Source organism: Sitophilus oryzae, unplaced genomic scaffold (assembly GCF_002938485.1).
Source record: "Sitophilus oryzae breed Bouriz unplaced genomic scaffold, Soryzae_2.0 scaffold_1512_pilon_pilon, whole genome shotgun sequence".
Lineage (NCBI taxonomy): Eukaryota > Metazoa > Arthropoda > Insecta > Coleoptera > Curculionidae > Sitophilus > Sitophilus oryzae.
The window spans coordinates 1,458,866-1,519,813 of record NW_022146184.1 but is presented as its reverse complement, the minus strand read 5'-3'; the positions used below and the strand labels follow the sequence as shown (position 1 = coordinate 1,519,813).

The 60,948-nt window shown below is 33.5% G+C and overlaps 2 protein-coding genes across 2 annotated transcripts in view; both read right to left on the bottom strand.

The window, feature by feature from the left end:
• Positions 1–504: 504 nt before the first annotated feature.
• LOC115878460 (venom protease-like) lies at positions 505–33,617 on the bottom strand. The gene is made up of 7 exons (XM_030894977.1): positions 33,319–33,617; positions 23,126–23,231; positions 19,388–19,550; positions 14,280–14,485; positions 11,530–11,735; positions 5,131–5,188; positions 505–820 (listed from the first exon to the last, which is right to left on the bottom strand). Exons 1-7 carry the CDS (start codon positions 33,385–33,387, stop codon positions 699–701), a joined length of 930 nt encoding a protein of 309 aa, XP_030750837.1. The 5' UTR covers positions 33,388–33,617; the 3' UTR covers positions 505–698.
• Positions 33,618–40,962: 7,345 nt separating this feature from the next.
• The window catches only part of LOC115878459 (inverted formin-2), a 153,970-nt gene continuing 133,984 nt past the window's right edge, over positions 40,963–60,948 (bottom strand). Inside the window, exons 21-25 of the mRNA XM_030894976.1 lie at positions 59,415–59,693; positions 54,253–54,502; positions 44,380–44,565; positions 44,178–44,316; positions 40,963–41,846 (exon numbers count right to left, since the gene is read on the bottom strand). Coding sequence (XP_030750836.1) covers positions 41,115–41,846; positions 44,178–44,316; positions 44,380–44,565; positions 54,253–54,502; positions 59,415–59,693 — 1,586 coding nt within the window. The 3' untranslated portion in view covers positions 40,963–41,114. The remainder of the gene's footprint in view (positions 41,847–44,177; positions 44,317–44,379; positions 44,566–54,252; positions 54,503–59,414; positions 59,694–60,948) is intronic.

Sequence of the window (60,948 nt, the reverse complement as noted above, 5' to 3'; positions counted from 1 at the left end):
CAATGGTTCGTACACGTAAAACGCATGAAAGAAAACAGGCTACCACACATAGCTCTTGTAGGGAAGTCCGGGGTAAGAGACAGCCAGGAAGACCTCTAAAAAGATGAAAAGACAGTTGGCAGTCCATCTCCCAAGAACTCCTACCGACGCAATCTTAAAATTTCAAATAAGTAGTAAAAGAAGAAGACATATTTATCATAAACTTTTAAATTTCACGATTTTAATTGCAATAATTAGGAATCATTTTGATTTAATACAGTTTTTAACACATTTAATACATTTATTTTACACCTACGACTGTGTTTCCTTCTGAATCTGGCCTGGCACCCAGTACTTGTAATTTTAGTATAATTTAGTTTCCTCTAGTGAAATACGATCGAACTTACGAGTACAACCCAGCTCTCCAATACAAGCTGCCGTATGCAGGGGTTTTTGTATAATAGCTTTTTAGAAAAACTGTTTATAACCAAAAAACGGTACGTTGCTCGAAATACGAATAATAGTAGCTGTTACAACAACTATAGATGAATAAATAAACAAAAAGAAAACAATTCCCTAACAAATATTAAGACTAATTTTATTGTTAGATTGCACTAATTTAAATACTATATTTAAATAAATTTGTTAGTTCGTAAGGCTGAAATTTAAATAGATTATTAATGTATGTTCATATTTATCACAACCATGTTGAGTATCAATCAGTCTTGGCAGAAGCAACCGTCCTTCGCATGGTCCAAGATCCAGTCGAGGTACCTCGTCACTCTGGTATATACACCTGGGTAGCCAGGTCTCGCACAGCCGTTACCCCATGACACCACACCTAAATAATAAAAATAAATATTACAATTCGAAATTGTAGTTTTTTTAACACATTCATTTTAGTAAAAGACTAGATTTTTGAATGGTAAATATAAACTCACCGGCACGAAATTCCGCCACCCTAAAATTTTCACCAAGTTTGATGTTTCATAACTTTTGAACTTGTAATGCGATTTTTATGATTATGATATTAGTTATATGGTATTAATCAGCCTGTGGAGAAAACGGGATGGGCATTTTGGATAAAAAACACTTTTCTGTAATCTTAGATATATTCCTGACATTTCTGTTTTTGAATTTTCATTTGCTTTGGAGATAAAAAATTAAATGCAAAAGGTCAGAAAATCCAATGTTATTAAAATGGAAAAAGTATCATGATTCCGGCACGGTTTAAATTAAAAATTAAGAGCTTGTTTACGTTGGATAATTTTTTTAGAACAACAAACTAAAAGAAAATCAAACTAAACTAAAATTTCAGAGGGCGGCAGCAAAAATAAAAGCAACTTGGGAAATAACGGACACCATACTACACATGTTTAAATAAAGTACTGATATTTCTACAATCTTGAATTTGTTGAAAATGGAGCGATCCTTCCGCATATTCTCCCGTGATCGGTTAGTGAGGCCAACATTCGATCGGCGGTCATACTTTGGTGACAAGATTTCGAGGTGACGCCGAGAGAATTTTTATGTTTATTGTGACAACTGTTTTGTTTTAAATTTATAAACTGTATTGTTTAGTATGGTGAGATGTTCTGCGTATGGCTGCAAAGGCCGCAGCGAGAATAAAGTGGCTGGAATTATATTTCACAGGTAAAAATCGATACACAACTTTTGTTATGTGGTCATAAAATGTACATTTTTTCATTATAGCAGTAAAAATATGTAAAATGCTTTTAATATGTTTTGTACCACATCCAAACCAAACTATTTTTAATAATTCCAAGTAGTATTTTCAATATCCTTTATAATAATTAATATTTGAAACTATAAATAATGCTACTCAGCATGGATTTCTCCAGTGGCGTAGGGAATTATAATCAGAGAAATACAATTTCTGCAATAAACTTTTTTTTATATATTTTACATGTAAAAAAATGTATAAAGTATTGTTATCAAATATGTAAAATAATTGTAAACTATAAAAAAAAATAAAAATTCTAGTGATAAGAAATCTATATGTATAGTTGTTATATAAAACTTAAATTTACCTGCCAAGATTTGCTGGGGGTGGACAAACTTGTGGTGGGCTACTTGTTACTACATATATTTTTTTAAATATTCTTTCAAAATATTTGCTAATTTAGGTGTATAATAATAGTCTCATTAATAAAAATTTAAAAATAAATAAAATAACACAAAGCTTCTAGAATTGTTTATTATTTTGTGGAAAATTAGGATATTCTTATGATTGAAGGTAACAAATATTAAAAATTACATTATTCATTGAATCCGTGCGCAAGTGTGAAGAGGAATGGCTAGGTTCATTGTTATACCGTGTGATCGAAAAAAAACGACGTCCAGTTGGCTTGTAAATGACGATCGACGACATTCCCCATATAATTTTACATATAAAATGAGAGTGATCTTCATTTCAGACGCCGTCTTTTTTCGATGTCGTTTTGTATAGTTTTATGTCATTTTATATGTAGAATTATATGGGGAATATCATCGATCGTAAATTTACTAGCCAACTGGACGTCGTTTTTTTTCGATTATACGGTATAATAATGAATCTAGTCAATTCCCTTCACACTTGATTACGGATTCAATGAATAATATAATTTTTAATATTCATTTGTGAAATTGTCATTTCCAAACTAACAAGACGCTGTTTTTTTCGATCATACAGTATATATGTATATACACGTTTAAAACATATGTTATTACATTATTTTTTATTTAATTATACATTATACACACGTTAATAAATAAATAATTGTCTTGATAATCAGTCCACTGTGACTGTTAAATAAATTTTGCATTATCGACTTAGATATTCTAATATTATAAAGGTGAGACTATAAAATACAAAATTGTATATGCATTAATCGAAAATGAACGATATACTAGTTTACGTTTTAATAAATATTTTGTACCGTTTAGGTACAAACTCATTTCTGATGCTACGCCATTGGAGAATTTCGCGTGGTGACAACTTGCGTCACTTTCAGCTGCCGTGTTACCTATCCCCTCTCTTTCCTTGTCTAAGGAGCTATCAATGTCGACCGTTATATTTCCGTTCCATTTGATCTTTGCATTGGAAATCAGTTTTAACTGATGCATAACATGTTGTGCGGGGTAGCGAGTTAAGGTGCGTATTCATTATCCGCACGAACGAACGAACGAACGAACGAATGTTCGCTAGTGGTATGGACGGGGACCGCACGATAGGACCGCACGAGAAGACCGGAGGCATATGTTGGCGAACGCTTTGATGTACCGACTCGAAACGGATGGTCGAGCGAACGAACGAACGAACGGCCGCATGCGTTCAGTCCCCGTCTAAATATACCGCACTTTCATTCGTTCGTTCGTTCGTTCGTTCGGATAATGAATACGCACCTTTAGGAGTACGGGTATTTAACGAGTACTTGGATGAGTTTGGACTAAGGTTTGGACTACGAAGATTGGAATGGCCTCCTTGTAGTCCCGACCTCAATCCAATCGAACATTTGTGCGATGAACTTAAAAGAGCTGTTCGTCGTCGTATTACTCCACCATAAACCTTACAAGAGCTATAGCTAGCACAGAATATACAGGGCGTTCCTTAACGACATGCTAATATTTAAGGGGGCGGTCCTTGGACCTATTCTTAGAGAGAAACTTCATATGCATGTACGTCCTAAACATCTTAATTTCTGAAATACAGGGTGGTATAGTGTAAAAAAATATAGTTTTGATTTCAGGGCATTTCTTGTATTTTTATTAATTTTTTGAAAAAAGGCTGAAAAAATATATTTTTACTTATTTATTAATCTCTTTGAAACTATCAAAACATATTGAATAATACCTTAGGATTATGTAAAGTGATAAAAAGGAAGCGTAAAATGCAATAACATATAGGGTGTTCCATTTTAAAAGAATCATCCATATCCACTCACTTTTTTAAGCCACCCTGTAGAGGTTAAAATATTTTCCTCAAATACATCTTAATATATATTTTAGGTATGCACTTAAACAGAATTCCTAAATTTTTTATTATAGGAGCTACAGATACCTGATAGACCGAGAGCTGGCTACATAAAAAACCTTATCATCGTTACATGGCTAATTTTTTGTGTAAAGTATCCTTTTGTGTAGCCATTGTGAAATAGTCATGTCTGCCAGCGCGATCCCGCGGCTTAAAGCGAGGGCGGCCAATCGAAAGGGTGAAATTTTGACACTAAAAATATTATAAGGTACACGAGTTATAATTGCCAAATGGTTTTTATTTATTATTAGGAAACGTGTAAAATTGTTGACAGACATTTTCCTCGTGGCTGAAATGCCGACAGACAACGCGAAAGAGGCATAGAATTTTGACAAAAGAAAATCATCGCATACATGCATGTCGGTTGGTGGAATGTCATCTTTATTGTTAATTAATTTAAAAAGCCGTATGCTGCAAAAGGGCAGACAAAAATCGTTATTGAAATAATAAAAAAATATATTTATAATATAATCGTATATTATATGATTTATCTATACTTAAATGGATGAGGCGGCAAGCGTTCCCTGAAAGCGCTAGAGTAATATCGCGCTTTTGATAACTGTCTGCAGCTGATTGAGCCACGATCTTTTTGTCTGCCCTTTTGCATACGGCTTTTAAAATAAATATATATGACATTTCACCAATCGGCATGCAAATATGTCATAATTTTTTTCATTCTTCAAATTTAATTTGTAATAATTTTTAAAATTTCATGCCTCTTTCGTGTTGTCTGTCGGCATTTTAGCGATTGGAAAAATGTCTGCCAACAATTTTCCACGTTTCTGAATAATAAATAAAAGCTATTTTCGCAATTATAACTCATGTATCTTATAATATTTTTAGTGTTAAAATTTCACCCTTTCGATTGGCCGCCCCCGCTTTAAGCCCCGGGATCGCGCTGGCAGACATGACTATTTCATAATGGCTACACAAAAGGACACTTCACACAAAAAATTAGCCATGTAACGATGATAAGGTTTTTTATGTAGCCAGTTCTTAGACTATGACGCGCTATTACCGGACCTGTATGTAATTTATTCAATAAATGTATAAAAAATATTTTCTGTGTGACTTTTCGTAAAAGTAAAATTGTTATAGTTAATGTATTTCCTTCTTACCAATTAATTCATATCTTTTATCCTTCCTTTCAACTATAAGAGGTCCACCACTGTCGCCCTAAAAATAAAATAAAATTATAAACATTCATTTTCTGCATATACAACCTAATTAAAGAATACTTTATTTTCCACGCTAAAAATTTCAGTCTTCTTTGGAAGATTTTTTTCGACAATTTTTTTTTGGTCCGATTGCACCGTATCTATACTAATATATAAAACCCTTAAGTGACTGACATACTTATTAATAACGATCCTGATCAAACCACTCAACGTAAGAAGCTCAAATTTGGCATACAGGTTGATTCTAGGGTGTAGAGGTTCGATAAGAAGGTATTTTTCGAAATTCCAGTTCCAAGAGGGTGAAACCACCCCTCAAATATTACAATATTTTTTATTTAGAAAACGGTCAAGTTTCCGAAAAAACGCTTAAACACGTATATTTTATTTTGTTTTTTACATATTTTAAGATTTTTTTAAAAATGTATACAGGGTTTTTCGAAAAATCTGGTCATTGATTAATCACGATCCTGCTTAAAGCGCTTGATGTAAAAAGTTGATTTTTGGAAAACAGATTGACTTTAGGGTGTAGAGGTTCGATAAGAAGGGATTTTTCGAAACTCGAATTCTAATGGGGTGAACTATCCCTCAAATATTAAAATATTTTTTATTTAAAAACCGGTGAGTTTTTCGGAAAAGCTCTTATACACTTCTATTTCATTTTGTTGTTTTACATATTTTAAGATTTTTAATAAATTTATACAGGGTGTTTCATAAAATATGACCATTGAGTAATCACGATTCTGCTTAAACTGCTTGACGTATAAAGGTGATTTTTGGCAAACGGATTGACTGTGGGGTGTAGAGGTTCGACAAGGAGGGGTTTCTCGAATCTCAAATTCCAAGAGGGTGAATACGCCCCTCAAATATTACAATATTTGTTATTTAAAAAACGGTTACACTTTCGGGAAAACGCTAGGACAAGTATAATTTATTTGGTTTTTTTACATATTTTGAAATTTTTTAAAAAATCATACAGGGTGTTCCAAAAAGTTGGGTAATTTCTTAACCACGATTCTGCTTAAACTGCTTGACGTAAAAAGCTTATTTTTGGCAAACGGATTTTTCAATTCCAACGAGATGGAACTACTCAAATTATATAATACCAAGAATTTTGGTTTTTCGGGTTATTAGGCCGTCGTCGGTTAGAATTGCTTCCTAACGTTTCGCTAGCACGAGTGGCTAGCATCTTCAGAGGTGTGTTTGCTCCGATTGCTCACACTAGACTGATGCCTCCGCGTCGGCGTAGCGCGTATTTATGCGTCGGCGGAGGGGGCGTGGCTTGTTCGGGTGGTAGTTCTTCCGAACTGGTCTACTTCTCTGTGCTGCTACTTTGGTCCTAGATATAGCTGGATGCCAAATTCTGTTAAGGTAGAACGTTTCTTCCTTCCTGTTGAAATTATTTGGATGTTTGTGAATTTCAACAGCTTCTCTGACCAGACGAGGATGATATCCAGATGTTGTGGCAATGACTTTGGGTGTCTTTGAATTGGATTTTGTGGTCACCATCTCTTAGAGCATGTTCTGCTACGGCTGACTTCTCTGTTTACCCTAATCTGCAGTTTCTCTTGTGTTCCGTAAGTCTCGTTTCTACTGAGCGTTTGGTAATTCCAATATATACGCTACCGCAGGAACAAGGTATACGGTAGATCCCCTGCAGAGGATAATGGTTCTCTTTTTGTCTTTTGCTGGTCTTAAGCAGTCCCTTATTTTTCGGGTAGGTTTGTATATGGTTTTGATGTTATGCTTCTTGAGAACTTTACCAATCCTATCGGTGACCTGGGAAACATATGGAAGGAAGGCCTTATTAATGATGTTTTCCTGTTCATTGGCGTCAGGTCTCCTCTGCCTAGGTGCCAGCGCCGCCTTTATTTCTCTGTCATTATAGCCATTGGCAATAAAGGCTTTATTTAAATGACTTAGTTCCTCTTGGATGTGTTCATTAGCACAGATACGTCTTGCCCTATTTGCTAATGTTCCGATAATCCCCTGTTTTTGGCTTGGACGCTACGCCGACGCGGAGGCATCAGTCTAGTGTGAGCAATCGGAGCAAACACACCTCTGAAGATGCTAGCCACTCGTGCTAGCGAAACGTTAGGAAGCAATTCTAACCGACGACGGCCTAATAACCCGAAAAACCAAAATTCTTCAAACGATGGCCGCGAAAGCCTAAACTACTACATATATAATACCAAGTTATATAATAATATCGCCATATTGTTTTTTCTCATGCTGACATAAATGTGAGAAAATTTTATCCAGTTTGTGTGTTAATGGAAATTCTTGCTTTGCTTTATCATCACCATTACAAATGATTAATTCGACGCGAACGAAGTCGCTGGTACACACTAGTAGAGTTATATTATATTTCTGTTACTCGATCTAGTAGATAGTTTTCCAAATATATTAAGGTTTGAATATTTAAAAGCAGATCCAGAATTCATCTTCTAAAGAAAAGAGAACTAAACTCACCAGAGTAAAGGGGAAGATGTGAGATTTAAAATGACCTTCCTGAAAACTTGAAAGTTTATCAAAAAAAGTCAAAATACTGATGAAAGGAAAATAGGTACTACGTATCTACACTCTACCATCGGCACGAAAAACGGACACCTTAAAATTTTGATGTATTTTAAAGTTGAATATATTTTATTCTAACGCCCATTTTCATGATTTTTTAAGCAATTTGTAGCAAATTATTTTACTTTTTACTGTCTTTCTCTAAATTAAAAATGAAAGTTTTCATTTGTCAATTATACGAGGGAAAATAAAATGTGGATATTTTGGTGAAAGTTTGAAACACCCTGTGGAATATGTTAAAAAAGAAAGCAATTCAAAAATAATTTTGTCATTTAGATACGTCTTTTCTGGATAGTTTTATTCATCTCAATAGCTTTATTTTTCTTGGAGATATTCTCTTTTGAATAAGCCAGTAACAATTTTAATGCAATTTTAGCACTGATTTTCGGTCCTCATCAACACACTTATAAAATAGTGTTTATTGTTTTTGTAATGTTACTGTGGTTGAAATATTATATTATTATAATTATTGATTATTGACGTGTACTCATGTAGAGATGATTATAAGTTCTCGGCTATTGTTGCTTTAATTGATCATGGTAGAGACCAACATTTGAAGTTAAAACCATATCTGCTAGCGTAACTGCCCAACAGACAATAATAATATGATTTTTCAAAGACAGTGACCTTATATAAATCATAACCACTATTTTATACGTCTGTTGACTAGGACCTAAAGCAAAGGCATGGTTATAATGTAAAAAACGAAAAAATGTTAGTGTCTTTTTCAAAAGCGAATTAGTTCAGTCATTGGGGATTTTTGCTTGGAAAAAAGTCCTGAAGTTTTGCAACTTTGCAGGTTTATAGGTTTTGGGGTCCCTAACTAAAATCCATAAAATGCACATTTCCAGACTTGCCCCCGCCGCCGCCATCTTGCCAAGATGGCGGATATCTCGAAAACTGCATTTTTCGCGAAAATTTGAGGAGAGCAAAATTAAAGAAAGAGAATAAAATTGGCTATAAAAAAGGTTTTATGAAAATTTTCGCTAAAGTCAACCGTTTAGGCACAAAATCCCTGGAAATTTTACAATTTTGCGTAAAATATGATATATTATGTATAGATTTTCCGAAATCAAATGTCGATTAGAGTTCACTAAAACTAGTTTTAGTTTAGTTTCTTCAATTTTGTCATAAAACAGTGGCTTATCATTAATTCGCTCATTAATTTATAAATAATTAATTTTAGTTATTGAAAATGTGTACTTGTTTCCATATCACCCAAGAGGAAAAGTATATGGCGCGTTTATTTTAACGTTGTCTCCCCGGAGGCCTACTCCACTAGATAAATTAAAAACTTTAACTTATCTGCACAAGCCCGACGGATCTGGCTCATTGATGTCAAAGTCGATCGTGTCTGCTGTGCTGGGCTCATCAGGGTGGTCTCTCAATACGCCCAACTCTTCATCTTCAGCCGCCAGAGGGATATATACAGGCAAGTCCAACTCCTCTTCATCGAATTCGTCGAGTGACACTTCAGTGACGTTGTCACAGGATTTCCCATTGCAGCATGCACAAATCATTAAACATTTTAATCCTGCTTTTCTGCATCCACAGGCTTTACCATAGTTGTTGGTTTTGCATTTACAGGATAAAAATGCCAATAGGGATTTTGGAGCTGGCTCTTTCAACGTTGTGACTGGAGTAATGCCTGTGTTTGTTTTCTTCCAACCCCATTCTTCGGCATCTTTGGTACAACCAGACCAATGCTGAACCTAATGGTAAGTTCGCAATGAATGCTGTCCAGCATGACAATTAATTATTCATAAATTAATGAGCGAATTAATGATCCGCCACTCTTTCATGACAAAATTGAAGAAACTAAACTAAAACTAGTTTTAGTGAACCCTAATCGACGTTTGATTTCGGAAAATCGACTATACATAATATATCATATTTTAGGCAAAATTTCCAGGGATTTTGTGCCTAAACGGTTGACTTTAGCCAAAATTTTTATAAAACCTTTTTTATAGAAAATTCTCTTTAATTTTGCTCTCGTCAAATTTTCGCGAAAAACGCATAGTTTTCGAGATATTCACAAAATACCAATTTTGGGCGCCATCTTGGCAAGATGGCGGCGCCAGCGGCAAGTCTGGAAATGTGCATTTTTTGGATTTTAGTTAGGGACCCCAAAACCTATAAACCTGCAAAGTTTCAAAACTTCCGGACTTTTTTCCAAGCAGGCCCCTTTTTTGATCCCCAATGACTGAACTAAATATCTTAAAAAAAGCTAATAAGATGAATAAAAAAATGAATAAAGAAAACAAACTATCGAGAAAAGATACGCTTAGATGATAAAATAATTTTTAAATTCCTTGCTTTGTTAACGTACCCCCACAGGGTGTTTTAAACTTTCATCAAAATATCAATATTTTGTTTTCCCTCGTATAATTGGCTGATGGTAACTTTAATTTTTAATTTAGCAAGAAACACTGGAAAGTCAAATAATTTAGCTTCAAATTGCATAAAAAATTATCAAAATCGGTTCTTTAGAATACAATATATTTTTATTAAGGTGCCCGTTTTTCGTGACGTTTAGTTTGGTTAGGTATATCTAATATTAATGAAACATTGATATTTAGAATGAACAGCATATCTTTCAATGTAGTGTGGAGTTGAAGAATTTGCTATATATACCCGCCGGATAAAAGGCAGGGGAAAAATGCGATAAAATAAAAATAGGTAGATATGTGATAAGAATGTTTCATAATTTTTATTTATTCGTGTTTTATCGATCCCCACCCTAGAGTGCTTTTTCCGCCCACCATGCATGAATACATGGATAGCATTATACTCCTTCCATAGGCAGAACCAGACGAATTAGCGTATACCCGTCCGCCAGAAAATTCAAATTGTAAAATAGTATTTCCAAAATAGGTCTCATCGGGATATACAAACAATTTTTCCACAAACTTTTTGTAAACAGGGCAATTCTATCTTTACCTACTATATCAAGATTTATTAATAATTTTGAAACACATGGGTGCGTGTCCCCACATAAACACAAGAAGCCTGATGTGTTGATTAATGAAGAACAAGAGTTAAAGCAAGTGTTTAACCGTTTAATTAGTGGACATGGAACTATTTTGTGGCCAGCTAGATCACCAGATCTTTCTCCCAATGATTTCTTTTTGTGGGGTTATGTAAAACTCAAAGTGTATGGTCATAATAGGGCTAATAATCTGGATGAGCTTCAAGTAAAAATATGAGAGGCTTTCCAAACTATTCGCCCTAATATGTTAGCCAATGTCAGACGGGGATTTTACCACCGCCTAGGCTTCTGTCTAGCACAAGAAGGTGGTCTTTTTCAACACTTGTTATAACTTTTTTTTTATTTAGAGTAATATTTTAGTTTTTTTTTGGGTTTAGAGAATTTATTTATTTTTAGTTTTGGCTTGTAAACACACTCAAATAATAAAGATTTAAGTATTTTTATTTTAAATGTTACCTTAAGTGAAAGTAAACACTTAAAATGAAAATAATAAATACTCGGCACTCCTCGCGTCGTATTCCTAGTCTGTCACGACCGACCCGTCCAAGCACAACTGCAACTGCGTACTGCCTGACTAGCCGACTAGCCGGCAGTGACTCTCGACTACGAACGCAAATTGGGTAAACGTAAATTCGTCCGGCAACTTGCTATGTTACTAGTAGCCTAGTCTTCTCTGTATAATAATTTTACAGTATTTAACTTTGGATAATCTTTTCTAATACTTTTTTTTATATATTGATTTTTTTACACACCACTGCTGTTTTATCTGTACTAACCTGACACGAATCCTTTTGTCCTGTTTTAGGATATCCCGCGCACATCATATTATCAGAAATCATTTTCGACGAATAATTCGTGTTTCTACATTCTTCGTTACTTATCACTGGAACATTAACTTCCTGTAATATGCAGGAAGGTTTTCCATCTTCTTTTAACGTACCCCAACCGGCAGCTGTAGCTACTTGACCAACGTAATCATGATCTACAAAAATTTACTGCCATTTATATAAAATTATCATCAAATCTTAAGAATAGCTTTAAAATTATAATGCTAAAACATACGTATTCATTCTTAAGCCTGGTAATTAAATTTTTTAATATAAGCGACAGCGGTTTTGGTATTGGTTTTTTTTGTGCAAACGCCAAAACTAGCGTTTGATCTCCTTGAAAGTCAAGACCGTCTAGTGCAAGACTTTTTCAGAATCAAGACCAAGGCCAAACATGCAAGATTCCTGTAGTCTTGCACTTTATTTTCATATTTATAATATGATAAGAACAGAGTGATAAAAACACCACCTATATATATATATAGATAAAATGGACTATATATATATATATATATATATATATATATATATATATATATATATATATATATATATATATATATATATATATATATATATATATATATATATATATATATATATATATATATATATATATATATATATATATATATATATATATATATATATATATATATATATATATATATATATATATATATATATATATATATATATATATATATATATATATATATATATATATATATATGCTTACTAAACATTATTTTGAAGAAAAGATAAGGATTCGCATCCCGACAAGAGAATGGTAAAGCAACATAGTAATGAATACTGAAGAGATAGCAGTCTAAACAGATGCTTTCGTGACTTTAGTAGGTACAGGTACAGGCATCTTCTTAGAGGGACTAACCATCCGACGTTCCTTAAGAATGTAATGTTCTACATGGTGTAATGTTCTACAAGCAGAGCAAGTTGTATACGAGGGAAAATCGCTGAAAAACCAATAGGTAATATCGCGATAGACTCTGACCATTTGGTCTCTTTAAAAAGCATCCCAAGCAGCATTTGGACGTCGGGACAACGTTGTATCACGCGACCAAACGTCGGGGCGCAACGTCGGCACAACCTCGTGCCAACCCTAGTCTGCACTAGTTTGGAGAATAATTTTTGGGTCGAAACGACGTTGGATACCGACGTTGGCTAGAAGCCTAATTTAGTACAAACTGCAACGTTGTTTAAAATCCTAATTCACAGAAATACAAAACTAATATGGCGTCTAAGTCGCGTTTTATCCTAAATTGGGATAATTATAGTAAAAATATTATTTTTATGATTTAGTTAGAGACATATGTCAGATGGCAGTGAAGGAAAACAAAACAAAAAGTATTTAAGTGTGGAGGATGTTTGAAGATCAGAATTATTGATATACTTTAACCGACTCTGTAACTCGTTACCCAAGGCAAAAAAAAAGTTAAACGCAAACAACTTTATTGATAAATGTATTGTTTCTACTTTGAAAAATACTAATGGGCCTTAAAATTAAAGAAGTTTTAAAAATTTTCTTGAATTTCTTTTTTTTTTTTTTTTAGTAAAATGAGAATAATTTATTCGCAGTCGAAAAAATTGTTTCCGCGTGTTTTTTAGGATCAAATATTTCAAGTTAATGTATTCAAAAAGCAGGAATTGCTATTTTAGGAACGAAACATTTTCTTATTTAACAACATGGCGGCTTTCACTTTGTTGTTTTAGAGATTAAGATGGAGTAGTTCGAGTAGTCGCATACTGGACTAATAAAGTCGCAGTTCGGCCTTAACAGGTAGTATACTCGTCGCAAGATTGCCTAATTTAGTAATCCTAGAGTCTAGCTTGTGCCGCACTCTATAATCTAAATAAAAGAGGGAGCGGATAAATTATCGGTAATATATGTCGATGTATATTTAAATTTAGTTTTATATGTACCTTTATTATGTCCCATTTTAATTAAGTTTTTTTTATAAAAACAAAAACAGCACTGAACTGTCTGACTGAACAGAACAATGAAGTGAAAATTTAAGATTTAAGGTTATGGTTCAATACAGTTGCAAAAAGGTAGTGACTCGACGTCCTACCAACGTAAGAATAAGGAAATCTAAACAACGTTGGAATTAGTAAAACAGACGACGTTTGCATAACGTTGGAATAGGTCCTGAAACTGACGTCGGAAAACTATATATTGTCCAACGTTGTAACTACGTTGTCCGAATCACCTAAAGATGACTTAAGCAAAAAAGGTTAGAAGACAACGTTTATTCGACGTCGCAGAAGCTTCTACTTTGCTGTAGTACTAGTCCAACGTCGGCACAACGTTATAAAAACGTTTAAATTTATTTTAATACCGAAGGTAGGAAGCTAACTATTTTTTGTAACTAATCCAACGTTGTGTTTAGTAAACATGTGGTCGCAAGTCGTGAAAATGCTACTTGGGATCACTATGTACCCAATGAGATCGAAAACTGTAAAGAACTGTCTAGAAGCACTGTCCTAGTTACGTCAAGGCAGGCCCACTCTGTGCTGGGTGCCAGGTCACAACAATGTGGTGTGACAAAACTTTAGTAATAATAGAAAAGTAAATTATATATTTTTTTTATTTTTACCATTCTAATTCAATTGTTAATAAAAAAATAAATTGTAATTATTATTATTATAATATTATAATATTTTATAGACTCGTAACATACCTTTAACTTTAGGCAAACATATTGGCCTAATATGCTGAGTAATTGGCACCCGGTCACTAAGTCTCAGTAACGCTATATCATTGTCAAAGTTCAGAAAGCTGAAAGCACCAACTTCAGCTCTCAGAACGAATCTGGATTCCGGTCGCTTGGTGTCATTGCATCTGTCGTGCTCGCCGAATGTCACTTTGATCATAAACCACATGAACCTAGAAAAATATACTAATGAAAAGTAAAGTAAGGTTAAAGAAAAAAGTTTAAAAGTAGTAAAATGTTTAGTAAAATTAAAACATTTTTATTTTAAATCGAATTTGATTGCGTTAATTGTCTTGATTTTAAAATTGAATGTCTTGTGTCAAATTGTCAATCATCTTCTACACGGGCGTCTAGTAGAAGATAGTCAGAAAGCAAACCAAATTCGAATAAGAGCATTCATTAGTAAGAGTTTGTTCCAAAATTAGTAGTTGAACTTCGGTGAATGTGAGATTTAACTAGTAATTGGTGATAATTTCTGGCTTTTACTGTAATATACACCTACATACTAGAGATGGTATTGTATTCCAGCCTAGACTAAATAATTTGATTGTAATATTAATTTTAGGAATGTTTTAACTGTATTAAGTTATGTCACTGTATAAAATTTCGTACTGCATCTAAAGATCATCTCTAATTTTGGTGGCAGCGGTGGGATTCAACAGCTCCTCTCTTAATGAGCGATTTTATGATCTGTAAGTGATGTGAAATTTCAAAAACAGAAATGTTTAACATAATTAATTAGCATAGTAAAACGAAGATGAAATGAATGTAAATTTTAGATATAGAAAATATATATTGACATAAGTTTTAACTAATGATTTTAACTAACTTATACTATATCGAATTGTAATCGAAAATAATAAAAAAAAATAAACATGATATAAACGATTTAAGTTTGATTAAAAATCATTATTGTAGGTAACTAATGATTACGTTAAAATGTAAGGTTACGAAATTCTTTCAGTATCAATACTAAATCATCATTATTTACGACATTCAAACAAAATAAAAATTATTGTAACTGTCACTGCCAGAAGCTTCAAGAAGAATAACCATAAAAATTGGCGCCGGGATGCACGTATAGCCGCCCATACTAAAATATATTGCAAAATAAAAACACTAAATCACCACAATACGGCAAAACACTTTTACTTTTAGACAGGACGCGCATTTCGCTAACCATGTTAGCATCATCAGCAGATGATTGAAAATAGTACTAAGTTGAAAGTACAATCTACAAGTTGAGCGTTTATATATTCGCCCAGTGGGCACCGAGTGGGCGTGGCAAAATCTAGCCAACCGAGTCAGAACTCTCTGAGCGCAACAGTTAGATTTCCGCCACTAGAGTAGTAGGAACAAAGAACTTGAAGGAATTGGACCGTTGTCTCTGTTCATACTATCTTTACATTTATTAATTCTGATGCTTTCATATGCATCTAATTGCCTGTAATTTAAGACTTGTTTAATTAATTTTAAATTATTAAGATCTATACAATGTTCTTTATCAACAATATGTTCGGCAACGCAAGATTTATCCGGTCTACCATATCTTATCTGAGCTAAATGTTCTTTAAATCTAGTTAATATTGATCTTCTAGTTTGCCCAACATATTTCTGATTACAATCTTTACAAGAAATTTCATAAATACCCGACCTTTCCAGTGGAGGTGTTTTATCCTTTGGATTACCTAATAATTGTTGTAATTTATTATTAGTACTATACACAAGTTTATAATTGACATTCTTAAAAATTCCTTTTAGACCACGGGATAACTCTCTATCAAACGGTATCGAAAAATATTTAGACGTATCTTTCTCCACTTGAAAAGTCGAATTTTCAGAAATCATTAACCTATACCTACGTTTTCTAATTAATTTATCAACTAGTGAAGGAGAATATCCATTACACTCAGCTACATTCCTAATGTAATCTCTTTCTATTTCATATCTTTCGTTAGAAAGTGGGAAACTAGTAATCTATGAACTAAGAAATTTAAACTAGCCATTTTATGTTCAACACTATGATGTGATTCATTAGGAATATATCTGCGTGTGGTCCTATTTTTCTTATAGATATCAAATTTCAGGCAATTATTAGCATTTTTAATAACTAATACATCTAGAAATGGTAATCTGACGTTGTTCTCAATTTCATGCGTAAATTTAATGGAAGGAAAACGATTATTTAACTTAAAAATAAAATTATCTATGGTGTCTGAATGTGTGTCAAAAACAGCAAAAATATCATCCACATACCTAAACCATACTCTTGGAAAATACTCAAACTGATTCTTAGTCTCCACTTCAAACCTGCTCGTGAATAAATTAGCCAAAAATGGAGACAATGGATTACCCATTGCTGTACCTTCCCGCTGTTCAAAAAAGTTGTTATTAAATTGAAAACAATTTTGTTTCATACATAACGATGTAAGCTCAATATATTCAGTTACAGTTTTGTTGTCGAGACCATTTGTGTTCAGTAATTCCTTCAAGTAGCCTAAAGTATGTGGAATTGGAACACTTGGGAACAACGAAGATACATCAAAGGAGACCAAAATTTCACCTTCATGCAATGTTATATCTTTAATTTTTTTAATGAATTCAATATTATTTTTAACTGCGAAAGAAGGTTCATGATCAGGTAAATTGTCAAACTCCCCTGATAACCATTTTGCCAAATTATAAGTCGGAGAACCTACAGCCGAAACAATTGGGCGCATAGACTTGTCCGGTTTATGAATTTTTGGCAAAGCATACAATTTTGGTAATGAGGGATTGGACGAATATATAAACGCTCAACTTGTAGATTGTACTTTAGTTTATAATCATCTGCTGATGATGCTAACATGGTTAGCGAAACGCGCGTCCAGTGTAAAAGTTAAAGTGTTTTGGTGTATTGTGGTGATGTAGTGTTTTTATTTTGCTGTGTAACACCAAAGGTTCCAACCGTCAACTGTAAAATATATTAATAAAAAGTTGGTAGGCAGTTCTCCACTCGGATTTTCTCAAAAACGGACTACGGAAACACGGATATCTCAAAAACTGCGACTTTGACTGATTTTGATGTTATTACAAATTTTGTTGCAAATATTATTCCTAATCTTAAATTGAAAACCGCGTTTCGCTAGCTACTGTAATTTGGAGTTACGATTTTTTAAAATTTTTAACCCCCTCCCATACCCCCTTACCAACCCTCACCCCCACCAAAAACTAATGGCCAGATTCTTGTGTGCCACAGTATTTTTGTGCCAAATTTGGTTAAAATCGGTTTAGCGGTTTTTGAGTTATCGTGTTACAGACGGCCAGACGGACAGACACCATGAAAATATTTTGTATTTAGGCTTGGTTTGTTTTTTTTTGCCGATCTTAAAGCCATACCTGTTGGCATGGTCGGCTAAAAATATTAAACGGTATTTTCCTTTGTATATTAATAACGAATTTATGATATTAAACTTTTCATCTTTGCATGATAGTTTTTTTAGTACATTTAAGCTCTGAAAAATAGCAAAACTCATAACTCATTTATATAGTTCGTAAGAACAGTTTTACCCAGGCATACCTTCTACACGAAAAATGAAAATAAAATTAAAACAAAATATATTCATGAACTAATAACCTCTTTCTTTAACGAATTATAATGATCAACAAAACCATAAATATCACTTTCTTTTCCGCGCTGCCTTTTCACAAGTACAAGTGACAAATGAAAGTGATTACAGTCATTACATATTTGTATATGTTTTTATGTACAATATATTTCTTTACTTAAAGAGGTTGATGCTTTTATTTGAATTCTAAATTTGTGAAAAGTAAGCGAATATGGAATTAAACTAATACTAATTGAAATTCAAATTTAACACTTATATTTTCTATCCCAATTATCTCAAATTAAAATAAGACAGATACGTATTATGCACTTATTCACCTTCAATATTTTGATAAATTCTAAACAATATTTTTGTTCATAATGCAGTAAACAAAAACAAGTTTCTTCACATTCGAAGAACGATAAATTAACGGAAGATTGTCTTGCTAAACCTGATTCAGAATTAAGCCATAATTAACAGGTTCTAGTTATTAATTTGGCTCATTTACTGGTTTATTATTTTTCTTCAGCGTAAATAACAACTTGCTAAGGTAAACAACAAGAGACTGAAAATTGATATTTAGATCGCTTAATATTTTAAAAGAACTGATTGAAAATAAGTGCACCACTTATTTATTTTGTGTCTGGCTTTATTACCTTGCTTTATGTCTGGAGAAAATGGGCATTTCTCCATTGAAAAATAAAACTAAAAATTATAGGAATTGTTTTTTGTACAATAATTAATGTTTTAGTGAGGAAATACCAATGCTTTTATTTGCAAGTGTTTGACTCCTTGTCAAATTAAAATTAGGCTCAGCACTCTGAGAAGGAGATAAAACAAAATTTTGTGCAATAAACAAATTACCAAAAATAATTAAAAATTGGAATATATATATGTTTCTCATTAAAATGTTGACTCTAATAATAACATTAGAAACCTTGCATCCAATTGTATTGATATATCTATCGGCGTCCGCCAGGGCTCAATCCTGGGTCCAATAATTTTTATTTTATACAGGTTGGTCCGAATTGCATTCCGGAAACTTCAGCAGCATATTCTGCAGATAAAAATAAGTAAAAAAGTTCGTATAAATGTATGTCTTAAAATGCTTAGTTTCGGAGATACAGGGTGTAGAAGTTTCATTTTTATTTCGGTTTTTTCCAAATATTTTCTAAAGAAACCTCAATATTTTGATGAAAATTGGTGTCTGGGAGTTTTTTGACATGAAATTCAAAACAGCGTGTGTCCCCCAGATAGAATATTGATTATCCAAAAATGTTTAAGAGTTATCTAAGAAGGAATAAGAAGGCGAAAATAATAAAGTAGGAGAGATCATACCAATTCGTTACTATGTTCACAAATAGCCAAACAGCACTAAAGGTACTCGGTTCCACAGAGATTAGTTCTCCACTGTTGTGAGATTGTGTGGATAGATATACATACAGCCGCTTTAAAAATCAATTTTAAACTAAAATAATCTAACCATACCCTTTAACGCAATGAGCAGCTGTCAAAACGTATCGATCGTTGATCAACATTCCTCCACAATAGAATCTGTTGAAGTAGGACAGCCTGGCCATCCATGGAAATTCGTTTTCTTGTGTTGGTTTTCCTCCCACTATTCTGCTGTTGTCGTTTCTCTCACCACAAGCTGAAAATTGTAATCATCATATATCATATCAACCAAGACGTGTTCCAGCCTTCCGGATAAGCTCTATATCAAATTTTTAGTTTGAAATATTCACTCCATTTTGTGCATGTATAATGCATTATCTGGCAAATCGCTTTAAAAACAAGGTTGTAAGTATAAACCAGTTCATACAAACATATTTTCAAACTAATGATATCTATTTTTAAATTGAATTCTATACTATTTTTGAGATCATAGAATTTTGCATTAAATTACGTACCAAAAATATCATAAAAACATTCTACAGCTTCAGATATATTAATAAATAAATAAAAAAAGTTTATTTTAATCCTTTCTTAAACAAATTATTAAAAATACAAAAACTGTCCTGAAATCAAAACTAGATCATACTTTAAATGGTCCGTACTTAACTTTGCTATAAATATAGTAATCTTAAATCATACAGGGTGTTCAAAATTCTACGCCAAAATTTCTAAAATATAAAATAACTTTTCTTCATTTTTGTATTGAATACTCGTACCCTACTCTGTATTTTATTTTTTCATTCGGTTTTCCAAATACTCGCGGTATATTAACGGTAAAATACGAGAGAAAATTCATTGTGTGGCTTTGATAAAAATTTACTGTGGAAAATGCCATATATAAAATATAAATCCGCGAAAATCTGCGAAATCGTTAGAAATTTTGAAATAAGCTAAATACAAAAAAAATTTTATTTTTTAATTCTCCATCTATTAAAAAATAATATTATAGAGGGTGTTCTATTTAAGAAAAACCATCCCGATCCACTTAAACTTATTAAAAAATTCGTTTGTCGAAATAAAAAACCAAAAATGTTTTGTTGATTTTTTGATCACATTTTGTTCTTATTCTTGAAGATATAGGTATTGACAATTTTAATGTTAGTAATAACGATGGGAACTATCGAATGAATTAGACTATCGAATGGTTAATGAATGAATGATTTCAACTATCGAATGGTTTTATTCGAATAAAATCATTCATTCATTTGTATACTAAAGCATATGTGACAACCTCGCCGTGCGACTAAATGGTTATCGTTGAGCCACGACTATCGAAAGCTTTTGATAAATGAAATTTAGTATTCGTTTTTGTATGCGTCGGTGCATTATTAGTTCTTCCAAATTTTTATAACTTCGCCGTATAAATACTGTGCTATTTTTGCGTTTATTAAAATAGTTAAAATACTAAAATAGTAGTTATTTTTTAATTTTATTTATTGACGATTGTGTGCATGTGCAGGTGGTCAAAATTTTTCCGAAAATTTGTGTGGTTTTCCGTAGTCCGATCTTTCAATTATTTAATTTATATGGTATATGGTCTATTTTTTAATGGGAAATTTTGAGAAGTAGCAATTTTTAAGAGAGATGAGATGAACTTACAATTAATTTTAAAAATACATATTTGTATTTTAGATGTTTTAATAATATGAATTAGTTGAACTTAATAATCATATTTAAGTAATGCGGTTGTATAATCATATTTAAGTAAATGGTTATCGAACTCAAACTATGGGGTGAGAAAATTAAAATGAAAGTTTTACACGTGCCAATTTAAAAAAAAAAGTTAACAATGTTTATATTTTGTTTATGCTAATTCTTTTACATGTAGTTTTTTGCGAAGAAAAAATATTTCATTTATTTTTTAAAGTAAATGCCAGTAAAAGTAAATATAATTTTTAAATAGTAATATAAAGCACCTAATATAAATAATTTTGATTTCTAATTTTTTATTTATATTTTCCTTACATTACACTGCATGCTTAGAAAATTAATAAATGTTTATATTTCATGATTTTAAAATTTGTTGTTAATATAACAAATTAGTTCTGTAATTATTATTATTTAATAAACCACCGTTGCCAAAAAATTTAGAGACTATATTATTTTTAAATAGGATCTAATATAAATAATTTTGACATCTAATTTGTTGTTTATATTTTGCTACTACTTAAAAGAAAATATTTATATTAAATGATTTTAAATTTTGTTGTTAATAGGTATAACAAATTATTATTGTTATTATTATTTATTAAACCAGTCTTTGCTAAAAAACATTAAAAATAATTTTCCTACATCCAAAATAACAAGTATTATTGCAGTGTAACAACAGAATATTAATAAAAAAAATGCAGAATAGATAGTATGTCTTTATATTCCCTAATTAACTAAAGCCAAACAATAATATTCTTTGCTAATATCAACTAATACCAAAATATGGCAACAGCGCCTTTCATAATGTATTTTCTGTGTAAATACTAGCACCTCAATAAAAAAATAATGTGTCCTTATCTATATCTGACTCCGCAAAAAATCAAAGATGCCGGCTTCTTTCTAGCATTGCCACCGACCGCTGTCGGGTTTTTATTATAATCGATCCTGACGAATAAATGAATTTCATAAATGAATGAATTTTATAAATGAATGAATTTTATAAATGAATGAATTTTATAAATGAATGAATTTTATAAATGAATGAATTTTATAAATGAATGGTTTTTGCTGCCGAATTACTAGAATACAATATTTCAAGGCAGATGACAGATCTATTCGATAATTTTTATTCGAATAGTTTTCAACGAATGTTTTCTTACTAACTATCGAATTATTCGAATGAATTGCAACTATCGAATGTTTCGATAGTATTCATTCGATAGTTCCCACTACTAGTTACTAATTTATTGATGATAATTTAAAAAACTGATAAAAAATATGGATTTTTAGAAATTCCCTCAATACAATTTTAATAGTTAATTAACTATACATGTTTTCAAATGTCATTGTTAAACCTAAAGAGGTTGTTTCATATTTTTGAAAACTAGTCTTTTCCTGTAATTAATTATGGTCTAGTTAAAGTTTTATTAAACGGCGAAAAAATGAAAACAATAAATATTACAATGTCATATTACTACATAAACTATTTGTCATACAACATTTTGAAATAATATATTATACAATGAGGGTACATCATAAACGTTTAAATTCGATGATACCAAAATTAGATGCACAATAATAAGTTGATTCAAGAATGTTTCGAAGTTACGTTTGTATGATGTATTGTATATAGGTCTTCGTGTTTTATTTGTATAAATAATTGTGTTATTCATTTAATTATACTATATGATATACCAAAAATTGCTTAAAATATGGCTGGGGAATGAATATCGATAATAATTTTGGCGAGGTCAAGCCCTAAACATTATTTGCTTGGCACGTACTCTTCTTTATTTTTTAATGGCACATACTGTTAGTTGGCTTTAAGAAGGTTGTACTATATTTTCATATTGATTAAAAATTATTTTCAAATGGTGTAGTTTAAAATTCTAGAAATCATATTTTTTGGAAATCGATTTATGTTTCTAGAAAGAAATAAAGGTTCTATTATCTTTAATCTCTCTATAACTAGTGTTATGTTTGGACAAGTTTTATGTCAATTTTTAGTGGATGACATTAGTGCTTGACCTCGCCATCATTATCATCGATTGTCATTCCCCAATTACCTTTGACGCCAATTTTTTTCGAGAGGGGTTTTACGGTATTTACGAGTATACTTACTACATTGACATGGCGATGCTGGTGTATCATGTTTTGGAGGTGGGTGGTTCCCAAAATTATTTAGTCTGCCGAATATCTCCAAGAGCCTTGATTCTTCTGCTGATTCCTACGCATATAAAATAAACAGATTATTTTTATTACCATAGGAGAATTAGTGAAAATATTTATTTGACCCATGGTGCCATAAACAATTTACAATTAATAAAAAAATATATAATGTATAGAGTCGAAAACTAAATACTCCGTACTTATAGGCACCTATCCCAGCATCATTAAGCAGAAATCTACGCTACCGAAAGATGCGTACAATTTATGTTAGATAGGAACAATCGGAAAAATGAAATAGCCATCTTATCCTATAATCAAGCAGCACTAAAAGCGATCAACTCAGAAACCATCAATTCGAAGTGGGCCAAAGAATGCCTACTGAAGCTGAACAATTTAGGCAAAAGAAGTTCTTCTAGTTACTCTGGGTATCCGCTCACCAATGGCAATGAAAAAGGAATCGATCTAGCTAGAAGAAAAGGAGTGAACACCCCACTAACTGGACCGGAACCGTTCTACTCTCCAAGCGGAAATCAACTTAAAGCGGAACTCAAGAACCTGGAAGACTCTATCCGTCTGGAATGGGAATTCTCCTACGGTAGGACACTTGAAAAAAAATCTCGAAACTTCTTTTTCTCGGAACCGAGAAAAATCAAAGATTTCCCTTGTTTTAAGTAAGAACAATCTTAGGACTGTCACGGAGTTTCTAACAGATCTCCTCAACAAACAACTTAGTAGATTGAAGCTGAGAAACAACACCGAATGCAGATTCTGTGGGGAAAATAGAGAAACACCAAAACACCTTATCAGCGAGTGCGCTGAGACGACAACGTTAGTGCCATAAACTGCTGATGTTGGCCAGCTGGCCTCTTTGAAGCCGTCTCAGATACTGGCTTTTGTCAAAGCCCTCAAATATGATGAGTTATAACTCGTTATAACTCAAGAAAGGGGAACACACAATAGGTCAGTAATGTCGCGGTGATTAACCCCCTACTAAACAATATACAATTCTAAATTTCCATTGGAGACGAAATTCCAAAGATCTACAATACACTAAGCACTAAAGCACTTTATCTAAATACATTGTTTTTTATGTATTTTTAGTATTACATTTGGGGGGTTGGAACCTTTGGTGTTACACAACAAACTAAAAACACTAAATCATCACAACCAAAATACTTTAAACCAAAATGTCTTTGATCAAGACTCAGTTTTGATCATCTGCTGATGATGCAAACATAGGTTAGCAAAAGACGCGTCCAGTGTAAATGTAAAAGTGTTTTGGTGTATTGTGGTGATTTAGTGTTTTTATTTTGCTATCTTTAGTGTCTGGTTGTATTTCAATAAGTACCTTTACTACAACTATTAAACTACTACTACTTACAACTACTAAACACTTCATTTAACTTTATTAGAAAAACTGAAGTATTTTTAAATCTCTATAAAATCAATTTTTGGATAAATAAATCATAGAAATTCACTATAGGATAACTATATCAATTATATCTTTTAATCTTAATCTCAAAAATTCAAAGAATTTATATTCTGCGACAAACGAGCAATATGTAATTGGAAATGTAAAAAAACGATCCTAATTAAAGTATAAAAACATTTATTAAATAAATAAAACAAACAAAACCACAAAAATATTTAGTAACAAAAATAGTACCCTAAAGAAAAAAACTGACACATTTTATATGAAATACATAAAAACAATAAACTAAAAATCGAAAATAATATACATGTACTGATTTCTTTCGAAAATCGACAACTATGAAAGTATGAACCCTTCCCGGACACAAACGGTATATTGTGAGACAGGAAATTGTAGAGAGAAACAAGCCCTATAACATAGGATACAACATTTTAATGAACAGTGCTTTCCATAAAATCAATAAAATGAAAAATATAGGAAATAATATACATGTACTGATTTCTTTCGAAAATCGACAACTATGAAACTATGATCTCGTCCCTGACACAAACGGTACATTGTGAGACAGGAAATTGTAGAGAGAAGCAAGTCCTATAACATAGGACACAACATTTTAATGAACAGTGCTTTCCATAAAATCAATAAAATGAAAAATATAGGAAATAATATACATGTACTGATTTCTTTCGAAAATCGACAACTATGAAACTATGATCTCGTCCCTGACACAAACGGTACATTGTGAGACAGGAAATTGTAGAGAGAAACAAGCCCTATAACATAGGATACAACATTTTAATGAACAGTGCTTTCCATAAAATAAATAAAATGAAAAATAGACGAAATAATACACCTATGTACTAATTTCTTTCGAAAATCGACAACTATGAAACTATGATCCCTTCCCCGACACAAACGGTACATTGTGAGACAGGAAATTGTAGAGAGAAACAAGTCCTATAACATAGGATACAACATTTTAATGAACAGTGCTTTCCATAAAATCAATAAAATGAAAAATAGACGAAATAATATACATGTACTGATTTCTTTCGAAAATCGACAACTATGAAACTATGATCCCTTCCACGGCACAAACGGTACATTGTGAGACAGGAAATTGTAGAGAGAAACAAATCCTATAACATAGGATACAACATTTTAATGAACAGTGCTTTCCATAAAATAAATAAAATAAAAAATATACGAAATAATATACATGTACTAATTTCTTTCGAAAATCGACAACTATGGAACTATGATCCGATGTGTTGCCGACAGATTGTCCTAGACTTGTTTATTCGGTGCAGTCAACGGAAAAAAGACGCTGAGCAAACTTTACCCTATAATGTATGTTTAAGTATTTGTTTATTGGCAAGAAAGCGTATCGGTTTTTTGTTGCAAAGTACTGATTGACTCTTTTTCGATTTTGCGCCCCCAAAATGTTGCGCCTACGTGCGTGCACGCACTGCACGCTCGCCAGGAACGGCCCTGATTATGCTCAACGGAACTTTTTGCTTCATTTTCATTTATAGATTCCACTGATGTTTATTATACTATTTCTTTGATGCCCTGTATATTTCAGTACACATTTAAACGTTTTACCAAGTACATATCTCTACACGAAATAATTCAGTTAGTCGTTTATTCTTTGCTAATTTTCTTGTTGCCTAAAAAGTGCAGCATTAAAAAAAAGTTGTAACCATAAAAATCAGCGAAACGAGAAATAAAAATGGCCACGTTTCAAAATACACCGTTTCGGATTCAGTTTTAGGGCGATTTATGTGGGTCATATCGCAATAAAATCAAATTCCGATTCGAAGAGACACGCTCAGATACATTTTTAATCATATTATGGTCGAGAATTTTAGGCTTGATGTTATTCAAGACGGCGCGTTGTGATTTACATGACAATGACCAGTCGTTTTTGCGTATGAGAGAACAATATTAATTTTATTCATTCCGGCCCGTTAACCCACTAATTGATTTTTGTTTCTACAGAAGAATTTAGAAATTTTAACTCGAAATATAAATGGTATAAAAATTATACACTATTTTAACTTTTACTTATAAAATATACATTTTAAAAGCCCTAACTATCAAAATTGTAAAGGTATAATCAGTATTTAAAATACAGAATGATTCACGGAGATGATAGGTTAGATGTTTATCGAGAACCGTTGATATTTTTTTGGAATTTTTGCTCCATCTATCTAAATTATTTTTAATGTTATAGTGTTTTCGCTTTATTTGAAAAGCAGGTTTGTTATTTTAAATGTAACATCCTGTATATCCTTAAATGTAAGTCCATATAATTCAAGGAAGAAATAAAATGGTTAATACTAGCTGTTTAGCCCCAAAGCGATTTACAGCAAGACTAGAAGAAATCTTCTTTCAATCCGACTGGACCAACAAAGGATTAAGACTACATGAAAATTGCCAATAGTTCTGAAGAACTATATACAAGCACAAATTAACGAACTAAATTCAGCCAGCAATAATGCAGGTCTTAAAACGAATTTAGCAAAAACTAAAGTGGTGTACAACGAACTGGTGGACAGAAAAGACAATCTAGTACTTATGGTACTTACGTTTCTATGGTAATAATAATATAGTTTTGTTCTGTATTCGTCATTATTAATTTTGATTAACGTTATATTTTTTACTGTTTTGGTTTTAAAGTAATCACCTTTTCCATAACATGGAACTAAATTAATTTTGTGGTTCTAACATTAATTTAACATTAATAGTAATATAGTTTTTGTTCTGTATTCCTTATTATTAATTTTGATTAACGTTATATTTTTTACTGTTTTGGTTTTAAAGTAATCACCTTTTCCATAACGTGGAACTAAATTAATTTTGTGGTTCTAACATTAATTTAACATTAATAGTAATATAGTTTTTGTTCTGTATTCCTTATTATTAATTTTGATTAACGTCATATTTTTTACGGTTTTGGTTTTACAGTGTTACCCTCTTTATAACATTGAACTAAATAAATTTTGTGGTCCTGTAACATATTAATAGAGCCAACATTACGAGGCTAATCAACATTAATAATAAATATCTATTAAATAATGAAAATTAAATGATATTACCATAGAAAAGCGTTTTGAGTTTTAGGACTTGTCCAAATCTTCCTCGAGTGGTTGGACAGACTGGTTCATTTTTTTTTTCATTTTCACAATTTTGAATGTATTAATTTTGAAGGTTGTAAGCCACGAGATACAATATCCGCAGGATTATCTGGGGAAGGTACATGATGCCAATCGGAATGTTCACTCAAGCACTGAATCTCTGACACTCTGTTGGCTACTAATGTTTTCCATCTGTTAGGTTGATCATTGAACCACGCCAAGACGATTTTAGAGAATCTGCCCAAAAGTAACAAATAACATCAAGTTTCAATGCTTGTCGAACCGTGTTCGTTAATTGAGCTAACAATAACACCACATAATTCTAGCCTCGGTAAAGATATGGTTTTAATCGGTGACACGCCTGATTTAGAACATATCAAATTTGATAAGCTATGACCCATTATCATCGGTCGACACAATATAAAGTAAGTACCGTACGCTACTTCTGATCCATCAGAAAATCCATGTAAATATAATCTTGTCGGTTTGGTCAATATAACATGTCTCGGAATCTGTATTTTATTTATGTCTGTCAGGGTATCGATAAAATCTCTCCAAATTTCTCGAAAATCGCCAGGAATCTCTTCATTCCAGTCTACTTTTAATTGCCAGAGCCGTTGGAGGAATAATTTGCATCTTATAATACATGGGCATATTAGACCCAGTAGGTCGAAAATAGTGGCAATTTTTTCAGTTTTTTGTATCCCAATATATACCTAACGTTTTTCCTTTCATATCTGATGATATCACGTACTGAGACTGGCTTTCATTTTCTGACTCTTTATTTAAACTTGTATTATTAACTTCTTTGGTGCCCGTTGGCGTAGAGATACAGGCTCTCGTCTACCAATCTGAAGGTAGTGGGTTCGAATCCCACACCCGGCATTTCATCAGCCGACTATTTTCATTAAAATAAAAATAGTTTGGATACCTAGGTCGACTCAGCCTTATATGAGTACTTGGGATTCACAATTCTGAGGTAATAATAGGCGGTTGAAGCGTAGTGCTAGCCACATTACCTTCCTTGTATACTGAACGGCTCTAGTATGGCAAGCTGTACCTTGCTACTTCCAAGGCGTTAAACGCTATATACGGGAGCTATTATTTCAATTATGTAATTCTTTTTCTCGGAACAGGTCCGGTGCGGTTTAGCTGACTAACTGAAAAAGCTTTTGGCTCCTCCCAGCTAGTTCAAGAATTTTCGGACGATGTGACAAGTCTGCAACAATACAGCTCGTTGTCCTACTTTTGCAATTGAGCATGGTAAATTAATCTCTTTTAGATTTTTTTGGAATTCTGTGCTAATAATTCCCTCCACCGAAATTACGAACGGTAAGATCTTTAGGGTATTAAGATTCCACACGTTTTTTAAATCATATGATAAATTTTCGTATTTTGTTATTTTATCTTTTGTTTCCGTCTGTTTTATCCTGCGGGATAATGGTACTGCTATGTCAATTATAATGCCCGTTTTATTGATCTTATCGATAAAAATGTTGGGTCTATTGTGGTCCACTGTCCGATCGGTTATAATTGGTCTGTCCCAATATAAAACAGCATCCCTAGATTCCAGGACGGGTTGCGGGGAGTACTTGTAGTAGGGAGGTGATGTTTTGCTCAAGAGTTCTGATTTTATGGCAAGTTGTTGATGAATAATTTTGGCAAGTTGATTATGACGTCCAAGATACGCATTATCTGCTAAGGTAGAGCAACCAGACGTGATTTGTTCTATTGTCCCCCTCTCATAGAGCATTTTCTACATATATCAAGTACGTCTTGTTTTAAAATGTTCTTTTCATAGTTTCTGGTCCTCATAACTCCGTCCTGGATGGCCATCATAAAACCCTCGGTCTCAGGAAACAATTTTCCGTCTCTAAGCCAGACCAATGACGAATGAAGGTCGACCCCCCCCCCCAGACTGAAGCGACTTTGGATACCTGCCATGCAGAGCGCCGTTTTTCCATCCTGCAACACGCTCCTCTATCGAGATGGGTTTGTCAATCCGGTTACGGCAACTTAAATTGAGAGGAGTGTAACCTTTATCCTGAGCCACGATGAGCCTCTTTATTGCACAGTTGGAGGACATAAATCGCTGCCTCATGCTATTTTCCTGTTTTAGGCATAGATCTTTTATGATTAGCAGGCCTCTCCCGCCCATCCTACGAGAAACATACAGCCTATATACAGATGAGTTTGTATGTAGATTTCTAAATTTTGTTAATTGTCTAGGGGTAAGGCGATCGAGATCTTCAAGGTCGGTATTTGACCACTTGACCACTCCAAAGGAATAAGTTAACACCGATATTGCCTAAGCGTTTATAGATTTGATCAGGTTATGTCCAGATAATTATGTATTTAAGAGCTTCATTAGCCTGGTGTTATATTTCTCACGAATCTCCCTTTTAATTGTTGTGTGATCAATTGTTGAATTTTGGGCTAGCCCTAGGTATCGGAAAGTATCTTTTGGCGGAAGCTGCTTAATATTACATATGATTTGTTGCCGATCTTCAATTTTACCCCTTTTGATGTTGACAGTAGCACATTTGTCAAAGCCAAAGGACATACGTATGTCCCTGCTGAAGACTTGAACAGTTTCTACTAAATAGATGAGTTTACTCGGTGTTTCCCCATACAGCTTCAGGTCGTCCATGTACAGGGTGTCCCATTTTGGTTAAAATCATACGGTATCTCCGTTATTAGTGAAGATAGAAGGGTGCGGTTTGCACAAACCTGTCTCACTTTTTTGTCAAACGGAAGATGCCGTAAACAAAATTTTCATAGCCCTCTGCGTTTCCGAGCTACCGGGTCTTTTTGAAAGTTTTGCAATTTGGGTCACCTCCTGTATCTCTATTATTGTTAAAGCTATCGAGAAGGTGAAAACTGTTTATTGTAGAACTTTTTACGTAGAATACAGTGGCGTAGTCTGTTTTTCTACAAAAAAAATATTTTTGAAAATATGAACTAAAGTTATGTTTTTTTAAATGGATCACCCTGTATATTTATAAATCATATGATCTGTCTTGGCATAAGCTTCTCAAAAATACATATCACTCTATATTTATTTTCACTATTTACTGCAATATTTAAAAGTTTTTATTAAAAGATCATATTTATTAGTAGGCCATGATTGATAATAAAAGAATCTAAAGAATTATTAAAAGTATACTGCTATCTGTCTTTTGTTTTATTTTGGGAGCCGCTAATAAATTCTTTATATATTAGGGAAACTTAAGTCTCTACCGCTATTTGTAAATCTTGGAATACGTGTATACGTAAGACTAATCTATCGTATCGGAAATTTTAGATATTCCTTTAGCTAATTTACGTCAAATATACTTTCAGCAAGATGGGGAACATTCCCCCACATAACTATGGAAATATTAGAATACTGTTAAATTATTATTTTTCAAATCAATGAATTGGAACCAATGAACACATATTGATAGCCTCCTCGATTCCCGGATTTCGTCGTTCTCGATTTCTGATTTTGAGGATTTTCGAAATACGAAATATATCGTGGGCACTACAACAATTTCGAACACCTGAAAAATGCTTTAATAATTCAAGATTTAGATATTTGCAAACCCATCCCGTTATAAAAAAAGAAAAATATATTCACAGTTTCAGTGGTAACAGTTATTTCGAAAGTAAAATATATCAATCCCAGATAAATTTTAATATGTGTATGACTATTTTAGTAAATACCATTTTGATTTTTTGTTATTTATCACGGCCTACTAATAAGAAAATGATATATTTTAAATATTGCAGTAAATAGTAAAAATAAATATAGAGTGATATATATTTTTGAGAAGCTCATAGCAAAACAGATCATATGATTTATAAATATATAGGGTGTTCCGTTTGAAAAAACATAACTTTAGTTCATATTTTCAAAAATATTTTTTTGGTAGAAAAACAGACTACGCCACTGTATTCTACGTAAAAAGTTCTACAATAAGCAGTTTTCGCCTTCTCGAAACCTTTAAACAATAACAGAGATACAGGGGTGTCCCAAATTGCAAAATTTTCGAAAAGACCCTGTAGCTCAGAAATGAAGAGGGCTATGAAAATTTTGTTTGCAGCATCTTCCGTTTGACGAAAAAGTGGCACAGGTTTGTGCAAACCGCACCCTTCTATCTTCACTAATAACGGAGATACCCTATGATTTCAACCAAAATGGGATATACTGTACAATAGATGGTTCAGTCTCTTTCCGTTTCCTTGGTCGATCTTGTAACCGGCGGTTGTGTTAAGCAGTGTTGACATTCGGTTCATTGCCAGACAAAACCAGAGTGGTGAAAGTGAATCCCCCGGAGCTATTATTATTATTAGTATTATTATTAAGAACTTCTTGTTTATTTGATCGCCATTTCCTCAGCATTAACCCTGAATTCGACAAAACTCTTTCCAGCCCTGATTTATTACTATTTTTTTTTCTTTTCTATAAAACGATATTTATATTTCTTTAAAACGTAAATTCAAACGTATTTTCATAATTTCATTAATTTTTCGGTATGGGATTTTGGAAAAGTATAACCGGAATTAACCATTTTAGAGCTACAAAAATATTTAGAAAGAAATCTTAAAATGTTAACAATAAAAAAATATATTTCTGTAAAGAAGATCCGAGGACATACGGTATAATTTTTGATATGCCTGGCTTTTCACCATCTCAATTTTGTCACAGAATTAAAAAAAAAAACCTTTTGTATACAATAGGGCAATCCTTAGTACGGATCTATCCAAATTTCTTTGTTTCCAGGGGCTCAAATTCTTCCAAATTCATAAAAAAAAGAATTGCCTGAAAATTTTAGCTCTTAATATTAACTTTAAGATAATCCGTGTTCCAACTTAAGTTTCTTATAGAAATAACATGAGAAAAATGTCACTTGTTCTTTACAGTTCTATAGCTGTGCGACAAATGAGTCAAAAGTAGTTAATGGCGGCATGTTTATTGTAAATTCAACGCTCTACAGAAAAGGTCTCTAATGATTTTTCGCTAAATCATTATTATCATTCAAGAGTTATTCGAGCTCAAAGTTTAATTATTGAGCTTGAATAACTCTTCAGCCAATAGGTTTAGCGAAAAATTATAAGAGACGTTTTTTGTAGAGCGTTGAATTTGCAATAAACGTGATGCCAATTAATTACTTTTGACTCATTTGTCGCAGAGTTATGGAATTCTAATTAAGAACAAATTACATTTTTCCTTTGTTATTTCTATGAGAAACTTAGGTTGGAACGCGGCTTATCTTAAAGTTAATATTAAGAGCTAAATTTTCCAAGCAATTTTTATGAATTTGGGAGCAAAGAAATTTAGATAGATCCGTATTAAGGACCACCATAGTACACAAATAGTTTTGTATTCCTAATTAAAGTTACAAATCTTAACTAGAAATGTAAGTTTAATTGTTTAATTCGTTTTTTGAAGGAATCACCAATTGATATGATTTAATAACTAAAAGTTATCTAAGTTTTTCATAAGTTTCATTAAAATACTAGAATAATCGAATGAATAATATTCCCTAACAAAATCTCAAACTATTATGACAACGTTCAACGATACTTACTGTACTCCCAAAATCAAAACAAAACACAAACACCACCACAACAAACACACTAAATCTAAGAGGAACCATGTCTATTTAACACTAGTTATTTTCGTTCTTGGAGCACCCGATTCCGCTCAAGAAGAGAGTTTCATTGAACCCGGCTGCGGACGACTCGATGATGATTTGAACGTCAGAAAGAACAAGTTCAAAGCCAACAATCGGCACCGTGGTTCATTCTTTCGGTCGCGTCGCATTCATTAGCGATCGGATTCTTGTCGTTCTTTCGGGTTTCGCCGGTGGTACTGCTTCTGACGCTGCTGCTGCTACCGATGGTACCGATAGCGACGGTACTTGGGTAACTTATCGGTAGGTGTGGGTTGGTGCTTTCTTGGTTCGGTACTAATCGTGCCAATTAATCAGAGATGGGACTTATATATGGAGGTTACAAGTATTTGAAATACAGATATAAGATAGAAAATACGCATTTTTATCTAATATTTGAAATAAATAAATATATATTAATTAAAATATATAATGGAAAATAAATTTCTTGCAGTTTTTAGGTATATAATAAAATTATATAAGAGTTTCTTGCCTTGAACTGCTAATATAGAAATTAATTCCACGCTGTGTTCGATATAATGTGGATCAACCTGCTCTCATTACCGGTTTCGGGGCCCTACCCCATCATCAGGTGAGCTTGGGTCGTTTCCACAATATGTCGAGCATAGCGCAGAGTATATAAACACGACTTGTCGTAAAGTAGCGGTAAGATATTAAGTCCCTCATCGCGAGATAGCGGCCTGCGTGCAATGGTAGTACTTTCGTACCTTCTTCTTCTTCTTTCTCAGCCTGGTTCCATCCAGTGTTGGATATAGGCCTCTTCTAGGTTTTTCCATGCTTTGCGATCTCTAGCCAATCTTATCCATTGTCTTCCCGCCACTGCCCTGACGTCATCGACCCATCTCTTTTTTGGTCGGCCCACACTTCTTGTTGTTCCCCTAGGTCTCCATAGGATTGCTTTTTGGGGCCATCGGTCTGGATCCTGTCTCTTTAACAACATCTTTTAATTTTGTTTTTATTAATGTGGGTATTCCGTTTTTTGACTAATTGACTCCCAACATAATTCTTTCCATGGCTCTTTGTGCTACTCGTAGTTGTTCTGCTGTTTTTCGGGTAATCGCCATAGTCTCTAAGCCATACGTAAGCACAGGCAGAATGCAGCTGTCCTAAGCCTTTTTCTTTAGGTTCATGGGCACCTTCTTATTCTTGAAAATATCGCTCATATTTCCAAATGCTACCCGTGCCAATGTGGTACTTTCGTACCACCGAGGCACAACTATCGATAGTAAATAAAGGCTTTTTTCGGCTAGCCCAAATTTTATAATGGAAAATAAATTTCTTGCAGTTTTTAGGTATATAATAAAATTATATTTTATATATAAGAGTTTCTTGCCTTGAACTGCTAATATTGATATTAATTCCACGCTGTGTTCGACATAATGTGGATCAACTTGGCTTGGGTGGTTTCCACAATATGCAAGAAATTTATTTTCCATTATATAATTTGGGCTAGCCGAAAAAAGCCTTTATTTACTATCGATAGTTGTGCCTCGGTGGTACGAAAGTACTAACATTGCACGCAGGCCGCTATCTCGCGATGCGGGACTTAATATCTTACCGCTACTTTACGACAAGTCGGGTTTATATACTCTGCGCTCTGCTCGACATATTGTGTGTAGTACCCAAGCTCACCTGGATGAGGTATCCCCAAGAGCTTTCAAGAGCAACAAATCCACTTTTCAGAAGCAGCGTGGAATGCCTTTCTATATTAGAAGTCAAGGCAAGAAACTCTGATGACCATAGGGCCATCGTCGACTATCTCAAAAACAAGCAAATTCCCTTCCATACTTATTTTTCCCCTGAAGACAGGGATCTAAATCCTAATCCTAAAATTCCTAATCAAAGGTGTAGAAGTTTTTGTCGACAACTCGGCAATAATTGAACACCTTACTTCCCAAGGCTTCGAGGTCAGAGAAATGCATCGTCTCTCACGAGACGGTATTCCTATGGCCGTCGTTAAAGTCAGAGTACCCAAACACCAAACCCACATCTTCGACATCACGCATGTGGGCTCGCTGAGGGTTCGGGTGGTGACGCCGAGGCGCGGTAATGGGGTACGTCAGTGCCACAATTGCCAGCAATTCGGCCACGCCGCCTCGAACTGCTTTGCGGCCCCGCGTTGCGTGAGGTGCGCCAAATCCCACCACACCAAATCCTGTGATAAAGAGGCTGATGCACCTGCAATTTGTTCAAATTGCGGAGGTCCGCATCCAGCTAGCCACATTTCATGCCCAAAAAATCCGAGAAATCGTAATCCCAATACTAATATCCTTAGTCAGCCGGAACCCTCAAGGGTTCCGACTCCTACCCCTCCAAATCCTACACTTTATGCTTCAGTGCTCAAAAGCAATCTCAACAACTCCCCCAAGGAAATACCCCTGAGTCATTCCTACCCATCTCTTCAATAAACCAAGAACTCCATAAACAACTACTTGAACAAGTAGCCAGTCATGTCAAAACCATTGTTTCAAACATACTTACAAGTATGTTACCTCCTATGATCTAATCTCCATTCTTCAGTACCAAATCCCCCTCCCAAAACTGTCTTCCGGACAATCACAGAACTCTTCTGGACTTAGTGTCCAGTCGCTCCTAACCCTCGCATCGCAATACTAGCCTTCAGGCACCCAGGGCTACGCCCTTCCCCAACACACAAGCAGGAATAAGAGCTGCCATTCTTCGGCCGCTGATTCCTCGGAGGTGGATCGTTTTTAGTGGGTATTTCGAATCCCACACTGTCTAGGGGTTATTTCTATAACTGTCTCTCTCGAGATGGCCATGGAAATGATCACTATTCATCTATAAAAGATTTTTAAACCACCCCCTCACCAAAAAAAAAAAAGACATATTTTGGAAACGACCCAAGCTCACCTGATGATGGGGTAGGGCCCCGAAACTGGTAGTGAGAGCAGGTTGATCCACATTATGTCGAACACAGCGTGGAATTAATTTCTATATTAGCAGTTCAAGGCAAGAAACTCTTATATAATAATAATAGCTCCCGTATATAGCGTTTGACGCCTTGGGAGTAGCAAGGTACAGCTTGCCATACTAGAGCCGTTCGGTATACAAGGAAGGTAATGTGGCTAGCACTACGCTTCAACCGCCTATTATTACCTCAGGATTGTAAATCCCAAGTACTCATTTAAGGCTGAGTCGACCGAGGTACCCAAACTATTTTTATTTTAATAAAAATAGTCGGCTGATGAAATGCCGGGTGTGGGATTCGAACCCACTACCTTGAGATTGGTAGACGGGAGCCTGTACCTCTACGCCACCGGGCACCTAGAAACTCTTATATAATTTTATTAATTAAGATATGTATATAACTTTTTTTACAATTTGTTATATTGCAATGCAACAATATTATTTAGTAAGCTTTATCTTTGTGGCAGTTGTTGCTTGCGTCCTTCTTTATCTGCAACAGTTTGAAGATTTTTAGGACTGTCCATGGGCAGGTGGTGTCGAAGGCATTGTTGGTTTCTGTTGTTAGTTTCTGTGAAAGTTTTTTTTGTTTTCTTGACTGTTTTGATGTCTGATTTTCTTCTAGTTTCGTAAGTGTGTATTTGTTTGTTAGTTTTTAAAGAAATATTTGTTTTTATTAATTTATTTTTGATTTTGTGTAGAGGTAATATATTATATTTTATTCATTGTCTTTCGTTTAGTTCTTTTGTTTTTTTGGTATACTTCTTCTGTTAGTGTTAATTTATCTAAATTAAATATTATTTTTAGTATTTTATTTTGTTATTTTTGTAGACTCTTTGATGGTTTGTGATTTCTTTGATGGCTCAAAAGAACCGAGAATTTCCGTTTCTGAGCCCAAATGACGAGGTATTTTAGATAATCAATATAATTCAAATTATTAAAACTGTTAAGAAAAATTTTCTTAGGATTTTACATATAGCATAGTATTCTTAAAATACTTTAACACATCTAAATACTCCACGGTTCTAATCACATAAATAATTATAGTGACACGAAGTCGAACATTATCGGTAATTCAAAGGTTAGAAACAGAATACTAATTAGTGGGTAACCGTTGATCGTTAAATATCTGAATATATAATATGAAGTAAAGCTTACTTGTAGAGCATATAACTCCGATGTAATTGATGAAGCAATTTGACCGCAATTTAAGATTTTTTTTATTCTTATCAACTTTATGGCCCTGTTCCCAGAAGAATCAGCGCGTTTCTTATTGGTTGAAATGTGTAGAAATGTCTTTCATGTTGTTTCTAATCATTTTAACCAATGAGTAACGTGCTGACTAGTCAGGGATTCACCCGGGAACAGACCTTATTTCGTCGATATCGATTATCAACGTCGCGACGATGTGAAAAAGCTAATTTATTTATATTGCAATCGATTTCAGCTCCATCACCGGCACCGATTTTGCCGGCGTGTGTGACAGCACTCTTTAAAGGGTTACGTTTTTTTTTCCTTTTGAGATACAGAACCATAATTTTATTAATTTGGTACTTTTAGATGTTGTTTAAGAATGTAGAATAAAAGATTATAGTTATTATTGTAGAATTAAAACCTCAGATTAGATTCTACCTTAAGAGGGTACTATTACTATTATTATTATTCACTATTGTATTATTTGACATTTATATCTCTGTCTATTGTATATACCGGGTGCGTCTCAAAAATGGCTCACCCCTATAACTTTTATATTTTTTCGGATGAAAAAATGAGATTTGGTACGTTAGTATATGATATAAATTAGGATTGATTGACGTATTCAATTGTTTTCGGCTAATTCGTATTTTTTCAGATAAAAAAACGAGATTTGGTATGTTAAGGTATGACATAAATTAGGATTGATTGGTGTATTCAATTGTTTTTGGTCACTTCTTGTTTCACCGGAAATGACTACAACTTTTGATTTTTAAATGGCACCCTCGGTATTATTTTACTTTATTCGATAGAAAATGACATTCTGAATAGAATGACATACATATGTCAGCTTTTGACAATCTCGCTTAATAAAAAATTGTATTTTAAAATTCAATGCAGAGTGTTAAAAACACTAATGCTTCATCAAGGAGACTTGGAAAAATAGATTTGATCGTCTAATGTTTTTAGTGTCTTGTCCTGGCCAGTTAGAAAATGCTGAAATCGTATTTTTAATCATATCTCAATTTTTTCAAATGAAACGAAGGTGGCTCATTAGCATATTTGGAAAAAGCATTTTTTTACGAATAATTTGATATCACACACTTGGTATTTCGAGTCAAATTTTCGTTACGAACCGCAAGTTATAATTTCAAATAAACCATATATGCGAAAATGTCAAAAGTTGACATATGATATGTCATTCTATTCAGAGTGACATTTTCTATCGAATAAAGTAAAAAATACCGGGGGTGTCATTTAACAATCAAAAGTTGTAGTAATTTCCGGTGAAACTGGAACTGACCGAAAACAATTGAATACGTCAATCAATCCTAATTTATGTCATATACTAACATACCAAATCTCGTTTTTTTAACTAAAAAAAAATAAAAAAAGTTATAGGGGGAGCCACTTTTGAGACGCACCCGGTATTTTGTAATTGGGTTATTTTGAATATACATTATTATTAATTATTATTATTGAACTTTTTAGCATCTAAACGACGTTTATTATTTCTTTATAGAGAGGCAATTGAAAGAAAACATTACACAAAGGGATTTATATATATATATATATATTTGATCGTTAGAAAACAAGATGAATGGTTACACCATGAATTAATACTGTTAACGCCATACATAGTCGTGGACAGGAAATGGAAACATTTAACTTCTGTTAATTAAAAATAATTTTAAATATTACAAAATACAAAAGTTATACTGCTACATGATAGTTATGCTTATTTATATTTTAAATAAATTATAATTTATTATAATAAATAGTAATGGCCTCACATTTTCCTTGCTGAAAATAGGTAACACGATCACTAGATTCAAATTATCTAAATTATTTTCCTTAAGTACAAAAATTAAATTACAAAACACACTTTCATCTGACTAGTTCGTAATAATTGATATAAATTATGTGTCATTACGGGTTTGTGCATATACAGGGTTGTTTGCCACATACGACACGGAGTAGCTAAACGATTAGATTTTTGCAAATTGTAAGTTTTAGGTTCGCCGAAGGACTATTAGAGCTACAATTTAAAAATATTTTTACAAGATACAGAATGTCCCAAATAAATAAAGAAATATTAAAATTGTATTTTTTTAAATGGAGCTCCCAGTATATTATTACATTTTTAGTTTCTACTATTAAAATGAAGGTAAATTGGATTAAGGTTTACCGCATTTTAATTTTACCGTTTTTGAAATATTTAGGTTTGTGTCAAAATACAGTAATAATTTTAATGCTTCATTTCTCGAGGGGTATTTAAGTTTTTAAAACTAAATATTATACAGAAGTATTTCTATTTACTAAATTTTCTGTTCCAATAATAAAAATTGTACTATCACATACATAGTGTCTAAAAATTTATTTTAAATAATTACTAGCTTTAAACGGCAATAACATGTTTAATTTAAATGGAAGACCCTGTATATTTTATGAGAATCAGGTGCATTTTTTTTATGTAATTTAGACCTTATTTATCAATATACCCATGGCATATTGATATTTTAGATTATTTTTAAATATGCAACAAATTTTTAAAGAGTGCAGATACTAAAATCGATATAGTTCGTTTATTTCATTAAAAAAACTGTTTAAATATGTATTTATAAGATTCCAGTATTCAAACTACATTAATTGACTGTTTGCGTTGATTAATAATACTCTTAAGTATGTAATAAATTAATACCGTATGATCGAATAAGCACGGCGTCAGCGATGGCTATGAAATGACGATCGATGACGTTTTCCATATCATTTTACATATGAAATGACAGCGATCTTCATTTCATAACCATCGCTGACGCCGTTTTTATTCGATCATACGGTATTTGGGCGGAAATAATGGTGGTATATTTAATTAATGGTGTACTCTTTTATAAAGATTTAAATAGTTTTCTTTTTGTATACAAATGGGCTAGTAATACTATCGTTTTTAGCACCTCTACGTTTTGTACATTTGCTGCTTTAAAACGATCTTCTACGAAAACTTGAAGGGATAGGTAAAAAATGGTATAATACAGTTTGATGGACAATTAAATTGTGCGTCTGATTCTACTAAAATATACAGGGTGTTCCATTTAAATTAAAGAAGTTATTGCCGTTAAAATCTAGAAATTATTTAAAATAGATTTTTAGACACTCTGTATGAGGTAGTATCATTTTTATTATTGTAACACAAATATTCAGTATTAAAAACTTTGATACATTTGGATAAATGAAGCCTTAACATTTCACAAAATTGAAAATATTTCACAAACTGTAAGATTTAAATGTGATAAACCTTAATCAAATTTACCTTTATTTTAATCGTAGAAACTAAAAATGTAATAATACACAGGGCGTTGCATTTGAAAAAATACAACTTTGATATTTTTTTTTTATTTGGGACACTCTGTATCTTATAAAAATATTTTTAAATTGTAGCTCTAATAGTCCTTCAACGAACCCAAAACTTACAATTTGTAAAATTCTAATCGTACTCCGTGTTTTTATGTGGTGAACAACCCCGTAGAAATTTGATATTTCAAAAAAAGTTTGAAAAATGTGACACCATTATTTTATGGCATTTTGCTCCGTATCGAAGCGGGTTTCTTAGCAGTCGCAGAAGTAGCTTTGGTAGCGCTGGAAGTAGTCGGTTTAAGGTAGCTCATCCCTCCAGGTCTTGGAGGTTTGTTTCCTGGGGTACTGCTGTTAGAAGATGAGCGCCTTAGACTAGCTCTGGGTGCCGAAGAGATACTGGATATCGATTTGTTACTCGGAGTGCGCTGGACTGTTCTCGGTGCGGCGTGCAAACTGTTTGTTGTCTTAATAGGCAACCTCTTCACAGTGTTGACAGATGTAGCGCTGTTCAAGGAACTTCTGGAGCTGGCTATGCTGTTTCGCGAGTTAGATTTTTGAATGGGGTTATTTTTGTTGGTTAGTACGTTGCTTTTAGGCTCGATTTTTCGTATACTTTCCGACCTTCGGGGTTGAGACGCGGCCTTTTTTACCGGCTCTCTCACCGAAGACGATCGTTTTAAACTCTTCGGGTCGACTGTCCTACTTGGAGTTAAGGCTGTTAGGTTTTTAGTGGACTTTTCAGGTTTAAAGTCTTTCGTTTCAACTCTGAACGGTTTAAACGATCGATGGGTTATGTCGGTCGGATCGGGAATGTCGCTTTCGTAGATTCCTCCGCCAGACGAAGTTCCTTGACTGGGCGATTCTGACATTAGGCTTTGGGATTCCTCGAAGCCCTCGTCCTTGTCGTGTTCGCGGCCTTTCCGAGGAATGTCGATTTTGCTTGATTCAACCTTAAAACAAAAATATCGTTTAGTTAATCATTAATATTGCATAAATAAAACTATTTTTAGTACACTTCTATACAGGGTGTGTTTCCTACAATGTTCTGGGTATCTCGGAAACTACTGGAGATAGAGAGTCGGTTAAATGGGGAAAGAATTGCAGTTTTGTGAGGTCATAAATATGCGCCTTTCAGATTTTTGAAAAAGTTCATGGCTTACTAGATATTTCGAAAAAAAAACAAATTTCGGCTATTTTAAAAATTGTTCCTAACTCCATTATAAGCTGCTTTAGACAAAAAGTTTTCAGATAAAAGTTGTAGATAATCACATCCTTAATGAGACTGTGCCCTCTGTTTTCTTCTAAAGCCTGTCATTTTTGACATATAACACAAACATATGTTTTTTTTTAAATGGAAACCATAGTTGGCCATGACTTCATAAAAAGCGTCATTTTTTAAGTTTTTCAGGGATATAAGCTAAAATATGTTTTCTTCGAAAAATTACTGAATTATAGCCAATTCTTATAATTTTTAAACAATTTCACTTAGCCATGGAAACAAGTTTAATCGTCTATCCTCTCGGAAATGTGAAGCTGTCACATCCAAACTTTGTAAATTAAAATAAGCAAAAATTGTAAATATGTATATTTCAAATGAAGAAAAGCGTGTAGGATTATTGGTTCAACTTTTCTTGACCATACATTTTCGTGGATACGTTAACCGGTGAATGTTACGTTTTTTAGGGAACGGTTTTCAAGACATGTTAGAAAAGTTACATTTAGTTATAGCCAATTCTGTGTTACATTTAGTTATAGCCAATCTTTCTTGATTAATTTCAATTGGATTGCATGATATTCTTATTCTATTAGGATTTATAAAACTTATAAAAAGTTAGAATTATAACGACTAATAACGGTTTTAGGGCTGTTAGGCCGTGGTCAAGAGTGGTTCCTTATAATTTACATTACACAAACTAAAACTTAAAAAATAATATCACTGCATACACTTTAAGTTATTTTAGAAAATGTTCAAAAAATCCGCCATTGTTTTGAGTTGCATCTTTTTAAAACTGAATTACTACCTATTCTCATAGAAGGACCGGTCGACTTAATTAAACTTCTCTCGTACCGCCACTTCGAGTGCTTTTCTTAATTCACAAGTTCTTTTGTAAACCTTACTGTTAACCATACCGCATAAAAAAATCTAAAATGGATAGGTCAGGTGATCGAAGAGGCTCATGCAATTGGTCCAACTCTTTCTATCCCTGAGTTTGCATAATTATGATATAAATAATTTTTAACATTTCTTTCATTATGAAGGGGGGGCGTAATAAAAGTCATGTTGGAACCACTCTATTGAAGCGGGAGTATCTACACGCTTTTCTTCATTTGAAAAATTCATATTTACAACTTTTGTTTATTTTAATTTTCAAAATTTGGATGTGACAACTTCACATTTCTGAGAGCAAAGACGATTAAACTTGTTTCCATGGCTAACTAAGTGAAATTGTTTAAAACGATAAGAATTGGCTATAACTCGAAGGAAACATATTATAGTTTATATCGCTGAAAAGCTTAAAAAATGGCGCTTTTTATGAAGTCATGGCCAACTATGGTTTCCATTTAACAAAAAACATATGTTTGTGTCATATGTCAAAAATGGCAGGCTTTAGAAGAAAACGGAGGGCACAGTCTCATAAAGGATGTAATTATCTACAACCAGATGGAAAAAGGATGTTGAATGTGGAGAAAAAAGGCGAAAGACAGAAACATGTGGAGAAAGATAACCAATCAAGCCATTTGCTTTTTAGGCCTTTTAGATCTATTATATTATATAAACACTTCTATAATCTTCTTTTTTCTTTCTATATTCTTCATGCATTTTTTATTAATATATGGTGAGTCTTAAATAAATACAAATATTTTTTGGGGTGGTATATTGCAACCCCAGGAACACCTCTATGAGTTTTTTCGCAAAAAAAGATGTCAAAAATCGTACATTTTCTTGTATGTTTTTTATTGTCAATGAATGAAATCAAAATTATATTACCATAGAAACGTGTTTTGATATTTAGGACTATTTTTAGGACTATCGAGCTGATGGATCTTATAATTATGGGGATATTATTATTATATTTATTTATCCATAAAATTGAAATTTTTCAACAAAAGTGAAGATCAAAACAAAAAGATACCTAATAATTTACATGGAAGTAATACGGATCTGGATGACAAGATATATATAAACTTATAAACGCAATTTAAGCGCATTTTAAGTTAAGAAGACAAAGTATTAGTACAAAGTTTAAAAAATAATGGTTCTATAGGACAATTATTATTACCTTAACGCTAGCAGGAGGTATGAAATCTTTAAGACCACTGGTACTAGAATTGCTAACTTCGTTCATTCTTAAAGCTAGCTGGATGTCACTGGCACTCACTCCCGTTTGATTTCTTGATCGTCTAGATGATCTGGTTGGTCTAGAATCAAACAATTAATCAGTTAGTATATTCAATTTTATAATCACAGTATTTGTATCTTACTCTGTATTATTGTGAGTTTTTAATTTATCTTGCCAGGCTTTCAGTCTGATTTCTTTGGGCTCTTCAATATCATCGGATATGGTGGATTTTAATGTGTCTGAAATAGGTGATTTTGCTTCGGGTGATGATTCTACGGTACGCTCAGTTGGTGATGGTGTCTCGCTAGGCTCTGTGCTTCGCTTATACCTATAATATAATGATTTTACAGAAACACGAATAAATTAAAATACGAAAATAACAAAGTAATAATTATTTTTTAGAAATTTTCCTATGTGAATATTATGTTGTTATAAATAAACATTTTTACGTTCTTTAGGTTTTTAATTTATAAAATTAAGGTTTTTTATAATATTATGTGTATAGAAATAAAAACAAATTAGTGAGTATTTCATTATCTTATTCATACATTTTATTTAGATTGCTTGAATACTGATTTTTCTTTTATTTTGTTTCCCTATCTTGATAAAACTTACTTCAATTAGCTTCTACTTTACCTTCTTCAGCTGATATAGATGCATGATGTAAAGAAACAAAAAATATTTAAGTAAGGATATCTGAAGCGGTTTATTGAAATATAGGGCTTATATCTCTAAATCTAAATATAAAATAAGAATCCTTCAAATAAATACAAACAGAAGTCGATGCGCTCATGACATGGCCATAGCTACACCTCCCGAAGTAAATGCTTCAATTCTAGTAATCAGTGAACCAAATACAACTGCTGTAAAAGAGAGACAAGACTGGGTATGTGACGATAATCTCGACGTAGCCTTAAAAGTTTTTGATAAGGACCTAACCATAAAGAACCAAGGCACTGGGGCAGGGTTCTCTTATGTTACAACCAAAGACGCCACTATATACAGTTGCTACTCATCAGGTAACAAGGAACTTGTACACTTAGAGACAATGTTAGAGGCTATTGAAGAATTAATAAACAGTCACAAGGGCAGAACCATAATAACTGGGGATTTCAACGCCAAGTCCCCGGGGGATGGATTATGGAGTTTATGGGGGATGAATTATAGAGATATACGCGGACATACAATAGTAGACTGGATGGCAGCTAACAATCTCGTAATTGCAAATGAGGGCATTACACCAACTTTCCAATGTAATAATTACACATCAATTCTGGACCTGACTATAGTCAGTGAAAATGTTAATATACAAAAGTGGACAGTTATGGATAGAGAGTCCCTCGGCGATCATAAGTATATAACGTTCGAATGTGTTAACAATGTACAAGCAAAAAGTATTAAAACTTATAACAGGGGCTGGCGTGTTGATAAACTAAATAAAGAAAAGCTAAAAGACGAATTAGGGAAAATTGACCAGAAGTCTGAAAGTACCAGCGTCAAATGTTTCAATGAACTACTAACCAGAATCTGCGATAGAACAATGCCAAAGAAGAAAAAGAGCAAAAGAGGGCAACCGGTATATTGGTGGAATGAGGAGATTGCGAATCTTAGAAGTCAGTGCTTAAGGAAGAGAAGATCATATACAAGACAAGCGCACAAAAGTCTACCATTATTAAGCGAACTCTGGGAAGAATATAAAAATCCAAAAAAAATGCCATTAAAAGATCAAAACAAAAAAGCTGGAAAAATCTATGCGAAGATCTTGACAGAGCTATTTTTGGGAATGGTTACAAAATAGCAATGAGATGGATAAATGGCTTTCAACCAAGACCAAATTTGGATATGGTATGGAAGAAGTAGTAGCTTATCTCTTCCCTATACACCCAAAAGTCTGTGATAACTTCTGTGATAACAACATATGTGATATAAATCAAATCGTAACCTGTGATAATAGTGATAATAATAAAACGATCTGTGATAGAATACTAGCTTTAATAAGGACGAACTATTGGCGGCTTGTAATAAACTTAAAAATGGCAAAACACCAAGTCCAAGCAATATACCCGCCTGAGATACTAAAAGAAGCAGTTTTATACCTACCAGAATATTCATTAAAAGTATATAATAGACTAGTAATGGCACAAATCTTCCCAGAGGAATGGAAACAATCAAAGCTGATCTTACTTCAAAAGGGCGAAAGTAGAATTCGAAGTCCAGCAGCCTACCGTCCGATTAGTCTTCTCGATACACAGGGTAAACTATATGAGCACTCGATACTAAATAAACTGAATGAAGAACTAGCCAGAACAGGAGGGCTCTCAAACTATCAGTTTGGTTTTAGAAAAGGCAGACAAACGGTTGGGGCAATTGCTGAATTGCTAAAAAAGGCTTTAAAAGCAGCGGACTACGGACCGAACAACCGAAAGCTATGTGCTGTGATAACTCTAGATGTAAGAAACGCATTTAATAGCGCATCCTGGCAAATTATTCTGGATAGATTAAAAAAGAGAGGCATCGAGACGAGATTAATGCGACTTATCGCATCATATCTATCAGACAGGAAGTTGATACTAGAAGCAGATAACCAGGTTAAAATTGTGGAGATTAATAGTGGGGTACCACAGGGCTCGGTACTGGGTCTCACCCTGTGGAATATTTTATACGACGACCTTCTTGAAACAAAAATGGCTGAGGGTACCAAACTAATTGATTTGCGGACGACCTGGCAATGGTGGTAGTTGCAAAAACTGAAGAGGCACTGATGAACACTGCCAACACTAGTTTGATTAGAGTCTTAAATTGGATGAAAAAAATAAACTTCAATTAGCCCCACACAAGACGGAGGCAATTTTGTTGACAACCAAATGGAAAATTTTAGAAATACCTTTTAACCTTGAAGATGTAGAAATTAAACTCAGCAAAACCATTAGATACTTAGGAGTATGGCTTGATACCAAAATGAAATTTGGCGAGCACATTGATAAAACGGTAAGCAAAGCAAGCAAAACATACATTAGCTGTACTGTCGCGTCTACTTCCAAATGCCGCTGGACCAAGAGCTTCTAAAGAATGGTTCTAGTGGGGGTCATTCACTCCCAACTTCTATATGCTGCACCTATATGGTACAAGGCAATGGACAATAATAAATATAGACAGAAAATAAACAGTATACAGCGTACAACGGCTATAAGAGTCAGCAGTGCCTACAGAACCATTTCTGCAGAGGCTGATCGCGTAATAACGGGTATACCTCCAATGCATCTCTTGGTTCAAGAACGAGTTGAAACCTACCAAGGAACTTTGAAAACTAAAGCTCGAAGTAAACTATGGATAAAATGGCAAGAAGAATGGGTCAACGGCAAGTATGGAAGGTGGACGTATAGTTTAATTCCTAATATTAGAGAATGGATAGAGAGGCCATATGGTGAAGTAGATTATTTTACCACCCAGGCCTTGTTGGCCCATGGGTGTTTCATAAGTTATCTATTTAATCGAACGAAATCACCAACAAACCATTGTGTATACTGTAACGAGTTAGATGATGCTCAACATACCTTGTTCGAATGTCCAAGATGGTCGGTGTTAAGACATCAGTACTATGTAGCATTCCTTTTACAGCAGAAACTATGATGAATAGCCTGAAAGAAGATGGCCTATAGAGATGGCCTTCAGATTGAGAATGTAGAAAAATGTTGTTTTAAATTTTATTGTGTTACGCTGTTTTGAAACAACTGACAAACGAGTACGTCTCAATATTGTTTCCAACTGACAAAGGAGTACAACAGGGAGACGCGATATCCCCAAAGCTCTTTACAGCAAGATTAGAAGAAATCTTCCGTCGACTGAACTGGACCAAAAAAGCATTAACCATCTAAAATTCGCTGATGGCATAGCCTTAATTGCCAATAGTCATGAAGAACTTCAAGCACAAATTAATAAATTAAATATAGCCAGCAATGGAGTGGGTTTCAGAACGAATTTAGCAAAAACTAAAGTAATGTACAACGAACTAGTGGAAAGAAAAGTCCCCGGGGGATGGATTATAGAGTTTATGGGGGATGAATTATAGAGATATATGCGGACATACAATAGTAGACTGGATGGCAGCTAACAATCTCGTAATTGCAAATGAGGGCATTACACCAACTTTCCAATGTAATAATTACACATCAATTCTGGACCTGACTATAGTCAGTGAAAATGTTAATATACAAAAGTGGACAGTTATGGATAGAGAGTCCCTCGGCGATCATAAGTATATAACGTTCGAATGTGTTAACAATGTACAAGCAAAAAGTATTAAAACTTATAACAGGGGCTGGCGTGTTGATAAACTAAATAAAGAAAAGCTAAAAGACGAATTAGGGAAAATTGACCAGAAGTCTGAAAGTACCAGCGTCAAATGTTTCAATGAACTACTAACCAGAATCTGCGATAGAACAATGCCAAAGAAGAAAAAGAGCAAAAGAGGGCAACCGGTATATTGGTGGAATGAGGAGATTGCGAATCTTAGAAGTCAGTGCTTAAGGAAGAGAAGATCATATACAAGACAAGCGCACAAAAGTCTACCATTATTAAGCGAACTCTGGGAAGAATATAAAAATCCAAAAAAAATGCCATTAAAAGATCAAAACAAAAAAGCTGGAAAAATCTATGCGAAGATCTTGACAGAGCTATTTTTGGGAATGGTTACAAAATAGCAATGAGATGGATAAATGGCTTTCAACCAAGACCAAATTTGGATATGGTATGGAAGAAGTAGTAGCTTATCTCTTCCCTATACACCCAAAAGTCTGTGATAACTTCTGTGATAACAACATATGTGATATAAATCAAATCGTAACCTGTGATAATAGTGATAATAATAAAACGATCTGTGATAGAATACTAAGCTTTAATAAGGACGAACTATTGGCGGCTTGTAATAAACTTAAAAATGGCAAAACACCAAGTCCAAGCAATATACCCGCCTGAGATACTAAAAGAAGCAGTTTTATACCTACCAGAATATTCATTAAAAGTATATAATAGACTAGTAATGGCACAAATCTTCCCAGAGGAATGGAAACAATCAAAGCTGATCTTACTTCAAAAGGGCGAAAGTAGAATTCGAAGTCCAGCAGCCTACCGTCCGATTAGTCTTCTCGATACACAGGGTAAACTATATGAGCACTCGATACTAAATAAACTGAATGAAGAACTAGCCAGAACAGGAGGGCTCTCAAACTATCAGTTTGGTTTTAGAAAAGGCAGACAAACGGTTGGGGCAATTGCTGAATTGCTAAAAAAGGCTTTAAAAGCAGCGGACTACGGACCGAACAACCGAAAGCTATGTGCTGTGATAACTCTAGATGTAAGAAACGCATTTAATAGCGCATCCTGGCAAATTATTCTGGATAGATTAAAAAAGAGAGGCATCGAGACGAGATTAATGCGACTTATCGCATCATATCTATCAGACAGGAAGTTGATACTAGAAGCAGATAACCAGGTTAAAATTGTGGAGATTAATAGTGGGGTACCACAGGGCTCGGTACTGGGTCTCACCCTGTGGAATATTTTATACGACGACCTTCTTGAAACAAAAATGGCTGAGGGTACCAAACTAATTGGATTTGCGGACGACCTGGCAATGGTGGTAGTTGCAAAAACTGAAGAGGCACTGATGAACACTGCCAACACTAGTTTGATTAGAGTCTTAAATTGGATGAAAAAAATAAACTTCAATTAGCCCCACACAAGACGGAGGCAATTTTGTTGACAACCAAATGGAAAATTTTAGAAATACCTTTTAACCTTGAAGACGTAGAAATTAAACTCAGCAAAACCATTAGATACTTAGGAGTATGGCTTGATACCAAAATGAAATTTGGCGAGCACATTGATAAAACGGTAAGCAAAGCAAGCAAAACATACATTAGCTGTACTGTCGCGTCTACTTCCAAATGCCGCTGGACCAAGAGCTTCTAAGAGAAGGGTTCTAGAGGGGGTCATTCACTCCCAACTTCTATATGCTGCACCTATATGGTACAAGGCAATGGAAAATAATAAATATAGGCAGAAAATAAACAGTATACAGCGTACAGCGGCTATAAGAGTCAGCAGTGCCTACAGAACCATTTCTGCAGAGGCTGTTAATAACGGTAATACCCCCAATGCGTCTCTTGGTTCAAGAACGAGTTGAAACCTACCAAGGAACTTTGAAAACTAAAGCTCGAAGTAACCTATGGATAAAATGACAAGAAGAATGGGTCAACGGCAAGTATGGAAGGTGGACGTATAGTTTAATTCCTAATATTAGAGAATGGATAGAGAGACCATATAGTGAAGTAGATTATTATACCACCCAGGTCCTGTCGGGCCATGGGTGTTTCAAAAGTTATCTATTTAATAGAACAAAATCACCAACAAACCATTGTGTATACTATAACGAGTTAGATGATGCTCAACATACCTTGTTCGAATGTCCAAGATGGTCGGTGTTAAGACATCAGTACTATGTAGCATTCCTTTTACAGCAGAAACTATGATGAATAGCCTGAAAGGAGATGGCCTATAGAGATGGCCTTCAGATTGAGAATGTAGAAAAATGTTGTTTTAAATTTTATTGTGTTACGCTGTTTTGAAACAACTGACAAACGAGTACGTCTCAATATTGTTTCCAACTGACAAAGGAGTACAACAGGGAGACGCGATATCCCCAAAGCTCTTTACAGCAAGATTAGAAGAAATCTTCCGTCGACTGAACTGGACCAAAAAAGCATTAACCATCTAAAATTCGCTGATGACATAGCCTTAATTGCCAATAGTCATGAAGAACTTCAAGCACAAATTAATAAATTAAATATAGCCAGCAATGGAGTGGGTTTCAAAACGAATTTAGCAAAAACTAAAGTAATGTACAACGAACTAGTGGAAAGAAAAGACATTCTTATCAATAACACAACACTGGAAATAGTAGAATAATATATTTAGTTCGCCTTTAAAATGATCCAATAAAAACAGACAAAATGTTTTGAGTCAACCGATACTGATCCCGGATTAGTTACTATTATTTTATTCATTTTCATATTAATTTTTTTGATACTCACTTGATTTTGATACGCTGCGAAGCGTGATCGCTGGAAAAAAATCAAGTTTCGAGTCGGACTACAATAGTCGCGCTTCGCGCTTCTGTATCGGCTGGAATCGCTGGGATCAGTGCCGATAACGTGGATAGGTGAGATAGATTCATTTTTTTATCTGGGATAAGTTAACTGATCCGAGCGTCAGGGATTAGATTCTGATATCAGTTCTACCCAAGTAGCATTTTCACGACTTGCGACCACATGTTTACTAATCACAACGTTGGATTAGTTACAAAAAATAGTTAGCTCCCTACCTTGGGTATTAAAATAAATTTAAACGTTTTTATAACGTTGTGCCGACGTTGGACTAGTACTACAGCAAAGTAGGAAGCTTCTGCGACGTCGAATAAACGTTGTCTTGCAACCTTTTTTGCTTAAGTGATCTTTAGGTGATTCGGACAACGTAGTTACAACGTTGGACAATATAGAGTTTTCCGACGTCAGTTTCAGGACCTATTCCAACGTTATGCAAACGTCGTCTGTTTTACTAATTACAACGTTGTTTAGATTTCCTTATTCTTACGTTGGTAGGACGTCGAGTCACTACCTTTTTGCAACTGTATTGAACCATAACCTTAAATTTTAAATTTTCACTTCATTGTTCTGTTCAGTCAGACAGTTCAGTGCTGTTTTTGTTTTTATAAAAAAGAACTTAATTAAAATGGGACATAAGAAAGGTACATATAAAACTAAATTTAAATATACATCGACATATATTACCGATAGTTTATCCACTCCCTCGTTCATTTATATTATAGAGGGCGGCACAAGCTAGACTCTAGGATGACTAAATTAGGCAATCTTGCGACTAGTATACTACCTGTTAAGGCCGAACTGCGACTTTATTAGTCCAGTATGCGACTACTCGAACTTCTCCATCTTAATCTCCAAAACAACAAAGTGAAAGCCGCCATGTTGTTAAATAAGAAAATGTTTCGTTCCTAAAATAGCAATTCCTGCTTTTTTGAATACATTAACTTGAAATATTTGACCCTAAAAACACGCGAAACAATTTTTTTCGACTGCGAATAAATTATTCTCATTTTACTAAAAAAATCAAGAAAATTTTTAAAACTTCTTTAATTTTAAGGCCCATTAGTATTTTTCAAAGTGAGAAACAATACATTTATCAATAAAGTTGTTTGCGTTTAACTTTTTTGCCTTGGGTAACGAGTTACAGAGTCGGTTAAAGTGTTTCAATAATTATGATCTTCAAACATCCTCCACACTTAAATACTTTTGTTTTGTTTTCCTTCACTGCCATTTGACATATGTCTCTAACTAAATCATAAAAGTAATATTTTTACTATAATTATCCCAATTTAGGATAAAACGCGACTTAGACGCCATATTAGTTTTGTATTTCTGTGAATTAGGATTTTAAACAACGTTGCAATAAATTTTAAACAACGTTCGACCCAAAAATTATTCTCCAAACTAGTGCAGACTAGGGTTGGTACGAGGTTGTGCCGACGTTGCGCCCCGACGTTTGGTCGCGTGACACAACGTTGTCCCGACGTCCAAATGCTGCTTGGGTAGTATTCGTTCGCCATCACTATTAATAAAAGCTAAACGAGGTTATATCACACCATAAAATAATTAACTAGAAAGAAGTGTCAACTCTGTGTTAAATCGTGGAAACACGATACGCCACCGAAAGCCTTCGTTGTCGTCTGGAGAACTAATTTTCCAATTGACAGGTTGACATGATAAGGACATGATGGCTTAATTTTCATTTCCGTTTCCGGTTATTCAATGGCGGGTCCTCTTTCAGTTCAAATGTATTTTGTATTTTTTCTTTTCATAAATAAAACCAAAAATAATTTATTCACATATATTTATTTGAAATATGGAACAACGTGACTAAATAAATATAAAAATATAGAGGATTGTATTGTTTCAATACCAATTAGTTAATTATATGTACTTTTAACGTAAATTAGTTAAGGTATAAGCATGACTTACAGTAATTTGTAAATAAACACACGTATTCGCAGACTTCAAGGACAGAAAACGGACACAGGGACATGAAAACGAGAGCCTTATACAAAAACCTGAAAACAGAAAAACAATTTTTTTATACTAAAATTAACAATGTAAAAATATCAATAGGTATAAAATATAAATATACTGTTTAAAAAAGCGTCCATTATTCCCAAAGTGACCTGGCTTATCAAAAGAAGCAAAAAGAGACTTTTAGTCGGATAACATAATCAGATTATCAGTCCGATTTATTGCATTATTGACAATAAATCGCACGTACTGGAGATAACTAATGTTGGCTATAGTTAAAAAATGATCTTACCTTGCTGTAAATTGATTCCATTTTCAAAAAAATCGCCGATCAAAGAGATTATAACACCATTTTCTTGCATCTAAAAATGTAAAAACAGTGTTTATTTACTACCTATTTTTCATATACATGGGACATACCTACTACTGCAGAAACGTCATTTTCTCCAGGATTGTTCATGTAATATATATTTTATATACTTTATTACCATTATATTTATAAATGTCAGCCGAAATATTAAATTGAACTTCCAAAACGAAACTAAACGGAATGAATTAAAATGGCGTCGAATATTTTCGAATTTGTTCTAGAACAAATCTGAAGTTGTCTCTGAAACTGAAATCTGTCAATTCTAAACTGTGAAGTTAGACAATAGTTAGACAAAAACAATGCTGTCCTTGTCTAGGCGGCCATACTTGTCGTGAGGAGAATGACAGGAATGACACTAATGACTGTTTCCAATTTTCCTATTTCACTGTCACCCCCCTGTATCACACTAGTCGCGTTCTGTGTGGCCATAAACTCAGTTAAGCCGCAAGATTACTATGTAGGTACCTACTCTCATTATATATCATCTTATTTTTACTTCTATTACCTTCTGGTTCGTCTTGCTGCCGAGAACCTGTCGAACTGGCCTTCACCAAACGTATTCTCCATTTCACTTAACATCCTTTTGCATGGACTGGGTGGTACTGGTTCTCTCTTCTCCGTCGGCGTAGGAATGTAGACTTTTCTTGTAGCCGGCGGAGTTTCGATATTATCCTGATCGATTTCAACTTTGTTGCTACTGACAGACGATGAATCGATGCTTTGCTGCGATTCCCTTATTTTTGATGGCACATTAGCTGCAATTCATAAGGAATATGTAAGTAATATTGATTTCGAAATATTAATATCTGCTCCAAACGTAAAAAATCTTGTAAGGCTGATGAGATATAGTTTCTAATTACTGTTTGGTGGGTACACATTATACGATGGTGGCGCCTCTCACATGTCGCGGAAGATACAAGGACAATGACAGTTTGAATTGAAATGAAATTTTGTGAGCAGATGTAGGTTAATTGAAAGCATTTTTTAATATAGAGAGTTCGGCAGGGTGTCCCCAAAAAAGTTACACAACAAAGATTTGTTTTTTTTGTTATTGAACACCCTATATATTAAGTGATTTTCTGATTTTAAGAAGAGAATAAAGGTGACTTTCATTAAAGAAGTATACAACCAAAATGAAAGTTTATTGAAATATTTAACATTTTCTCAAAATAAAGAACATATTTTAAATTTCAGTAAAAGCGACCTAAATGGGAATTTACCCGGTATAGTCTGTATGTAGCTAAATTAACTATTGTACTTTAAATCAAATTAATACTTGATCCAAAAAGTAATACAGGGTGAGACAAAATTAATATTGTACATTGATCACGTTTAAAAGCATGTTACTCTTTTATTTTAAATGGAACACCCAGTATATATGTTGTACTTATAATTTGTAAATCTAATTAAAACTTGAGCCAAAATGTTATACACGGTGAGACAAAATTAATATTGAACGTTGGTGGTTGATGGCTTTAAAAAATAATAATGATTTTTTAAAGGTTACTCTAAAAGCAAGTTACTCTTTTATTTTAAATATGATACCTACCCATGGTACAAAGAATACAAGGTATGATCGATAGCGGCTCCAATTTCGTTCAGTTCGCGCATACCACCTGTGACGTCACTAGGAAAATGAGGAATAAATAAAAAATAAAGAAAGTTGACAGGAGATCTGCATTTTTTTGGGTTATGGTTAAGAATTTTTTATTTTTAATACTTTTTAGTTCGTTTAATTTAATAATTACAAAAACCAGAAGTTCAAAAAAAATATTTAAAAATAATAATTATCTATTAACATGGATTTGGACTTTGGACCATAATAGGTAAGAATACTAAATTTATTTCTATATTCGGTACCTATAAAATTGTTTATTAGGTTTTTAGTTTGCAATGTTTATTGTAAATGATTTTTATGTTCATTGCCTCTGATTTCACATGAGGACAGAGATGAGGATATATATGGAAAAGTAACCACAAGAGGAATTGTTACATCATTTAAAAAATATTGGGAATTTTATTGTTTCCCATCGAAAAGTAGAAAATGCCAATGCAGATGAATGTATTGTCATTGTGATAGAAGTAGTACCAAGGGTGAAGTTTATTATAATTAGTTACCTGTGCTTTTCTTTTTATATGTAGATGTTTCAGGTTTTGAGAATAAATCGGTTGAACGACACCCAAAATTTAAAGGAAGTATTTGCATACCCAGAATATGTCCATCAAGGATTATATAGCTCAAATTTCCTTTAATGGTAGGCAATTATTCAATGCAAATTAACTTTTTAAGTGACTGAAATATTAAATAGTTTACAATATGGTATATCACTAAAAATATATTACTTTTAGGTACAATTAGGGCCCGATACATTTCAAAAAGTAGAATATTATTTTATATTAAATGAGGTATTGTACTAACAATCAATTTATATTAATAACGGAGATTAAAAATAACAGAATAAATAGTTCTTTTTTTATACTACAAAATAAACTATAGAATACAACAGTATTTAAAAAATAAATAAAAGTTATGTCCCGGCCGAGATTCGAACTCCGGTCTCTCGCTTCCTAGCCCGACTCCTTATGCACTGCTCCACAGTAACTTGCTTAGCGATAATTCAATGACGGTATATAAACAAAAAAAAACAGGTTTATAACAACATCTTGACGATTTGATCTGGCGCGCGGAGCGTGCTGACCAATAGCGCCTGTTATCACCTGTGACGTAGCGACCAACCTGCGCAATATCATACCTTGTATTCTTTGTACCATGGGTACACATTATACGATGGTGGCGCCTCTCATAGTCTCATATGAGGCGGAAGATCCAACGACAATGACAGTTAGAATTGAAATGAAATTTTGTAGATGTAGGTTAATTGAAAGCATTTTTTTAATATTGAGAGTTCGACAGGGTGTCCCCAAAAAAGTTACACATCAAAGATTTGTTTTTTTGTTATTGAACAGCCTATATATTAAGTGATTTTCGGATTCTGGAAAAAGAATAATGGTGACTTTCATTAGAGAAGTATATGACCAAATTTTTTTTTTAAATATTTAACATTTTCTAATAATAAAGAACATATTTTAAATTACAATAAAAGCTACTTAAATTGGAATTTACCAGGTCTGGCCTAGGGAGAGCGCCCACCAAAGTGACGTAGCATATGACGTTGCACATACATGGTAATGATACGGCAATAGCGTTGCAAGATTTTTCAGGAAGCGCACATACAGGGTGTTTCAAAACAAATGCGAAAAACTTTAGGGGGTGATTCCTTGTTCAAAATAAAGGGTAGTTTGCTTTATAAACGTTGGGTCAAAAGTCAACCATTAGGGAGATATCGCGGTACAAAGATGGCGGAAAAATAATGTTTTTATTTTTTATCTTGAAAACGAAAGAGATAGACTAATGAAATTTTATGGAAGCATTACTGTTATGAGAAACACACTTTCAGGTAATTTTTTACTTTTTAAAATGAGTGGAAGGGTTTGAAATAAACTACCCCTATCATACTTGTTAACGAAATTTAAAGAAAAATCTTATCAAACACATGCAAATGCTTTAATTTGGATAGTTTAGTTTGTTTAGAAACTTTTTTACCTCTTGTGCTTTTTTGATAAAACTCACCGATTGGAAATTAAAAAATAAAATGTAAAGCATGTCAGGACAAAAAACATTTTTAGATTAAGTATCTAGTGATAATAACGATAATAATAATCATCTATAGTAAACGCCACGAATGTTTGGGAGTGATTCATCGGTCGCTACCATGTGAACTAATCTGTTCAAAGTCACATAAAACTTAATTCCAGTGCCGTGGTGTTTCAAGTCATATAATAATCAATATATAATCTGTTGTAATTTGTTGTTTTAACTGTCAAAGTCTTGTCAAAAACATATATTTGGTTATAAATATAAAATGGAATGCCCCATTGGTCGCACTGCAAGCACACCAATGGACTGACGCACAAAAACGAATCAATCAAAGAAACGCGATATAGTATCGTCTTTGTCAATCACGCTAACATTTTAGAATAAGTAGGAGGAGCGCAGACAGATGATTAGACCGGGCCTTTAAAAACCTACGTCTGTCGGTAAAAATTTACGTTTTTAATGTAAAAATGATAGCGCGCGTGTCGATTCTAACTTCATCAAGCGATGAATCACTCCCAAACATTCGTGGCGTTTACTATAGATAATAACGTATTGCAGTAGAGTAATGTCAAATAAAATAATATTAGGAACATCCTAAAAAGTAACAGCGGCCGACTAGATATTTTCCTAAAAAAATTACAGCAGCCCACTAGATTCTTTATCAGAAAATGTTTTTTGTCCTGACATGTAATGCTTTACATTTTATTTTTTAATTTCAAATCGGTGAGAGTTTTATCAAAAAATACAAGAGATAAAAAAGTTTCTAAACAAACTAAACTATCCAAATTAATTTTTTGCATGTGTTTGATAAGATTTTTCTTTAAATTTCGTTAACAAGAATGATAGGGGTAGTTTATTTCAACCCCTTCCACTCATTTTAAAAAAGTGAAAAAATTACCAGAAAGTGTGTTTTCATAACAGTAATGCTTCCATAAAATTTCATTAGTCTATCTCTTTTCGTTTTCAAGATAAAAAAGAAAAACATTATTTTTCCGCCATCTTTGTACCGCAATATCTCCCTAATGGTTGACTTTTGACCCAACGTTTATGAAGCAAACTACCCTTTATTTTGAACAAGGAATCACCTCCTGAAGTTTTTCGCATTTGTTTTGAAACACCCTGTATAAGTGATGTTGCAGTGGCATTGACTTAAAAAGCTTGGAAAGCGTTGCTATTGGATACACCGCTTTTGCAAAAAGAGACAAAGGAACAGTAGATTTAGTGTTTTTAAGGAATTTAATCTTTATCTTGAAAGATTTCAAGCATTTTATAGAATGGAAAAAGAGACCTTTGGTGTGCTAGTTAGAAAAGCCACAATCAGTGATACAAAACGTATACTGAAGTCCAAATCGCCCTTCATTTTTGCCAAATTCGAGTAACGTGTTAATAGTACGTGGCGAAAAGTAGAACCAGTTATATTTTTGAAGCAGTGGCATGGTTGCTACAACGTTGTTTTTACCTTAACTTTAAAACATCCTGTGCAATGATTTCGTAAGCAAATTTTTCTAAAACGTTATTTTTCGGTGTGAACCAGGTCTCCTGAACATTTTGTTGTTTGGCTCATATAATAGCAAACATTAATAACAATAGAAAAAATTCCAAATTTCTGTGGTAAAGTTCGTCTCGTTCTTAAAAATTAACCAAGGGATGTGTTTACATGAGCCAAAAAACAAAATGCTCTGGAGACATGGTTCTAATCGAAAAATAATGATTTATTTGAAATTATTGCACAGGGTGTTTTAAATTTAATGTAAAAAACAAGTCTTCGGTTGATGCTGTATAATAAGCCAAATACTATAATTTATAAAAAAACTAGTTTACGAATTAAAGTTGATATATTTTTATAAAATATGCTAAAAAATTCATAAAAATAGAGCTAAAAATATAAAAAATATAACACTTTAAATTTGACAACAAAATTTCTGTTTTTTTTTGTATCTTAGTATACAATGATTTAGATTTTGCAAGTTGATAAATTTTTATACCAAAATATTAGATTACTGACTTACCTAGGTTAGACTTCATTCCTTGAACTGGACTATCTACTTCTTCAGCCGGCTTTATGAGGTACAAAGTTAGTTTATCCGTTGCTGGCCGTTCAGCTAACGAATTTATCAACCCCTTCCTATCATTGTCTTCTTTGATGGACTGTAAATTCAAGTTCTTGTCTATTCTAGGCGAACTGTGCCGACCCCTGACTTTCTCCTCTTGAGTTTCTTCGGTACTGTTTGCTACGTTTAGAGTTGACTTGCGCCAAGCAGATTTGTCTTTTACTTGAGGTTGTGCTTCTAAACAAAAGATATATTTATGATGAAAATTCAGGTTATTGCTATTTGAATATGTTGTGTATCACCACTAATTATTTCAATTTAGTATTAGTCTGGTGCTTTAAACCTTTATTGTTTGTATCCCAAACTTCGGAATTCATTTACTCTGAACGAATTTTTATAAAACTTTTTGCATTGTATTGTTTATAAGATATATTACAAAGTTTACCCATTTAAGTTCGTTGCTTTCACTTTAGTATTTAAATAAACACACATATACAAATGCATACATACAAGATGGCTCCGTATTCCGGAAAAGCTCTGTATCAGGATTCCTACTTGAGATTTTCACTCCAAACCTTTTACAAAATATGTGTTTAATGGTAGTTCGCATTTCAAAACTATTTTTATAGATATACAGGATGAGTCAAATACACTCATCGGCAAAAGTCTTGCACCCCCCAGACAAATTTATTTCTTTGCATAGCATATTGTTGTGGCTGTGTGTACAAATACCTTAATATGTGTCTACAAAAAATAGGTCATAAAAGCAATGAAAGAAAACCTTATCGATGGAATGTGCATGGTTTTCTCAGTTCGAGTTCAATCTTGTAGTAAGTGTTGTGAAAGGCGACAAAAATGCCAGGGCACGAAATTTCTGCCTTCGATAGGGCCCGAATTATCGCTTTGCATGAAGAAGGTCTCAGCAGGCATCAAATTGCTGATAGTTTAAATATAGTGCGAAGTACTGTCAGCCGAATTATACAACGGTATATGGACACCGGAAATGTAAGATCTCGTCCTAGGTTGGGCCGTCCAAGGATAACGACTGAACGACAGAATCGCTACTTGGCTCAATTTGCCAGAAGAAATCGGTCAGTTCCAATTCTAGAGCTACGATCTCAGTTTCAACGAACTTACCACCGAGTGATATCAAGCCGAACCATTTCCAGGCGACTTTCTAATGCTAGATTGCGGCGTAGACGTCCAATGCGAGTCCCTCTATTAACTTTACATCATAGACAAAGGAGGCTACAGTGGGCTAGAGAACACCAGAACTGGTTATTACCTCAGTGGAGAAAGGTAATTTTCACTGACGAAACCAGGATAGGTTTGATCAGTGATGACTATCGTCAGCGAGTGTGGAGGGAGGCAGGGAGGCAGCATCGCTTGAATACAGCCCTTGCTGTTGCTCCTTATCAAGGAGGAACTGAGATGTTCTGGGGTGGCATCATGTACAATAAGCGAACAGAGCTCATTCATATTCCTGAGGTGA

Bases quoted from the DNA above. Each gene is read 5' to 3' on its own strand.
- LOC115878460 (XM_030894977.1), bottom strand. From the start codon at position 33,387: ATGGTTCCTCTTAGATTTAGTGTGTTTGTTGTGGTGGTGTTTGTGTTT. The intron at 19,551-23,125 runs GTAAGTATACTC...TACAATTTTCAG, and splicing joins AGCATCGCCATGTCAATGTA to CTTGTGGTGAGAGAAACGAC. The intron at 11,736-14,279 runs GTATGTTACGAG...AAATTTTTGTAG, and splicing joins ATGTTTGCCTAAAGTTAAAG to ATCATGATTACGTTGGTCAA.